Genomic DNA, 71445 nt, shown 5'->3' with positions numbered 1-71445 from the left:
ACTTGGCTCCAAAGTGGCCAAAAGTCTCCAAGAGACAAGTCGGGAAGAAGGATATGGAACAGAGGGAGACAGGCACGGGAGCAGGCCAAAGGGAGGTAAGAGGAAAAACTAGTGCGGGGCTGCAGGACTGAAACGGAGGAATTGAAAGACGAAAGCCAGGAAGCAGGAGAGTTTGAGAAAAGGAGAGAGGAAAGAAGAGACATGCAGCCAGACGAGGGCTTAGTGAGAGAGGCTGGGACAGAGAACAGGATGAGAAGGAAATAAGGCAAGGCAAGGCAAGGCTAGGCCAAAGGACGTTTCTTTGATTTATATTTTCTACCACATTCATCTGGAGATGAGGAGGAAAGCCATCAGACCTTATGGATTAGGCCCAAACAAAAGCCCCGGCTACTTGAGACACTTAGACTAAGCCTAAACCACAAAGATCTCTCCATAAAGATGGTTTTTATACTGTACTTCCACAATCTTCTGGCAGTACAGAAGAACAAGCGGCAGATGTACTTAGGCTGAGTCATGGTGGTTTGGTGCAGAGACCATGCATATCATGGGAATAGTTCAGCATTTCTGCTCTGGTTTTCAGTGTATTACACCAAAACACCCACCTGATGACATCATTTCAAGAGCAAAAGCAGCAATTTGCAGAATTCAGCTTCTTTGGAGAACTGAGCAATTGCTGAGCTGACACCAAGTCCTGCTGGGTCCCTGTCACCTGCAGAGTGCCCGCATCCTCACCACGGTAGCGGGCATTGTGACAAAGGTTCTATGTCAGCTGGGTGTGGCAGCCGAGCGCCCGCTAGGGGAGGGAGAGCCTGTCAGCCCCGGGCCTGTCACTGCCTGCTGTCCCCCCTGTCACCAGCGAGGCCTCTGAAAAGTTTCCAAAACATCCCCAGACTTGGCTCCAAAGTGGCCAAAAGTCTCCAAGAGCCAAGTCGGGAAGAAGGATATGGAACAGAGGGAGACAGGCACGGGAGCAGGCCAAAGGCAGGTAAGAGGAAAAACTAGTGCGGGGCTGCAGGACTGAAACGGAGGAATTGAAAGACGAAAGCCAGGAAGCAGGAGAGTTTGAGAAAAGGAGAGAGGAAAGAAGAGACATGCAGCCAGACGAGGGCTTAGTGAGAGAGGCTGGGACAGAGAACAGGATGAGAAGGAAATAAGGCAAGGCAAGGCAAGGCTAGGCCAAAGGACGTTTCTTTGATTTATATTTTCTACCACATTCATCTGGAGATGAGGAGGAAAGCCATCAGACCTTATGGATTAGGCCCAAACAAAAGCCCCGGCTACTTGAGACACTTAGACTAAGCCTAAACCACAAAGATCTCTCCATAAAGATGGTTTTTATACTGTACTTCCACAATCTTCTGGCAGTACAGAAGAACAAGCGGCAGATGTACTTAGGCTGAGTCATGGTGGTTTGGTGCAGAGACCATGCATATCATGGGAATAGTTCAGCATTTCTGCTCTGGTTTTCAGTGTATTACACCAAAACACCCACCTGATGACATCATTTCAAGAGCAAAAGCAGCAATTTGCAGAATTCAGCTTCTTTGGAGAACTGAGCAATTGCTGAGCTGACACCACGTCCTGCTGGGTCCCTGTCACCTGCAGAGTGCCCGCATCCTCACCACGGTAGCGGGCATTGTGACAAAGGTTCTATGTCAGCTGTGTGTGGCAGCCGAGCGCCCGCTAGGGGAGGGGGAGCCTGTCAGCCCCGGGCCTGTCACTGCCTGCTGTCCCCCCTGTCACCAGCGAGGCCTCTGAAAAGTTTCTAAAACATCCCCAGACTTGGCTCCAAAGTGGCCAAAAGTCTCCAAGAGACAAGTCGGGAAGAAGGATATGGAACAGAGGGAGACAGGCACGGGAGCAGGCCAAAGGGAGGTAAGAGGAAAAACTAGTGCGGGGCTGCAGGACTGAAACGGAGGAATTGAAAGACGAAAGCCAGGAAGCAGGAGAGTTTGAGAAAAGGAGAGAGGAAAGAAGAGACATGCAGCCAGACGAGGGCTTAGTGAGAGAGGCTGGGACAGAGAACAGGATGAGAAGGAAATAAGGCAAGGCAAGGCAAGGCTAGGCCAAAGGACGTTTCTTTGATTTATATTTTCTACCACATTCATCTGGAGATGAGGAGGAAAGCCATCAGACCTTATGGATTAGGCCCAAACAAAAGCCCCGGCTACTTGAGACACTTAGACTAAGCCTAAACCACAAAGATCTCTCCATAAAGATGGTTTTTATACTGTACTTCCACAATCTTCTGGCAGTACAGAAGAACAAGCGGCAGATGTACTTAGGCTGAGTCATGGTGGTTTGGTGCAGAGACCATGCATATCATGGGAATAGTTCAGCATTTCTGCTCTGGTTTTCAGTGTATTACACCAAAACACCCACCTGATGACATCATTTCAAGAGCAAAAGCAGCAATTTGCAGAATTCGGCTTCTTTGGAGAACTGAGCAATTGCTGAGCTGACACCAAGTCCTGCTGGGTCCCTGTCACCTGCAGAGTGCCCGCATCCTCACCACGGTCGCGGGCATTGTGAAAAACGTGGCTATCAGCTGGGTGTGGCAGCCGAGCGCCCGCTAGGGGAGGGGGAGCCTGTCAGCCCCGGGCCTGTCACTGCCTGCTCTCCCCCCTGTCACCAGCGAGGCCTCTGAAAAGTTTCCAAAACATCCCCAGACTTGGCTCCAAAGTGGCCAAAAGTCTCCAAGAGACAAGTCGGGAAGAAGGATATGGAACAGAGGGAGACAAGCATGGGAGCAGGCCAAAGGCAAGTAAGAGGAAAAACTAGTGCGGGGCTGCAGGACTGAAATGGAGGAATTGAAAGACGAAAGCCAGGAAGCAGGAGAGTTTGAGAAAAGGAGAGAGGAAAGAAGAGACATGCAGCCAGACGAGGGCTTAGTGAGAGAGGCTGGGACAGAGAACAGGATGAGAAGGAAATAAGGCAAGGCAAGGCAAGGCTAGGCCAAAGGACGTTTCTTTGATTTATATTTTCTACCACATTCATCTGGAGATGAGGAGGAAAGCCATCAGACCTTATGGATTAGGCCCAAACAAAAGCCCCGGCTACTTGAGACACTTAGACTAAGCCTAAACCACAAAGATCTCTCCATAAAGATGGTTTTTATACTGTACTTCTACAATCTTCTGGCAGTACAGAAGAACAAGCGGCAGATGTACTTAGGCTGAGTCATGGTGGTTTGGTGCAGAGACCATGCATATCATGGGAATAGTTCAGCATTTCTGCTCTGGTTTTCAGTGTATTACACCAAAACACCCACCTGATGACATCATTTCAAGAGCAAAAGCCGCAATTTGCAGAATTCAGCTTCTTTGGGGAACTGAGCAATTGCTGAGCTGACACCACGTCCTGCTGGGTCCCTGTCACCTGCAGAGTGCCCGCATCCTCACCACGGTAGCGGGCATTGTGACAAAGGTTCTATGTCAGCTGGGTGTGGCAGCCGAGCGCCCGCTAGGGGAGGGGGAGCCTGTCAGCCCCGGGCCTGTCACTGCCTGCTGTCCCCCCTGTCACCAGCGAGGCCTCTGAAAAGTTTCCAAAACATCCCCAGACTTGGCTCCAAAGTGGCCAAAAGTCTCCAAGAGACAAGTCGGGAAGAAGGATATGGAACAGAGGGAGACAGGCACGGGAGCAGGCCAAAGGGAGGTAAGAGGAAAAACTAGTGCGGGGCTGCAGGACTGAAACGGAGGAATTGAAAGACGAAAGCCAGGAAGCAGGAGAGTTTGAGAAAAGGAGAGAGGAAAGAAGAGACATGCAGCCAGACGAGGGCTTAGTGAGAGAGGCTGGGACAGAGAACAGGATGAGAAGGAAATAAGGCAAGGCTAGGCCAAAGGACGTTTCTTTGATTTATATTTTCTACCACATTCATCTGGAGATGAAGAGGAAAGCCATCAGACCTTATGGATTAGGCCCAAACAAAAGCCCCGGCTACTTGAGACACTTAGACTAAGCCTAAACCACAAAGATCTCTCCATAAAGATGGTTTTTATACTGTACTTCCACAATCTTCTGGCAGTACCGAAGAACAAGCGGCAGATGTACTTAGGCTGAGTCATGGTGGTTTGGTGCAGAGACCATGCATATCATGGGAATAGTTCAGCATTTCTGCTCTGGTTTTCAGTGTATTACACCAAAACACCCACCTGATGACATCATTTCAAGAGCAAAAGCAGCAATTTGCAGAATTCGGCTTCTTTGGGGAACTGAGCAATTGCTGAGCTGACACCACGTCCTGCTGGGTCCCTGTCACCTGCAGAGTGCCCGCATCCTCACCACGGTAGCGGGCATTGTGACAAAGGTTCTATGTCAGCTGGGTGTGGCAGCCGAGCGCCCGCTAGGGGAGGGGGAGCCTGTCAGCCCCGGGCCTGTCACTGCCTGCTGTCCCCCCTGTCACCAGCGAGGCCTCTGAAAAGTTTCCAAAACATCCCCAGACTTGGCTCCAAAGTGGCCAAAAGTCTCCAAGAGACAAGTCGGGAAGAAGGATATGGAACAGAGGGAGACAGGCACGGGAGCAGGCCAAAGGGAGGTAAGAGGAAAAACTAGTGCGGGGCTGCAGGACTGAAACGGAGGAATTGAAAGACGAAAGCCAGGAAGCAGGAGAGTTTGAGAAAAGGAGAGAGGAAAGAAGAGACATGCAGCCAGACGAGGGCTTAGTGAGAGAGGCTGGGACAGAGAACAGGATGAGAAGGAAATAAGGCAAGGCTAGGCCAAAGGACGTTTCTTTGATTTCTATTTTCTACCACATTCATCTGGAGATGAGGAGGAAAGCCATCAGACCTTATGGATTAGGCCCAAACAAAAGCCCCGGCTACTTGAGACACTTAGACTAAGCCTAAACCACAAAGATCTCTCCATAAAGATGGTTTTTATACTGTACTTCTACAATCTTCTGGCAGTACAGAAGAAGAAGCGGCAGATGTACTTAGGCTGAGTCATGGTGGTTTGGTGCAGAGACCATGCATATCATGGGAATAGTTCAGCATTTCTGCTCTGGTTTTCAGTGTATTACACCAAAACACCCACCTGATGACATCATTTCAAGAGCAAAAGCAGCAATTTGCAGATTTCAGTTTCTTTGGAGAACTGAGCAATTGCTGAGCTGACACCACGTCCTGCTGGGTCCCTGTCACCTGCAGAGTGCCCGCATCCTCACCACGGTCGCGGGCATTGTGAAAAACGTGGCTATCAGCTGGGTGTGGCAGCCGAGCGCCCGCTAGGGGAGGGGGAGCCTGTCAGCCCCGGGCCTGTCACTGCCTGCTCTCCCCCCTGTCACCAGCGAGGCCTCTGAAAAGTTTCCAAAACATCCCCAGACTTGGCTCCAAAGTGGCCAAAAGTCTCCAAGAGACAAGTCGGGAAGAAGGATATGGAACAGAGGGAGACAAGCATGGGAGCAGGCCAAAGGCAAGTAAGAGGAAAAACTAGTGCGGGGCTGCAGGACTGAAATGGAGGAATTGAAAGACGAAAGCCAGGAAGCAGGAGAGTTTGAGAAAAGGAGAGAGGAAAGAAGAGACATGCAGCCAGACGAGGGCTTAGTGAGAGAGGCTGGGACAGAGAACAGGATGAGAAGGAAATAAGGCAAGGCAAGGCAAGGCTAGGCCAAAGGACGTTTCTTTGATTTCTATTTTCTACCACATTCATCTGGAGATGAGGAGGAAAGCCATCAGACCTTATGGATTAGGCCCAAACAAAAGCCCCGGCTACTTGAGACACTTAGACTAAGCCTAAACCACAAAGATCTCTCCATAAAGATGGTTTGTATACTGTACTTCCACAATCTTCTGGCAGTACAGAAGAACAAGCGGCAGATGTACTTAGGCTGAGTCATGGTGGTTTGGTGCAGAGACCATGCATATCATGGGAATAGTTCAGCATTTCTGCTCTGGTTTTCAGTGTATTACACCAAAACACCCACCTGATGACATCATTTCAAGAGCAAAAGCAGCAATTTGCAGAATTCGGCTTCTTTGGAGAACTGAGAAATTGCTGAGCTGACAGCAAGTCCTGCTGGGTCCCTGTCACCTGCAGAGTGCCCGCATCCTCACCACGGTAGCGGGCATTGTGACAAAGGTTCTATGTCAGCTGGGTGTGGCAGCCGAGCGCCCGCTAGGGGAGGGGGAGCCTGTCAGCCCCAGGCCTGTCACTGCCTGCTGTCCCCCCTGTCACCAGCGAGGCCTCTGAAAAGTTTCCAAAACATCCCCAGACTTGGCTCCAAAGTGGCCAAAAGTCTCCAAGAGACAAGTCGGGAAGAAGGATATGGAACAGAGGGAGACAGGCACGGGAGCAGGCCAAAGGGAGGTAAGAGGAAAAACTAGTGCGGGGCTGCAGGACTGAAACGGAGGAATTGAAAGACGAAAGCCAGGAAGCAGGAGAGTTTGAGAAAAGGAGAGAGGAAAGAAGAGACATGCAGCCAGACGAGGGCTTAGTGAGAGAGGCTGGGACAGAGAACAGGATGAGAAGGAAATAAGGCAAGGCAAGGCAAGGCTAGGCCAAAGGACGTTTCTTTGATTTCTATTTTCTACCACATTCATCTGGAGATGAGGAGGAAAGCCATCAGACCTTATGGATTAGGCCCAAACAAAAGCCCCGGCTACTTGAGACACTTAGACTAAGCCTAAACCACAAAGATCTCTCCATAAAGATGGTTTTTATACTGTACTTCCACAATCTTCTGGCAGTATAGAAGAACAAGCGGCAGATGTACTTAGGCTGAGTCATGGTGGTTTGGTGCAGAGACCATGCATATCATGGGAATAGTTCAGCATTTCTGCTCTGGTTTTCAGTGTATTACACCAAAACACCCACCTGATGACATCATTTCAAGAGCAAAAGCAGCAATTTGCAGAATTCGGCTTCTTTGGGGAACTGAGCAATTGCTGAGCTGACACCACGTCCTGCTGGGTCCCTGTCACCTGCAGAGTGCCCGCATCCTCACCACGGTAGCGGGCATTGTGACAAAGGTTCTATGTCAGCTGGGTGTGGCAGCCGAGCGCCCGCTAGGGGAGGGGGAGCCTGTCAGCCCCGGGCCTGTCACTGCCTGCTGTCCCCCCTGTCACCAGCGAGGCCTCTGAAAAGTTTCCAAAACATCCCCAGACTTGGCTCCAAAGTGGCCAAAAGTCTCCAAGAGACAAGTCGGGAAGAAGGATATGGAACAGAGGGAGACAGGCACGGGAGCAGGCCAAAGGGAGGTAAGAGGAAAAACTAGTGCGGGGCTGCAGGACTGAAACGGAGGAATTGAAAGACGAAAGCCAGGAAGCAGGAGAGTTTGAGAAAAGGAGAGAGGAAAGAAGAGACATGCAGCCAGACGAGGGCTTAGTGAGAGAGGCTGGGACAGAGAACAGGATGAGAAGGAAATAAGGCAAGGCTAGGCCAAAGGACGTTTCTTTGATTTCTATTTTCTACCACATTCATCTGGAGATGAGGAGGAAAGCCATCAGACCTTATGGATTAGGCCCAAACAAAAGCCCCGGCTACTTGAGACACTTAGACTAAGCCTAAACCACAAAGATCTCTCCATAAAGATGGTTTTTATACTGTACTTCTACAATCTTCTGGCAGTACAGAAGAACAAGCGGCAGATGTACTTAGGCTGAGTCATGGTGGTTTGGTGCAGAGACCATGCATATCATGGGAATAGTTCAGCATTTCTGCTCTGGTTTTCAGTGTATTACACCAAAACACCCACCTGATGACATCATTTCAAGAGCAAAAGCAGCAATTTGCAGATTTCAGTTTCTTTGGAGAACTGAGCAATTGCTGAGCTGACACCAAGTCCTGCTGGGTCCCTGTCACCTGCAGAGTGCCCGCATCCTCACCACGGTCGCGGGCATTGTGAAAAACGTGGCTATCAGCTGGGTGTGGCAGCCGAGCGCCCGCTAGGGGAGGGGGAGCCTGTCAGCCCCAGGCCTGTCACTGCCTGCTCTCCCCCCTGTCACCAGCGAGGCCTCTGAAAAGTTTCCAAAACATCCCCAGACTTGGCTCCAAAGTGGCCAAAAGTCTCCAAGAGACAAGTCGGGAAGAAGGATATGGAACAGAGGGAGACAAGCATGGGAGCAGGCCAAAGGCAAGTAAGAGGAAAAACTAGTGCGGGGCTGCAGGACTGAAATGGAGGAATTGAAAGACGAAAGCCAGGAAGCAGGAGAGTTTGAGAAAAGGAGAGAGGAAAGAAGAGACATGCAGCCAGACGAGGGCTTAGTGAGAGAGGCTGGGACAGAGAACAGGATGAGAAGGAAATAAGGCAAGGCAAGGCAAGGCTAGGCCAAAGGACGTTTCTTTGATTTATGTTTTCTACCACATTCATCTGGAGATGAGGAGGAAAGCCATCAGACCTTATGGATTAGGCCCAAACAAAAGCCCCGGCTACTTGAGACACTTAGACTAAGCCTAAACCACAAAGATCTCTCCATAAAGATGGTTTTTATACTGTACTTCCACAATCTTCTGGCAGTACAGAAGAACAAGCGGCAGATGTACTTAGGCTGAGTCATGGTGGTTTGGTGCAGAGACCATGCATATCATGGGAATAGTTCAGCATTTCTGCTCTGGTTTTCAGTGTATTACACCAAAACACCCACCTGATGACATCATTTCAAGAGCAAAAGCAGCAATTTGCAGAATTCAGCTTCTTTGGGGAACTGAGCAATTGCTGAGCTGACACCACGTCCTGCTGGGTCCCTGTCACCTGCAGAGTGCCCGCATCCTCACCACGGTAGCGGGCATTGTGACAAAGGTTCTATGTCAGCTGGGTGTGGCAGCCGAGCGCCCGCTAGGGGAGGGGGAGCCTGTCAGCCCCGGGCCTGTCACTGCCTGCTGTCCCCCCTGTCACCAGCGAGGCCTCTGAAAAGTTTCCAAAACATCCCCAGACTTGGCTCCAAAGTGGCCAAAAGTCTCCAAGAGACAAGTCGGGAAGAAGGATATGGAACAGAGGGAGACAGGCACGGGAGCAGGCCAAAGGGAGGTAAGAGGAAAAACTAGTGCGGGGCTGCAGGACTGAAACGGAGGAATTGAAAGACGAAAGCCAGGAAGCAGGAGAGTTTGAGAAAAGGAGAGAGGAAAGAAGAGACATGCAGCCAGACGAGGGCTTAGTGAGAGAGGCTGGGACAGAGAACAGGATGAGAAGGAAATAAGGCAAGGCAAGGCAAGGCTAGGCCAAAGGACGTTTCTTTGATTTCTATTTTCTACCACATTCATCTGGAGATGAGGAGGAAAGCCATCAGACCTTATGGATTAGGCCCAAACAAAAGCCCCGGCTACTTGAGACACTTAGACTAAGCCTAAACCACAAAGATCTCTCCATAAAGATGGTTTTTATACTGTACTTCCACAATCTTCTGGCAGTACAGAAGAACAAGCGGCAGATGTACTTAGGCTGAGTCATGGTGGTTTGGTGCAGAGACCATGCATATCATGGGAATAGTTCAGCATTTCTGCTCTGGTTTTCAGTGTATTACACCAAAACACCCACCTGATGACATCATTTCAAGAGCAAAAGCAGCAATTTGCAGAATTCAGCTTCTTTGGAGAACTGAGCAATTGCTGAGCTGACACCACGTCCTGCTGGGTCCCTGTCACCTGCAGAGTGCCCGCATCCTCACCACGGTAGCGGGCATTGTGACAAAGGTTCTATGTCAGCTGGGTGTGGCAGCCGAGCGCCCGCTAGGGGAGGGGGAGCCTGTCAGCCCCGGGCCTGTCACTGCCTGCTGTCCCCCCTGTCACCAGCGAGGCCTCTGAAAAGTTTCTAAAACATCCCCAGACTTGGCTCCAAAGTGGCCAAAAGTCTCCAAGAGACAAGTCGGGAAGAAGGATATGGAACAGAGGGAGACAGGCACGGGAGCAGGCCAAAGGGAGGTAAGAGGAAAAACTAGTGCGGGGCTGCAGGACTGAAACGGAGGAATTGAAAGACGAAAGCCAGGAAGCAGGAGAGTTTGAGAAAAGGAGAGAGGAAAGAAGAGACATGCAGCCAGACGAGGGCTTAGTGAGAGAGGCTGGGACAGAGAATAGGATGAGAAGGAAATAAGGCAAGGCAAGGCAAGGCTAGGCCAAAGGACGTTTCTTTGATTTCTATTTTCTACCACATTCATCTGGAGATGAGGAGGAAAGCCATCAGACCTTATGGATTAGGCCCAAACAAAAGCCCCGGCTACTTGAGACACTTAGACTAAGCCTAAACCACAAAGATCTCTCCATAAAGATGGTTTTTATACTGTACTTCCACAATCTTCTGGCAGTACAGAAGAACAAGCGGCAGATGTACTTAGGCTGAGTCATGGTGGTTTGGTGCAGAGACCATGCATATCATGGGAATAGTTCAGCATTTCTGCTCTGGTTTTCAGTGTATTACACCAAAACACCCACCTGATGACATCATTTCAAGAGCAAAAGCAGCAATTTGCAGAATTCAGCTTCTTTGGGGAACTGAGCAATTGCTGAGCTGACACCACGTCCTGCTGGGTCCCTGTCACCTGCAGAGTGCCCGCATCCTCACCACGGTAGCGGGCATTGTGACAAAGGTTCTATGTCAGCTGGGTGTGGCAGCCGAGCGCCCGCTAGGGGAGGGGGAGCCTGTCAGCCCCGGGCCTGTCACTGCCTGCTGTCCCCCCTGTCACCAGCGAGGCCTCTGAAAAGTTTCCAAAACATCCCCAGACTTGGCTCCAAAGTGGCCAAAAGTCTCCAAGAGACAAGTCGGGAAGAAGGATATGGAACAGAGGGAGACAGGCACGGGAGCAGGCCAAAGGGAGGTAAGAGGAAAAACTAGTGCGGGGCTGCAGGACTGAAACGGAGGAATTGAAAGACGAAAGCCAGGAAGCAGGAGAGTTTGAGAAAAGGAGAGAGGAAAGAAGAGACATGCAGCCAGACGAGGGCTTAGTGAGAGAGGCTGGGACAGAGAACAGGATGAGAAGGAAATAAGGCAAGGCAAGGCAAGGCTAGGCCAAAGGACGTTTCTTTGATTTATATTTTCTACCACATTCATCTGGAGATGAGGAGGAAAGCCATCAGACCTTATGGATTAGGCCCAAACAAAAGCCCCGGCTACTTGAGACACTTAGACTAAGCCTAAACCACAAAGATCTCTCCATAAAGATGGTTTGTATACTGTACTTCCACAATCTTCTGGCAGTACAGAAGAACAAGCGGCAGATGTACTTAGGCTGAGTCATGGTGGTTTGGTGCAGAGACCATGCATATCATGGGAATAGTTCAGCATTTCTGCTCTGGTTTTCAGTGTATTACACCAAAACACCCACCTGATGACATCATTTCAAGAGCAAAAGCAGCAATTTGCAGAATTCAGCTTCTTTGGAGAACTGAGCAATTGCTGAGCTGACACCAAGTCCTGCTGGGTCCCTGTCACCTGCAGAGTGCCCGCATCCTCACCACGGTCGCGGGCATTGTGAAAAACGTGGCTATCAGCTGGGTGTGGCAGCCGAGCGCCCGCTAGGGGAGGGGGAGCCTGTCAGCCCCGGGCCCGTCACTGCCTGCTCTCCCCCCTGTCACCAGCGAGGCCTCTGAAAAGTTTCCAAAACATCCCCAGACTTGGCTCCAAAGTGGCCAAAAGTCTCCAAGAGACAAGTCGGGAAGAAGGATATGGAACAGAGGGAGACAAGCATGGGAGCAGGCCAAAGGCAAGTAAGAGGAAAAACTAGTGCGGGGCTGCAGGACTGAAATGGAGGAATTGAAAGACGAAAGCCAGGAAGCAGGAGAGTTTGAGAAAAGGAGAGAGGAAAGAAGAGACATGCAGCCAGACGAGGGCTTAGTGAGAGAGGCTGGGACAGAGAACAGGATGAGAAGGAAATAAGGCAAGGCAAGGCAAGGCTAGGCCAAAGGACGTTTCTTTGATTTATATTTTCTACCACATTCATCTGGAGATGAGGAGGAAAGCCATCAGACCTTATGGATTAGGCCCAAACAAAAGCCCCGGCTACTTGAGACACTTAGACTAAGCCTAAACCACAAAGATCTCTCCATAAAGATGGTTTTTATACTGTACTTCTACAATCTTCTGGCAGTACAGAAGAACAAGCGGCAGATGTACTTAGGCTGAGTCATGGTGGTTTGGTGCAGAGACCATGCATATCATGGGAATAGTTCAGCATTTCTGCTCTGGTTTTCAGTGTATTACACCAAAACACCCACCTGATGACATCATTTCAAGAGCAAAAGCAGCAATTTGCAGAATTCAGCTTCTTTGGGGAACTGAGCAATTGCTGAGCTGACACCACGTCCTGCTGGGTCCCTGTCACCTGCAGAGTGCCCGCATCCTCACCACGGTAGCGGGCATTGTGACAAAGGTTCTATGTCAGCTGGGTGTGGCAGCCGAGCGCCCGCTAGGGGAGGGGGAGCCTGTCAGCCCCGGGCCTGTCACTGCCTGCTCTCCCCCCTGTCACCAGCGAGGCCTCTGAAAAGTTTCCAAAACATCCCCAGACTTGGCTCCAAAGTGGCCAAAAGTCTCCAAGAGACAAGTCGGGAAGAAGGATATGGAACAGAGGGAGACAGGCACGGGAGCAGGCCAAAGGGAGGTAAGAGGAAAAACTAGTGCGGGGCTGCAGGACTGAAACGGAGGAATTGAAAGACGAAAGCCAGGAAGCAGGAGAGTTTGAGAAAAGGAGAGAGGAAAGAAGAGACATGCAGCCAGACGAGGGCTTAGTGAGAGAGGCTGGGACAGAGAACAGGATGAGAAGGAAATAAGGCAAGGCAAGGCAAGGCTAGGCCAAAGGACGTTTCTTTGATTTATGTTTTCTACCACATTCATCTGGAGATGAGGAGGAAAGCCATCAGACCTTATGGATTAGGCCCAAACAAAAGCCCCGGCTACTTGAGACACTTAGACTAAGCCTAAACCACAAAGATCTCTCCATAAAGATGGTTTTTATACTGTACTTCCACAATCTTCTGGCAGTACAGAAGAACAAGCGGCAGATGTACTTAGGCTGAGTCATGGTGGTTTGGTGCAGAGACCATGCATATCATGGGAATAGTTCAGCATTTCTGCTCTGGTTTTCAGTGTATTACACCAAAACACCCACCTGATGACATCATTTCAAGAGCAAAAGCAGCAATTTGCAGAATTCAACTTCTTTGGGGAACTGAGCAATTGCTGAGCTGACACCACGTCCTGCTGGGTCCCTGTCACCTGCAGAGTGCCCGCATCCTCACCACGGTAGCGGGCATTGTGACAAAGGTTCTATGTCAGCTGGGTGTGGCAGCCGAGCGCCCGCTAGGGGAGGGGGAGCCTGTCAGCCCCGGGCCTGTCACTGCCTGCTGTCCCCCCTGTCACCAGCGAGGCCTCTGAAAAGTTTCCAAAACATCCCCAGACTTGGCTCCAAAGTGGCCAAAAGTCTCCAAGAGACAAGTCGGGAAGAAGGATATGGAACAGAGGGAGACAGGCACGGGAGCAGGCCAAAGGGAGTTAAGAGGAAAAACTAGTGCGGGGCTGCAGGACTGAAACGGAGGAATTGAAAGACGAAAGCCAGGAAGCAGGAGAGTTTGAGAAAAGGAGAGAGGAAAGAAGAGACATGCAGCCAGACGAGGGCTTAGTGAGAGAGGCTGGGACAGAGAACAGGATGAGAAGGAAATAAGGCAAGGCAAGGCAAGGCTAGGCCAAAGGACGTTTCTTTGATTTATATTTTCTACCACATTCATCTGGAGATGAGGAGGAAAGCCATCAGACCTTATGGATTAGGCCCAAACAAAAGCCCCGGCTACTTGAGACACTTAGACTAAGCCTAAACCACAAAGATCTCTCCATAAAGATGGTTTGTATACTGTACTTCCACAATCTTCTGGCAGTACAGAAGAACAAGCGGCAGATGTACTTAGGCTGAGTCATGGTGGTTTGGTGCAGAGACCATGCATATCATGGGAATAGTTCAGCATTTCTGCTCTGGTTTTCAGTGTATTACACCAAAACACCCACCTGATGACATCATTTCAAGAGCAAAAGCAGCAATTTGCAGAATTCAGCTTCTTTGGGGAACTGAGCAATTGCTGAGCTGACACCACGTCCTGCTGGGTCCCTGTCACCTGCAGAGTGCCCGCATCCTCACCACGGTAGCGGGCATTGTGACAAAGGTTCTATGTCAGCTGGGTGTGGCAGCCGAGCGCCCGCTAGGGGAGGGGGAGCCTGTCAGCCCCAGGCCTGTCACTGCCTGCTGTCCCCCCTGTCACCAGCGAGGCCTCTGAAAAGTTTCCAAAACATCCCCAGACTTGGCTCCAAAGTGGCCAAAAGTCTCCAAGAGACAAGTCGGGAAGAAGGATATGGAACAGAGGGAGACAGGCACGGGAGCAGGCCAAAGGGAGGTAAGAGGAAAAACTAGTGCGGGGCTGCAGGACTGAAACGGAGGAATTGAAAGACGAAAGCCAGGAAGCAGGAGAGTTTGAGAAAAGGAGAGAGGAAAGAAGAGACATGCAGCCAGACGAGGGCTTAGTGAGAGAGGCTGGGACAGAGAACAGGATGAGAAGGAAATAAGGCAAGGCAAGGCAAGGCTAGGCCAAAGGACGTTTCTTTGATTTCTATTTTCTACCACATTCATCTGGAGATGAGGAGGAAAGCCATCAGACCTTATGGATTAGGCCCAAACAAAAGCCCCGGCTACTTGAGACACTTAGACTAAGCCTAAACCACAAAGATCTCTCCATAAAGATGGTTTTTATACTGTACTTCCACAATCTTCTGGCAGTACAGAAGAACAAGCGGCAGATGTACTTAGGCTGAGTCATGGTGGTTTGGTGCAGAGACCATGCATATCATGGGAATAGTTCAGCATTTCTGCTCTGGTTTTCAGTGTATTACACCAAAACACCCACCTGATGACATCATTTCAAGAGCAAAAGCAGCAATTTGCAGAATTCAGCTTCTTTGGGGAACTGAGCAATTGCTGAGCTGACACCACGTCCTGCTGGGTCCCTGTCACCTGCAGAGTGCCCGCATCCTCACCACGGTAGCGGGCATTGTGACAAAGGTTCTATGTCAGCTGGGTGTGGCAGCCGAGCGCCCGCTAGGGGAGGGGGAGCCTGTCAGCCCCGGGCCTGTCACTGCCTGCTGTCCCCCCTGTCACCAGCGAGGCCTCTGAAAAGTTTCCAAAACATCCCCAGACTTGGCTCCAAAGTGGCCAAAAGTCTCCAAGAGACAAGTCGGGAAGAAGGATATGGAACAGAGGGAGACAGGCACGGGAGCAGGCCAAAGGGAGGTAAGAGGAAAAACTAGTGCGGGGCTGCAGGACTGAAACGGAGGAATTGAAAGACGAAAGCCAGGAAGCAGGAGAGTTTGAGAAAAGGAGAGAGGAAAGAAGAGACATGCAGCCAGACGAGGGCTTAGTGAGAGAGGCTGGGACAGAGAACAGGATGAGAAGGAAATAAGGCAAGGCAAGGCAAGGCTAGGCCAAAGGACGTTTCTTTGATTTATATTTTCTACCACATTCATCTGGAGATGAGGAGGAAAGCCATCAGACCTTATGGATTAGGCCCAAACAAAAGCCCCGGCTACTTGAGACACTTAGACTAAGCCTAAACCACAAAGATCTCTCCATAAAGATGGTTTTTATACTGTACTTCCACAATCTTCTGGCAGTACAGAAGAACAAGCGGCAGATGTACTTAGGCTGAGTCATGGTGGTTTGGTGCAGAGACCATGCATATCATGGGAATAGTTCAGCATTTCTGCTCTGGTTTTCAGTGTATTACACCAAAACACCCACCTGATGACATCATTTCAAGAGCAAAAGCAGCAATTTGCAGAATTCAGCTTCTTTGGAGAACTGAGCAATTGCTGAGCTGACACCAAGTCCTGCTGGGTCCCTGTCACCTGCAGAGTGCCCGCATCCTCACCACGGTAGCGGGCATTGTGACAAAGGTTCTATGTCAGCTGGGTGTGGCAGCCGAGCGCCCGCTAGGGGAGGGAGAGCCTGTCAGCCCCGGGCCTGTCACTGCCTGCTGTCCCCCCTGTCACCAGCGAGGCCTCTGAAAAGTTTCCAAAACATCCCCAGACTTGGCTCCAAAGTGGCCAAAAGTCTCCAAGAGCCAAGTCGGGAAGAAGGATATGGAACAGAGGGAGACAGGCACGGGAGCAGGCCAAAGGCAGGTAAGAGGAAAAACTAGTGCGGGGCTGCAGGACTGAAACGGAGGAATTGAAAGACGAAAGCCAGGAAGCAGGAGAGTTTGAGAAAAGGAGAGAGGAAAGAAGAGACATGCAGCCAGACGAGGGCTTAGTGAGAGAGGCTGGGACAGAGAACAGGATGAGAAGGAAATAAGGCAAGGCAAGGCAAGGCTAGGCCAAAGGACGTTTCTTTGATTTATATTTTCTACCACATTCATCTGGAGATGAGGAGGAAAGCCATCAGACCTTATGGATTAGGCCCAAACAAAAGCCCCGGCTACTTGAGACACTTAGACTAAGCCTAAACCACAAAGATCTCTCCATAAAGATGGTTTTTATACTGTACTTCCACAATCTTCTGGCAGTACAGAAGAACAAGCGGCAGATGTACTTAGGCTGAGTCATGGTGGTTTGGTGCAGAGACCATGCATATCATGGGAATAGTTCAGCATTTCTGCTCTGGTTTTCAGTGTATTACACCAAAACACCCACCTGATGACATCATTTCAAGAGCAAAAGCAGCAATTTGCAGAATTCAGCTTCTTTGGAGAACTGAGCAATTGCTGAGCTGACACCACGTCCTGCTGGGTCCCTGTCACCTGCAGAGTGCCCGCATCCTCACCACGGTAGCGGGCATTGTGACAAAGGTTCTATGTCAGCTGTGTGTGGCAGCCGAGCGCCCGCTAGGGGAGGGGGAGCCTGTCAGCCCCGGGCCTGTCACTGCCTGCTGTCCCCCCTGTCACCAGCGAGGCCTCTGAAAAGTTTCTAAAACATCCCCAGACTTGGCTCCAAAGTGGCCAAAAGTCTCCAAGAGACAAGTCGGGAAGAAGGATATGGAACAGAGGGAGACAGGCACGGGAGCAGGCCAAAGGGAGGTAAGAGGAAAAACTAGTGCGGGGCTGCAGGACTGAAACGGAGGAATTGAAAGACGAAAGCCAGGAAGCAGGAGAGTTTGAGAAAAGGAGAGAGGAAAGAAGAGACATGCAGCCAGACGAGGGCTTAGTGAGAGAGGCTGGGACAGAGAACAGGATGAGAAGGAAATAAGGCAAGGCAAGGCAAGGCTAGGCCAAAGGACGTTTCTTTGATTTATATTTTCTACCACATTCATCTGGAGATGAGGAGGAAAGCCATCAGACCTTATGGATTAGGCCCAAACAAAAGCCCCGGCTACTTGAGACACTTAGACTAAGCCTAAACCACAAAGATCTCTCCATAAAGATGGTTTTTATACTGTACTTCCACAATCTTCTGGCAGTACAGAAGAACAAGCGGCAGATGTACTTAGGCTGAGTCATGGTGGTTTGGTGCAGAGACCATGCATATCATGGGAATAGTTCAGCATTTCTGCTCTGGTTTTCAGTGTATTACACCAAAACACCCACCTGATGACATCATTTCAAGAGCAAAAGCAGCAATTTGCAGAATTCGGCTTCTTTGGAGAACTGAGCAATTGCTGAGCTGACACCAAGTCCTGCTGGGTCCCTGTCACCTGCAGAGTGCCCGCATCCTCACCACGGTCGCGGGCATTGTGAAAAACGTGGCTATCAGCTGGGTGTGGCAGCCGAGCGCCCGCTAGGGGAGGGGGAGCCTGTCAGCCCCGGGCCTGTCACTGCCTGCTCTCCCCCCTGTCACCAGCGAGGCCTCTGAAAAGTTTCCAAAACATCCCCAGACTTGGCTCCAAAGTGGCCAAAAGTCTCCAAGAGACAAGTCGGGAAGAAGGATATGGAACAGAGGGAGACAAGCATGGGAGCAGGCCAAAGGCAAGTAAGAGGAAAAACTAGTGCGGGGCTGCAGGACTGAAATGGAGGAATTGAAAGACGAAAGCCAGGAAGCAGGAGAGTTTGAGAAAAGGAGAGAGGAAAGAAGAGACATGCAGCCAGACGAGGGCTTAGTGAGAGAGGCTGGGACAGAGAACAGGATGAGAAGGAAATAAGGCAAGGCAAGGCAAGGCTAGGCCAAAGGACGTTTCTTTGATTTATATTTTCTACCACATTCATCTGGAGATGAGGAGGAAAGCCATCAGACCTTATGGATTAGGCCCAAACAAAAGCCCCGGCTACTTGAGACACTTAGACTAAGCCTAAACCACAAAGATCTCTCCATAAAGATGGTTTTTATACTGTACTTCTACAATCTTCTGGCAGTACAGAAGAACAAGCGGCAGATGTACTTAGGCTGAGTCATGGTGGTTTGGTGCAGAGACCATGCATATCATGGGAATAGTTCAGCATTTCTGCTCTGGTTTTCAGTGTATTACACCAAAACACCCACCTGATGACATCATTTCAAGAGCAAAAGCCGCAATTTGCAGAATTCAGCTTCTTTGGGGAACTGAGCAATTGCTGAGCTGACACCACGTCCTGCTGGGTCCCTGTCACCTGCAGAGTGCCCGCATCCTCACCACGGTAGCGGGCATTGTGACAAAGGTTCTATGTCAGCTGGGTGTGGCAGCCGAGCGCCCGCTAGGGGAGGGGGAGCCTGTCAGCCCCAGGCCTGTCACTGCCTGCTGTCCCCCCTGTCACCAGCGAGGCCTCTGAAAAGTTTCCAAAACATCCCCAGACTTGGCTCCAAAGTGGCCAAAAGTCTCCAAGAGACAAGTCGGGAAGAAGGATATGGAACAGAGGGAGACAGGCACGGGAGCAGGCCAAAGGGAGGTAAGAGGAAAAACTAGTGCGGGGCTGCAGGACTGAAACGGAGGAATTGAAAGACGAAAGCCAGGAAGCAGGAGAGTTTGAGAAAAGGAGAGAGGAAAGAAGAGACATGCAGCCAGACGAGGGCTTAGTGAGAGAGGCTGGGACAGAGAACAGGATGAGAAGGAAATAAGGCAAGGCAAGGCAAGGCTAGGCCAAAGGACGTTTCTTTGATTTATGTTTTCTACCACATTCATCTGGAGATGAGGAGGAAAGCCATCAGACCTTATGGATTAGGCCCAAACAAAAGCCCCGGCTACTTGAGACACTTAGACTAAGCCTAAACCACAAAGATCTCTCCATAAAGATGGTTTTTATACTGTACTTCCACAATCTTCTGGCAGTACAGAAGAACAAGCGGCAGATGTACTTAGGCTGAGTCATGGTGGTTTGGTGCAGAGACCATGCATATCATGGGAATAGTTCAGCATTTCTGCTCTGGTTTTCAGTGTATTACACCAAAACACCCACCTGATGACATCATTTCAAGAGCAAAAGCAGCAATTTGCAGAATTCAGCTTCTTTGGGGAACTGAGCAATTGCTGAGCTGACACCACGTCCTGCTGGGTCCCTGTCACCTGCAGAGTGCCCGCATCCTCACCACGGTAGCGGGCATTGTGACAAAGGTTCTATGTCAGCTGGGTGTGGCAGCCGAGCGCCCGCTAGGGGAGGGGGAGCCTGTCAGCCCCGGGCCTGTCACTGCCTGCTGTCCCCCCTGTCACCAGCGAGGCCTCTGAAAAGTTTCCAAAACATCCCCAGACTTGGCTCCAAAGTGGCCAAAAGTCTCCAAGAGACAAGTCGGGAAGAAGGATATGGAACAGAGGGAGACAGGCACGGGAGCAGGCCAAAGGGAGGTAAGAGGAAAAACTAGTGCGGGGCTGCAGGACTGAAACGGAGGAATTGAAAGACGAAAGCCAGGAAGCAGGAGAGTTTGAGAAAAGGAGAGAGGAAAGAAGAGACATGCAGCCAGACGAGGGCTTAGTGAGAGAGGCTGGGACAGAGAACAGGATGAGAAGGAAATAAGGCAAGGCAAGGCAAGGCTAGGCCAAAGGACGTTTCTTTGATTTATATTTTCTACCACATTCATCTGGAGATGAGGAGGAAAGCCATCAGACCTTATGGATTAGGCCCAAACAAAAGCCCCGGCTACTTGAGACACTTAGACTAAGCCTAAACCACAAAGATCTCTCCATAAAGATGGTTTTTATACTGTACTTCCACAATCTTCTGGCAGTACAGAAGAACAAGCGGCAGATGTACTTAGGCTGAGTCATGGTGGTTTGGTGCAGAGACCATGCATATCATGGGAATAGTTCAGCATTTCTGCTCTGGTTTTCAGTGTATTACACCAAAACACCCACCTGATGACATCATTTCAAGAGCAAAAGCAGCAATTTGCAGAATTCAGCTTCTTTGGAGAACTGAGCAATTGCTGAGCTGACACCATGTCCTGCTGGGTCCCTGTCACCTGCAGAGTGCCCGCATCCTCACCACGGTAGCGGGCATTGTGACAAAGGTTCTATGTCAGCTGTGTGTGGCAGCCGAGCGCCCGCTAGGGGAGGGGGAGCCTGTCAGCCCCGGGCCTGTCACTGCCTGCTGTCCCCCCTGTCACCAGCGAGGCCTCTGAAAAGTTTCCAAAACATCCCCAGACTTGGCTCCAAAGTGGCCAAAAGTCTCCAAGAGACAAGTCGGGAAGAAGGATATGGAACAGAGGGAGACAGGCAAGGGAGCAGGCCAAAGGGAGGTAAGAGGAAAAACTAGTGCGGGGCTGCAGGACTGAAACGGAGGAATTGAAAGACGAAAGCCAGGAAGCAGGAGAGTTTGAGAAAAGGAGAGAGGAAAGAAGAGACATGCAGCCAGACGAGGGCTTAGTGAGAGAGGCTGGGACAGAGAACAGGATGAGAAGGAAATAAGGCAAGGCAAGGCAAGGCTAGGCCAAAGGACGTTTCTTTGATTTATATTTTCTACCACATTCATCTGGAGATGAGGAGGAAAGCCATCAGACCTTATGGATTAGGCCCAAACAAAAGCCCCGGCTACTTGAGACACTTAGACTAAGCCTAAACCACAAAGATCTCTCCATAAAGATGGTTTTTATACTGTACTTCCACAATCTTCTGGCAGTACAGAAGAACAAGCGGCAGATGTACTTAGGCTGAGTCATGGTGGTTTGGTGCAGAGACCATGCATATCATGGGAATAGTTCAGCATTTCTGCTCTGGTTTTCAGTGTATTACACCAAAACACCCACCTGATGACATCATTTCAAGAGCAAAAGCAGCAATTTGCAGAATTCAGCTTCTTTGGAGAACTGAGCAATTGCTGAGCTGACACCAAGTCCTGCTGGGTCCCTGTCACCTGCAGAGTGCCCGCATCCTCACCACGGTCGCGGGCATTGTGAAAAACGTGGCTATCAGCTGGGTGTGGCAGCCGAGCGCCCGCTAGGGGAGGGGGAGCCTGTCAGCCCCGGGCCTGTCACTGCCTGCTGTCCCCCCTGTCACCAGCGAGGCCTCTGAAAAGTTTCCAAAACATCCCCAGACTTGGCTCCAAAGTGGCCAAAAGTCTCCAAGAGACAAGTCGGGAAGAAGGATATGGAACAGAGGGAGACAAGCATGGGAGCAGGCCAAAGGCAAGTAAGAGGAAAAACTAGTGCGGGGCTGCAGGACTGAAATGGAGGAATTGAAAGACGAAAGCCAGGAAGCAGGAGAGTTTGAGAAAAGGAGAGAGGAAAGAAGAGACATGCAGCCAGACGAGGGCTTAGTGAGAGAGGCTGGGACAGAGAACAGGATGAGAAGGAAATAAGGCAAGGCAAGGCAAGGCTAGGCCAAAGGACGTTTCTTTGATTTATATTTTCTACCACATTCATCTGGAGATGAGGAGGAAAGCCATCAGACCTTATGGATTAGGCCCAAACAAAAGCCCCGGCTACTTGAGACACTTAGACTAAGCCTAAACCACAAAGATCTCTCCATAAAGATGGTTTTTATACTGTACTTCTACAATCTTCTGGCAGTACAGAAGAACAAGCGGCAGATGTACTTAGGCTGAGTCATGGTGGTTTGGTGCAGAGACCATGCATATCATGGGAATAGTTCAGCATTTCTGCTCTGGTTTTCAGTGTATTACACCAAAACACCCACCTGATGACATCATTTCAAGAGCAAAAGCCGCAATTTGCAGAATTCAGCTTCTTTGGGGAACTGAGCAATTGCTGAGCTGACACCACGTCCTGCTGGGTCCCTGTCACCTGCAGAGTGCCCGCATCCTCACCACGGTAGCGGGCATTGTGACAAAGGTTCTATGTCAGCTGGGTGTGGCAGCCGAGCGCCCGCTAGGGGAGGGGGAGCCTGTCAGCCCCAGGCCTGTCACTGCCTGCTGTCCCCCCTGTCACCAGCGAGGCCTCTGAAAAGTTTCCAAAACATCCCCAGACTTGGCTCCAAAGTGGCCAAAAGTCTCCAAGAGACAAGTCGGGAAGAAGGATATGGAACAGAGGGAGACAGGCACGGGAGCAGGCCAAAGGGAGGTAAGAGGAAAAACTAGTGCGGGGCTGCAGGACTGAAACGGAGGAATTGAAAGACGAAAGCCAGGAAGCAGGAGAGTTTGAGAAAAGGAGAGAGGAAAGAAGAGACATGCAGCCAGACGAGGGCTTAGTGAGAGAGGCTGGGACAGAGAACAGGATGAGAAGGAAATAAGGCAAGGCAAGGCAAGGCTAGGCCAAAGGACGTTTCTTTGATTTCTATTTTCTACCACATTCATCTGGAGATGAGGAGGAAAGCCATCAGACCTTATGGATTAGGCCCAAACAAAAGCCCCGGCTACTTGAGACACTTAGACTAAGCCTAAACCACAAAGATCTCTCCATAAAGATGGTTTTTATACTGTACTTCCACAATCTTCTGGCAGTACAGAAGAACAAGCGGCAGATGTACTTAGGCTGAGTCATGGTGGTTTGGTGCAGAGACCATGCATATCATGGGAATAGTTCAGCATTTCTGCTCTGGTTTTCAGTGTATTACACCAAAACACCCACCTGATGACATCATTTCAAGAGCAAAAGCAGCAATTTGCAGAATTCAGCTTCTTTGGAGAACTGAGCAATTGCTGAGCTGACACCAAGTCCTGCTGGGTCCCTGTCACCTGCAGAGTGCCCGCATCCTCACCACGGTAGCGGGCATTGTGACAAAGGTTCTATGTCAGCTGGGTGTGGCAGCCGAGCGCCCGCTAGGGGAGGGAGAGCCTGTCAGCCCCGGGCCTGTCACTGCCTGCTGTCCCCCCTGTCACCAGCGAGGCCTCTGAAAAGTTTCCAAAACATCCCCAGACTTGGCTCCAAAGTGGCCAAAAGTCTCCAAGAGCCAAGTCGGGAAGAAGGATATGGAACAGAGGGAGACAGGCACGGGAGCAGGCCAAAGGGAGGTAAGAGGAAAAACTAGTGCAGGGCTGCAGGACTGAAACGGAGGAATTGAAAGACGAAAGCTAGGAAGCAGGAGAGTTTGAGAAAAGGAGAGAGGAAAGAAGAGACATGCAGCCAGACGAGGGCTTAGTGAGAGAGGCTGGGACAGAGAACAGGATGAGAAGGAAATAAGGCAAGGCAAGGCAAGGCTAGGCCAAAGGACGTTTCTTTGATTTATATTTTCTACCACATTCATCTGGAGATGAGGAGGAAAGCCATCAGACCTTATGGATTAGGCCCAAACAAAAGCCCCGGCTACTTGAGACACTTAGACTAAGCCTAAACCACAAAGATCTCTCCATAAAGATGGTTTTTATACTGTACTTCCACAATCTTCTGGCAGTACAGAAGAACAAGCGGCAGATGTACTTAGGCTGAGTCATGGTGGTTTGGTGCAGAGACCATGCATATCATGGGAATAGTTCAGCATTTCTGCTCTGGTTTTCAGTGTATTACACCAAAACACCCACCTGATGACATCATTTCAAGAGCAAAAGCAGCAATTTGCAGAATTCAGCTTCTTTGGGGAACTGAGCAATTGCTGAGCTGACACCACGTCCTGCTGGGTCCCTGTCACCTGCAGAGTGCCCGCATCCTCACCACGGTAGCGGGCATTGTGACAAAGGTTCTATGTCAGCTGTGTGTGGCAGCCGAGCGCCCGCTAGGGGAGGGGGAGCCTGTCAGCCCCGGGCCTGTCACTGCCTGCTGTCCCCCCTGTCACCAGCGAGGCCTCTGAAAAGTTTCTAAAACATCCCCAGACTTGGCTCCAAAGTGGCCAAAAGTCTCCAAGAGACAAGTCGGGAAGAAGGATATGGAACAGAGGGAGACAGGCACGGGAGCAGGCCAAAGGGAGGTAAGAGGAAAAACTAGTGCGGGGCTGCAGGACTGAAACGGAGGAATTGAAAGACGAAAGCCAGGAAGCAGGAGAGTTTGAGAAAAGGAGAGAGGAAAGAAGAGACATGCAGCCAGACGAGGGCTTAGTGAGAGAGGCTGGGACAGAGAACAGGATGAGAAGGAAATAAGGCAAGGCAAGGCAAGGCTAGGCCAAAGGACGTTTCTTTGATTTATATTTTCTACCACATTCATCTGGAGATGAGGAGGAAAGCCATCAGACCTTATGGATTAGGCCCAAACAAAAGCCCCGGCTACTTGAGACACTTAGACTAAGCCTAAACCACAAAGATCTCTCCATAAAGATGGTTTTTATACTGTACTTCCACAATCTTCTGGCAGTACAGAAGAACAAGCGGCAGATGTACTTAGGCTGAGTCATGGTGGTTTGGTGCAGAGACCATGCATATCATGGGAATAGTTCAGCATTTCTGCTCTGGTTTTCAGTGTATTACACCAAAACACCCACCTGATGACATCATTTCAAGAGCAAAAGCAGCAATTTGCAGAATTCGGCTTCTTTGGAGAACTGAGCAATTGCTGAGCTGACAGCAAGTCCTGCTGGGTCCCTGTCACCTGCAGAGTGCCCGCATCCTCACCACGGTAGCGGGCATTGTGACAAAGGTTCTATGTCAGCTGGGTGTGGCAGCCGAGCGCCCGCTAGGGGAGGGGGAGCCTGTCAGCCCCGGGCCTGTCACTGCCTGCTGTCCCCCCTGTCACCAGCGAGGCCTCTGAAAAGTTTCCAAAACATCCCCAGACTTGGCTCCAAAGTGGCCAAAAGTCTCCAAGAGACAAGTCGGGAAGAAGGATATGGAACAGAGGGAGACAGGCACGGGAGCAGGCCAAAGGGAGGTAAGAGGAAAAACTAGTGCGGGGCTGCAGGACTGAAACGGAGGAATTGAAAGACGAAAGCCAGGAAGCAGGAGAGTTTGAGAAAAGGAGAGAGGAAAGAAGAGACATGCAGCCAGACGAGGGCTTAGTGAGAGAGGCTGGGACAGAGAACAGGATGAGAAGGAAATAAGGCAAGGCAAGGCAAGGCTAGGCCAAAGGACGTTTCTTTGATTTATATTTTCTACCACATTCATCTGGAGATGAGGAGGAAAGCCATCAGACCTTATGGATTAGGCCCAAACAAAAGCCCCGGCTACTTGAGACACTTAGACTAAGCCTAAACCACAAAGATCTCTCCATAAAGATGGTTTTTATACTGTACTTCCACAATCTTCTGGCAGTACAGAAGAACAAGCGGCAGATGTACTTAGGCTGAGTCATGGTGGTTTGGTGCAGAGACCATGCATATCATGGGAATAGTTCAGCATTTCTGCTCTGGTTTTCAGTGTATTACACCAAAACACCCACCTGATGACATCATTTCAAGAGCAAAAGCAGCAATTTGCAGAATTCAGCTTCTTTGGGGAACTGAGCAATTGCTGAGCTGACACCACGTCCTGCTGGGTCCCTGTCACCTGCAGAGTGCCCGCATCCTCACCACGGTAGCGGGCATTGTGACAAAGGTTCTATGTCAGCTGGGTGTGGCAGCCGAGCGCCCGCTAGGGGAGGGGGAGCCTGTCAGCCCCGGGCCTGTCACTGCCTGCTGTCCCCCCTGTCACCAGCGAGGCCTCTGAAAAGTTTCCAAAACATCCCCAGACTTGGCTCCAAAGTGGCCAAAAGTCTCCAAGAGACAAGTCGGGAAGAAGGATATGGAACAGAGGGAGACAGGCACGGGAGCAGGCCAAAGGGAGGTAAGAGGAAAAACTAGTGCGGGGCTGCAGGACTGAAACGGAGGAATTGAAAGACGAAAGCCAGGAAGCAGGAGAGTTTGAGAAAAGGAGAGAGGAAAGAAGAGACATGCAGCCAGACGAGGGCTTAGTGAGAGAGGCTGGGACAGAGAACAGGATGAGAAGGAAATAAGGCAAGGCAAGGCAAGGCTAGGCCAAAGGACGTTTCTTTGATTTCTATTTTCTACCACATTCATCTGGAGATGAGGAGGAAAGCCATCAGACCTTATGGATTAGGCCCAAACAAAAGCCCCGGCTACTTGAGACACTTAGACTAAGCCTAAACCACAAAGATCTCTCCATAAAGATGGTTTTTATACTGTACTTCCACAATCTTCTGGCAGTACAGAAGAACAAGCGGCAGATGTACTTAGGCTGAGTCATGGTGGTTTGGTGCAGAGACCATGCATATCATGGGAATAGTTCAGCATTTCTGCTCTGGTTTTCAGTGTATTACACCAAAACACCCACCTGATGACATCATTTCAAGAGCAAAAGCAGCAATTTGCAGAATTCAGCTTCTTTGGGGAACTGAGCAATTGCTGAGCTGACAGCAAGTCCTGCTGGGTCCCTGTCACCTGCAGAGTGCCCGCATCCTCACCACGGTCGCGGGCATTGTGACAAAGGTTCTATGTCAGCTGGGTGTGGCAGCTGAGCGCTCGGTAGGGGAGGGGGAGCCTGTCAGCCCCGGGCCTGTCACTGCCTGCTGTCCCCCCTGTCACCAGCGAGGCCTCTGAAAAGTTTCCAAAACATCCCCAGACTTGGCTCCAAAGTGGCCAAAAGTCTCCAAGAGACAAGTCGGGAAGAAGGATATGGAACAGAGGGAGACAGGCACGGGAGCAGGCCAAAGGGAGGTAAGAGGAAAAACTAGTGCGGGGCTGCAGGACTGAAACGGAGGAATTGAAAGACGAAAGCCAGGAAGCAGGAGAGTTTGAGAAAAGGAGAGAGGAAAGAAGAGACATGCAGCCAGACGAGGGCTTAGTGAGAGAGGCTGGGACAGAGAACAGGATGAGAAGGAAATAAGGCAAGGCTAGGCCAAAGGACGTTTCTTTGATTTATATTTTCTACCACATTCATCTGGAGATGAGGAGGAAAGCCATCAGACCTTATGGATTAGGCCCAAACAAAAGCCCCGGCTACTTGAGACACTTAGACTAAGCCTAAACCACAAAGATCTCTCCATAAAGATGGTTTTTATACTGTACTTCCACAATCTTCTGGCAGTACAGAAGAACAAGCGGCAGATGTACTTAGGCTGAGTCATGGTGGTTTGGTGCAGAGACCATGCATATCATGGGAATAGTTCAGCATTTCTGCTCTGGTTTTCAGTGTATTACACCAAAACACCCACCTGATGACATCATTTCAAGAGCAAAAGCAGCAATTTGCAGAATTCAGCTTCTTTGGGGAACTGAGCAATTGCTGAGCTGACAGCAAGTCCTGCTGGGTCCCTGTCACCTGCAGAGTGCCCGCGTCCTCACCACGGTAGCGGGCATTGTGACAAAGGTTCTATGTCAGCTGGGTGTGGCAGCCGAGCACCCGCTAGGGGAGGGGGAGCCTGTCAGCCCCGGGCCTGTCACTGCCTGCTGTCCCCCCTGTCACCAGCGAGGCCTCTGAAAAGTTTCCAAAACATCCCCAGACTTGGCTCCAAAGTGGCCAAAAGTCTCCAAGAGACAAGTCGGGAAGAAGGATATGGAACAGAGGGAGACAGGCACGGGAGCAGGCCAAAGGGAGGTAAGAGGAAAAACTAGTGCGGGGCTGCAGGACTGAAACGGAGGAATTGAAAGACGAAAGCCAGGAAGCAGGAGAGTTTGAGAAAAGGAGAGAGGAAAGAAGAGACATGCAGCCAGACGAGGGCTTAGTGAGAGAGGCTGGGACAGAGAACAGGATGAGAAGGAAATAAGGCAAGGCAAGGCACGGCTAGGCCAAAGGACGTTTCTTTGATTTATATTTTCTACCACATTCATCTGGAGATGAGGAGGAAAGCCATCAGACCTTATGGATTAGGCCCAAACAAAAGCCCCGGCTACTTGAGACACTTAGACTAAGCCTAAACCACAAAGATCTCTCCATAAAGATGGTTTTTATACTGTACTTCCACAATCTTCTGGCAGTACAGAAGAACAAGCGGCAGATGTACTTAGGCTGAGTCATGGTGGTTTGGTGCAGAGACCATGCATATCATGGGAATAGTTCAGCATTTCTGCTCTGGTTTTCAGTGTATTACACCAAAACACCCACCTGATGACATCATTTCAAGAGCAAAAGCAGCAATTTGCAGAATTCAGCTTCTTTGGGGAACTGAGCAATTGCTGAGCTGACACCACGTCCTGCTGGGTCCCTGTCACCTGCAGAGTGCCCGCATCCTCACCACGGTAGCGGGCATTGTGACAAAGGTTCTATGTCAGCTGGGTGTGGCAGCCGAGCGCCCGCTAGGGGAGGGGGAGCCTGTCAGCCCCGGGCCCGTCACTGCCTGCTGTCCCCCCTGTCACCAGCGAGGCCTCTGAAAAGTTTCCAAAACATCCCCAGACTTGGCTCCAAAGTGGCCAAAAGTCTCCAAGAGACAAGTCGGGAAGAAGGATATGGAACAGAGGGAGACAGGCACGGGAGCAGGCCAAAGGGAGGTAAGAGGAAAAACTAGTGCGGGGCTGCAGGACTGAAACGGAGGAATTGAAAGACGAAAGCCAGGAAGCAGGAGAGTTTGAGAAAAGGAGAGAGGAAAGAAGAGACATGCAGCCAGACGAGGGCTTAGTGAGAGAGGCTGGGACAGAGAACAGGATGAGAAGGAAATAAGGCAAGGCTAGGCCAAAGGACGTTTCTTTGATTTATATTTTCTACCACATTCATCTGGAGATGAGGAGGAAAGCCATCAGACCTTATGGATTAGGCCCAAACAAAAGCCCCGGCTACTTGAGACACTTAGACTAAGCCTAAACCACAAAGATCTCTCCATAAAGATGGTTTTTATACTGTACTTCCACAATCTTCTGGCAGTACAGAAGAACAAGCGGCAGATGTACTTAGGCTGAGTCATGGTGGTTTGGTGCAGAGACCATGCATATCATGGGAATAGTTCAGCATTTCTGCTCTGGTTTTCAGTGTATTACACCAAAACACCCACCTGATGACATCATTTCAAGAGCAAAAGCAGCAATTTGCAGAATTCAGCTTCTTTGGAGAACTGAGCAATTGCTGAGCTGACACCAAGTCCTGCTGGGTCCCTGTCACCTGCAGAGTGCCCGCGTCCTCACCACGGTAGCGGGCATTGTGACAAAGGTTCTATGTCAGCTGGGTGTGGCAGCCGAGCACCCGCTAGGGGAGGGGGAGCCTGTCAGCCCCGGGCCTGTCACTGCCTGCTGTCCCCCCTGTCACCAGCGAGGCCTCTGAAAAGTTTCCAAAACATCCCCAGACTTGGCTCCAAAGTGGCCAAAAGTCTCCAAGAGACAAGTCGGGAAGAAGGATATGGAACAGAGGGAGACAGGCACGGGAGCAGGCCAAAGGGAGGTAAGAGGAAAAACTAGTGCGGGGCTGCAGGACTGAAACGGAGGAATTGAAAGACGAAAGCCAGGAAGCAGGAGAGTTTGAGAAAAGGAGAGAGGAAAGAAGAGACATGCAGCCAGACGAGGGCTTAGTGAGAGAGGCTGGGACAGAGAACAGGATGAGAAGGAAATAAGGCAAGGCAAGGCACGGCTAGGCCAAAGGACGTTTCTTTGATTTATATTTTCTACCACATTCATCTGGAGATGAGGAGGAAAGCCATCAGACCTTATGGATTAGGCCCAAACAAAAGCCCCGGCTACTTGAGACACTTAGACTAAGCCTAAACCACAAAGATCTCTCCATAAAGATGGTTTTTATACTGTACTTCCACAATCTTCTGGCAGTACAGAAGAACAAGCGGCAGATGTACTTAGGCTGAGTCATGGTGGTTTGGTGCAGAGACCATGCATATCATGGGAATAGTTCAGCATTTCTGCTCTGGTTTTCAGTGTATTACACCAAAACACCCACCTGATGACATCATTTCAAGAGCAAAAGCAGCAATTTGCAGAATTCAGCTTCTTTGGGGAACTGAGCAATTGCTGAGCTGACAGCAAGTCCTGCTGGGTCCCTGTCACCTGCAGAGTGCCCGCATCCTCACCACGGTAGCGGGCATTGTGACAAAGGTTCTATGTCAGCTGGGTGTGGCAGCCGAGCGCCCGCTAGGGGAGGGGGAGCCTGTCAGCCCCGGGCCTGTCACTGCCTGCTGTCCCCCCTGTCACCAGCGAGGCCTCTGAAAAGTTTCCAAAACATGCCCAGACTTGGCTCCAAAGTGGCCAAAAGTCTCCAAGAGACAAGTCGGGAAGAAGGATATGGAACAGAGGGAGACAGGCACGGGAGCAGGCCAAAGGGAGGTAAGAGGAAAAACTAGTGCGGGGCTGCAGGACTGAAACGGAGGAATTGAAAGACGAAAGCCAGGAAGCAGGAGAGTTTGAGAAAAGGAGAGAGGAAAGAAGCGACATGCAGCCAGACGAGGGCTTAGTGAGAGAGGCTGGGACAGAGAACAGGATGAGAAGGAAATAAGGCAAGGCTAGGCCAAAGGACGTTTCTTTGATTTCTATTTTCTACCACATTCATCTGGAGATGAGGAGGAAAGCCATCAGACCTTATGGATTAGGCCCAAACAAAAGCCCCGGCTACTTGAGACACTTAGACTAAGCCTAAACCACAAAGATCTCTCCATAAAGATGGTTTTTATACTGTACTTCCACAATCTTCTGGCAGTACAGAAGAACAAGCGGCAGATGTACTTAGGCTGAGTCATGGTGGTTTGGTGCAGAGACCATGCATATCATGGGAATAGTTCAGCATTTCTGCTCTGGTTTTCAGTGTATTACACCAAAACACCCACCTGATGACATCATTTCAAGAGCAAAAGCAGCAATTTGCAGAATTCAGCTTCTTTGGGGAACTGAGCAATTGCTGAGCTGACACCACGTCCTGCTGGGTCCCTGTCACCTGCAGAGTGCCCGCATCCTCACCACGGTAGCGGGCATTGTGACAAAGGTTCTATGTCAGCTGGGTGTGGCAGCCGAGCGCCCGCTAGGGGAGGGGGAGCCTGTCAGCCCCGGGCCTGTCACTGCCTGCTGTCCCCCCTGTCACCAGCGAGGCCTCTGAAAAGTTTCCAAAACATCCCCAGACTTGGCTCCAAAGTGGCCAAAAGTCTCCAAGAGCCAAGTCGGGAAGAAGGATATGGAACAGAGGGAGACAGGCACGGGAGCAGGCCAAAGGGAGGTAAGAGGAAAAACTAGTGCGGGGCTGCAGGACTGAAACGGAGGAATTGAAAGACGAAAGCCAGGAAGCAGGAGAGTTTGAGAAAAGGAGAGAGGAAAGAAGCGACATGCAGCCAGACGAGGGCTTAGTGAGAGAGGCTGGGACAGAGAACAGGATGAGAAGGAAATAAGGCAAGGCTAGGCCAAAGGACGTTTCTTTGATTTCTATTTTCTACCACATTCATCTGGAGATGAGGAGGAAAGCCATCAGACCTTATGGATTAGGCCCAAACAAAAGCCCCGGCTACTTGAGACACTTAGACTAAGCCTAAACCACAAAGATCTCTCCATAAAGATGGTTTTTATACTGTACTTCCACAATCTTCTGGCAGTACAGAAGAACAAGCGGCAGATGTACTTAGGCTGAGTCATGGTGGTTTGGTGCAGAGACCATGCATATCATGGGAATAGTTCAGCATTTCTGCTCTGGTTTTCAGTGTATTACACCAAAACACCCACCTGATGACATCATTTCAAGAGCAAAAGCAGCAATTTGCAGAATTCAGCTTCTTTGGAGAACTGAGCAATTGCTGAGCTGACACCACGTCCTGCTGGGTCCCTGTCACCTGCAGAGTGCCCGCATCCTCACCACGGTAGCGGGCATTGTGACAAAGGTTCTATGTCAGCTGGGTGTGGCAGCCGAGCGCCCGCTAGGGGAGGGGGAGCCTGTCAGCCCCGGGCCTGTCACTGCCTGCTGTCCCCCCTGTCACCAGCGAGGCCTCTGAAAAGTTTCCAAAACATCCCCAGACTTGGCTCCAAAGTGGCCAAAAGTCTCCAAGAGACAAATCGGGAAGAAGGATATGGAACAGAGGGAGACAGGCACGGGAGCAGGCCAAAGGGAGGTAAGAGGAAAAACTAGTGCGGGGCTGCAGGACTGAAACGGAGGAATTGAAAGACGAAAGCCAGGAAGCAGGAGAGTTTGAGAAAAGGAGAGAGGAAAGAAGAGACATGCAGCCAGACGAGGGCTTAGTGAGAGAGGCTGGGACAGAGAACAGGATGAGAAGGAAATAAGGCAAGGCTAGGCCAAAGGACGTTTCTTTGATTTCTATTTTCTACCACATTCATCTGGAGATGAGGAGGAAAGCCATCAGACCTTATGGATTAGGCCCAAACAAAAGCCCCGGCTACTTGAGACACTTAGACTAAGCCTAAACCACAAAGATCTCTCCATAAAGATGGTTTTTATACTGTACTTCCACAATCTTCTGGCAGTACAGAAGAACAAGCGGCAGATGTACTTAGGCTGAGTCATGGTGGTTTGGTGCAGAGACCATGCATATCATGGGAATAGTTCAGCATTTCTGCTCTGGTTTTCAGTGTATTACACCAAAACACCCACCTGATGACATCATTTCAAGAGCAAAAGCAGCAATTTGCAGAATTCAGCTTCTTTGGGGAACTGAGCAATTGCTGAGCTGACACCACGTCCTGCTGGGTCCCTGTCACCTGCAGAGTGCCCGCATCCTCACCACGGTAGCGGGCATTGTGACAAAGGTTCTATGTCAGCTGGGTGTGGCAGCCGAGCGCCCGCTAGGGGAGGGGGAGCCTGTCAGCCCCGGGCCTGTCACTGCCTGCTGTCCCCCCTGTCACCAGCGAGGCCTCTGAAAAGTTTCCAAAACATCCCCAGACTTGGCTCCAAAGTGGCCAAAAGTCTCCAAGAGACAAGTCGGGAAGAAGGATATGGAACAGAGGGAGACAGGCACGGGAGCAGGCCAAAGGGAGGTAAGAGGAAAAACTAGTGCGGGGCTACAGGACTGAAACGGAGGAATTGAAAGACGAAAGCCAGGAAGCAGGAGAGTTTGAGAAAAGGAGAGAGGAAAGAAGAGACATGCAGCCAGACGAGGGCTTAGTGAGAGAGGCTGGGACAGAGAACAGGATGAGAAGGAAATAAGGCAAGGCTAGGCCAAAGGACGTTTCTTTGATTTCTATTTTCTACCACATTCATCTGGAGATGAGGAGGAAAGCCATCAGACCTTATGGATTAGGCCCAAACAAAAGCCCCGGCTACTTGAGACACTTAGACTAAGCCTAAACCACAAAGATCTCTCCATAAAGATGGTTTTTATACTGTACTTCCACAATCTTCTGGCAGTACAGAAGAACAAGCGGCAGATGTACTTAGGCTGAGTCATGGTGGTTTGGTGCAGAGACCATGCATATCATGGGAATAGTTCAGCATTTCTGCTCTGGTTTTCAGTGTATTACACCAAAACACCCACCTGATGACATCATTTCAAGAGCAAAAGCAGCAATTTGCAGAATTCAGCTTCTTTGGGGAACTGAGCAATTGCTGAGCTGACACCACGTCCTGCTGGGTCCCTGTCACCTGCAGAGTGCCCGCATCGTCACCACGGTAGCGGGCATTGTGACAAAGGTTCTATGTCAGCTGGGTGTGGCAGCCGAGCGCCCGCTAGGGGAGGTGGAGCCTGTCAGCCCCGGGCCTGTCACTGCCTGCTGTCCCCCCTGTCACCAGCGAGGCCTCTGAAAAGTTTCCAAAACATCCCCAGACTTGGCTCCAAAGTGGCCAAAAGTCTCCAAGAGACAAATCGGGAAGAAGGATATGGAACAGAGGGAGACAGGCACGGGAGCAGGCCAAAGGGAGGTAAGAGGAAAAACTAGTGCAGGGCTGCAGGACTGAAACGGAGGAATTGAAAGACGAAAGCCAGGAAGCAGGAGAGTTTGAGAAAAGGAGAGAGGAAAGAAGAGACATGCAGCCAGACGAGGGCTTAGTGAGAGAGGCTGGGACAGAGAACAGGATGGGAAGGAAATAAGGCAAGGCAAGGCAAGGCTAGGCCAAAGGACGTTTCTTTGATTTATATTTTCTACCACATTCATCTGGAGATGAGGAGGAAAGCCATCAGACCTTATGGATTAGGCCCAAACAAAAGCCCCGGCTACTTGAGACACTTAGACTAAGCCTAAACCACAAAGATCTCTCCATAAAGATGGTTTTTATACTGTACTTCCACAATCTTCTGGCAGTACAGAAGAACAAGCGGCAGATGTACTTAGGCTGAGTCATGGTGGTTTGGTGCAGAGACCATGCATATCATGGGAATAGTTCAGCATTTCTGCTCTGGTTTTCAGTGTATTACACCAAAACACCCACCTGATGACATCATTTCAAGAGCAAAAGCAGCAATTTGCAGAATTCAGCTTCTTTGGGGAACTGAGCAATTGCTGAGCTGACACCACGTCCTGCTGGGTCCCTGTCACCTGCAGAGTGCCCGCATCCTCACCACGGTAGCGGGCATTGTGACAAAGGTTCTATGTCAGCTGGGTGTGGCAGCCGAGCGCCCGCTAGGGGAGGGGGAGCCTGTCAGCCCCGGGCCCGTCACTGCCTGCTGTCCCCCCTGTCACCAGCGAGGCCTCTGAAAAGTTTCCAAAACATGCCCAGACTTGGCTCCAAAGTGGCCAAAAGTCTCCAAGAGACAAGTCGGGAAGAAGGATATGGAACAGAGGGAGACAGGCACGGGAGCAGGCCAAAGGGAGGTAAGAGGAAAAACTAGTGCGGGGCTGCAGGACTGAAACGGAGGAATTGAAAGACGAAAGCCAGGAAGCAGGAGAGTTTGAGAAAAGGAGAGAGGAAAGAAGAGACATGCAGCCAGACGAGGGCTTAGTGAGAGAGGCTGGGACAGAGAACAGGATGAGAAGGAAATAAGGCAAGGCTAGGCCAAAGGACGTTTCTTTGATTTCTATTTTCTACCACATTCATCTGGAGATGAGGAGGAAAGCCATCAGACCTTATGGATTAGGCCCAAACAAAAGCCCCGGCTACTTGAGACACTTAGACTAAGCCTAAACCACAAAGATCTCTCCATAAAGATGGTTTTTATACTGTACTTCCACAATCTTCTGGCAGTACAGAAGAACAAGCGGCAGATGTACTTAGGCTGAGTCATGGTGGTTTGGTGCAGAGACCATGCATATCATGGGAATAGTTCAGCATTTCTGCTCTGGTTTTCAGTGTATTACACCAAAACACCCACCTGATGACATCATTTCAAGAGCAAAAGCAGCAATTTGCAGAATTCAGCTTCTTTGGGGAACTGAGCAATTGCTGAGCTGACACCACGTCCTGCTGGGTCCCTGTCACCTGCAGAGTGCCCGCATCCTCACCACGGTAGCGGGCATTGTGACAAAGGTTCTATGTCAGCTGGGTGTGGCAGCCGAGCGCCCGCTAGGGGAGGGGGAGCCTGTCAGCCCCGGGCCTGTCACTGCCTGCTGTCCCCCCTGTCACCAGCGAGGCCTCTGAAAAGTTTCCAAAACATCCCCAGACTTGGCTCCAAAGTGGCCAAAAGTCTCCAAGAGACAAGTCGGGAAGAAGGATATGGAACAGAGGGAGACAGGCACGGGAGCAGGCCAAAGGGAGGTAAGAGGAAAAACTAGTGCGGGGCTGCAGGACTGAAACGGAGGAATTGAAAGACGAAAGCCAGGAAGCAGGAGAGTTTGAGAAAAGGAGAGAGGAAAGAAGAGACATGCAGCCAGACGAGGGCTTAGTGAGAGAGGCTGGGACAGAGAACAGGATGAGAAGGAAATAAGGCAAGGCAAGGCAAGGCTAGGCCAAAGGACGTTTCTTTGATTTCTATTTTCTACCACATTCATCTGGAGATGAGGAGGAAAGCCATCAGACCTTATGGATTAGGCCCAAACAAAAGCCCCGGCTACTTGAGACACTTAGACTAAGCCTAAACCACAAAGATCTCTCCATAAAGATGGTTTTTATACTGTACTTCCACAATCTTCTGGCAGTACAGAAGAACAAGCGGCAGATGTACTTAGGCTGAGTCATGGTGGTTTGGTGCAGAGACCATGCATATCATGGGAATAGTTCAGCATTTCTGCTCTGGTTTTCAGTCTATTACACCAAAACACCCACCTGATGACATCATTTCAAGAGCAAAAGCAGCAATTTGCAGAATTCAGCTTCTTTGGGGAACTGAGCAATTGCTGAGCTGACACCACGTCCTGCTGGGTCCCTGTCACCTGCAGAGTGCCCGCATCCTCACCACGGTAGCGGGCATTGTGACAAAGGTTCTATGTCAGCTGGGTGTGGCAGCCGAGCGCCCGCTAGGGGAGGGGGAGCCTGTCAGCCCCGGGCCCGTCACTGCCTGCTGTCCCCCCTGTCACCAGCGAGGCCTCTGAAAAGTTTCCAAAACATGCCCAGACTTGGCTCCAAAGTGGCCAAAAGTCTCCAAGAGACAAGTCGGGAAGAAGGATATGGAACAGAGGGAGACAGGCACGGGAGCAGGCCAAAGGGAGGTAAGAGGAAAAACTAGTGCGGGGCTGCAGGACTGAAACGGAGGAATTGAAAGACGAAAGCCAGGAAGCAGGAGAGTTTGAGAAAAGGAGAGAGGAAAGAAGAGACATGCAGCCAGACGAGGGCTTAGTGAGAGAGGCTGGGACAGAGAACAGGATGAGAAGGAAATAAGGCAAGGCTAGGCCAAAGGACGTTTCTTTGATTTCTATTTTCTACCACATTCATCTGGAGATGAGGAGGAAAGCCATCAGACCTTATGGATTAGGCCCAAACAAAAGCCCCGGCTACTTGAGACACTTAGACTAAGCCTAAACCACAAAGATCTCTCCATAAAGATGGTTTTTATACTGTACTTCCACAATCTTCTGGCAGTACAGAAGAACAAGCGGCAGATGTACTTAGGCTGAGTCATGGTGGTTTGGTGCAGAGACCATGCATATCATGGGAATAGTTCAGCATTTCTGCTCTGGTTTTCAGTGTATTACACCAAAACACCCACCTGATGACATCATTTCAAGAGCAAAAGCAGCAATTTGCAGAATTCAGCTTCTTTGGGGAACTGAGCAATTGCTGAGCTGACACCACGTCCTGCTGGGTCCCTGTCACCTGCAGAGTGCCCGCATCCTCACCACGGTAGCGGGCATTGTGACAAAGGTTCTATGTCAGCTGGGTGTGGCAGCCGAGCGCCCGCTAGGGGAGGGGGAGCCTGTCAGCCCCGGGCCTGTCACTGCCTGCTGTCCCCCCTGTCACCAGCGAGGCCTCTGAAAAGTTTCCAAAACATCCCCAGACTTGGCTCCAAAGTGGCCAAAAGTCTCCAAGAGACAAGTCGGGAAGAAGGATATGGAACAGAGGGAGACAGGCACGGGAGCAGGCCAAAGGGAGGTAAGAGGAAAAACTAGTGCGGGGCTGCAGGACTGAAACGGAGGAATTGAAAGACGAAAGCCAGGAAGCAGGAGAGTTTGAGAAAAGGAGAGAGGAAAGAAGAGACATGCAGCCAGACGAGGGCTTAGTGAGAGAGGCTGGGACAGAGAACAGGATGAGAAGGAAATAAGGCAAGGCAAGGCAAGGCTAGGCCAAAGGACGTTTCTTTGATTTCTATTTTCTACCACATTCATCTGGAGATGAGGAGGAAAGCCATCAGACCTTATGGATTAGGCCCAAACAAAAGCCCCGGCTACTTGAGACACTTAGACTAAGCCTAAACCACAAAGATCTCTCCATAAAGATGGTTTTTATACTGTACTTCCACAATCTTCTGGCAGTACAGAAGAACAAGCGGCAGATGTACTTAGGCTGAGTCATGGTGGTTTGGTGCAGAGACCATGCATATCATGGGAATAGTTCAGCATTTCTGCTCTGGTTTTCAGTCTATTACACCAAAACACCCACCTGATGACATCATTTCAAGAGCAAAAGCAGCAATTTGCAGAATTCAGCTTCTTTGGGGAACTGAGCAATTGCTGAGCTGACACCACGTCCTGCTGGGTCCCTGTCACCTGCAGAGTGCCCGCATCCTCACCACGGTAGCGGGCATTGTGACAAAGGTTCTATGTCAGCTGGGTGTGGCAGCCGAGCGCCCGCTAGGGGAGGGGGAGCCTGTCAGCCCCGGGCCTGTCACTGCCTGCTGTCCCCGCTGTCACCAGCGAGGCCTCTGAAAAGTTTCCAAAACATCCCCAGACTTGGCTCCAAAGTGGCCAAAAGTCTCCAAGAGACAAGTCGGGAAGAAGGATATGGAACAGAGGGAGACAGGCACGGGAGCAGGCCAAAGGGAGGTAAGAGGAAAAACTAGTGCGGGGCTGCAGGACTGAAACGGAGGAATTGAAAGACGAAAGCCAGGAAGCAGGAGAGTTTGAGAAAAGGAGAGAGGAAAGAAGCGACATGCAGCCAGACGAGGGCTTAGTGAGAGAGGCTGGGACAGAGAACAGGATGAGAAGGAAATAAGGCAAGGCTAGGCCAAAGGACGTTTCTTTGATTTATATTTTCTACCACATTCATCTGGAGATGAGGAGGAAAGCCATCAGACCTTATGGATTAGGCCCAAACAAAAGCCCCGGCTACTTGAGACACTTAGACTAAGCCTAAACCACAAAGATCTCTCCATAAAGATGGTTTTTATACTGTACTTCCACAATCTTCTGGCAGTACAGAAGAACAAGCGGCAGATGTACTTAGGCTGAGTCATGGTGGTTTGGTGCAGAGACCATGCATATCATGGGAATAGTTCAGCATTTCTGCTCTGGTTTTCAGTGTATTACACCAAAACACCCACCTGATGACATCATTTCAAGAGCAAAAGCAGCAATTTGCAGAATTCAGCTTCTTTGGGGAACTGAGCAATTGCTGAGCTGACACCACGTCCTGCTGGGTCCCTGTCACCTGCAGAGTGCCCGCATCCTCACCACGGTAGCGGGCATTGTGACAAAGGTTCTATGTCAGCTGGGTGTGGCAGCCGAGCGCCCGCTAGGGGAGGGGGAGCCTGTCAGCCCCGGGCCTGTCACTGCCTGCTGTCCCCCCTGTCACCAGCGAGGCCTCTGAAAAGTTTCCAAAACATCCCCAGACTTGGCTCCAAAGTGGCCAAAAGTCTCCAAGAGCCAAGTCGGGAAGAAGGATATGGAACAGAGGGAGACAGGCACGGGAGCAGGCCAAAGGGAGGTAAGAGGAAAAACTAGTGCGGGGCTGCAGGACTGAAACGGAGGAATTGAAAGACGAAAGCCAGGAAGCAGGAGAGTTTGAGAAAAGGAGAGAGGAAAGAAGAGACATGCAGCCAGACGAGGGCTTAGTGAGAGAGGCTGGGACAGAGAACAGGATGAGAAGGAAATAAGACAAGGCTAGGCCAAAGGACGTTTCTTTGATTTCTATTTTCTACCACATTCATCTGGAGATGAGGAGGAAAGCCATCAGACCTTATGGATTAGGCCCAAACAAAAGCCCCGGCTACTTGAGACACTTAGACTAAGCCTAAACCACAAAGATCTCTCCATAAAGATGGTTTTTATACTGTACTTCCACAATCTTCTGGCAGTACAGAAGAACAAGCGGCAGATGTACTTAGGCTGAGTCATGGTGGTTTGGTGCAGAGACCATGCATATCATGGGAATAGTTCAGCATTTCTGCTCTGGTTTTCAGTGTATTACACCAAAACACCCACCTGATGACATCATTTCAAGAGCAAAAGCAGCAATTTGCAGAATTCAGCTTCTTTGGGGAACTGAGCAATTACTGAGCTGACACCAAGTCCTGCTGGGTCCCTGTCACCTGCAGAGTGCCCGCATCCTCACCACGGTAGCGGGCATTGTGACAAAGGTTCTATGTCAGCTGGGTGTGGCAGCCGAGCGCCCGCTAGGGGAGGGGGAGCCTGTCAGCCCCGGGCCTGTCACTGCCTGCTGTCCCCCCTGTCACCAGCGAGGCCTCTGAAAAGTTTCCAAAACATCCCCAGACTTGGCTCCAAAGTGGCCAAAAGTCTCCAAGAGACAAGTCGGGAAGAAGGATATGGAACAGAGGGAGACAGGCACGGGAGCAGGCCAAAGGGAGGTAAGAGGAAAAACTAGTGCGGGGCTGCAGGACTGAAACGGAGGAATTGAAAGACGAAAGCCAGGAAGCAGGAGAGTTTGAGAAAAGGAGAGAGGAAAGAAGAGACATGCAGCCAGACGAGGGCTTAGTGAGAGAGGCTGGGACAGAGAACAGGATGAGAAGGAAATAAGGCAAGGCAAGGCAAGGCTAGGTCAAAGGACGTTTCTTTGATTTATATTTTCTACCACATTCATCTGGAGATGAGGAGGAAAGCCATCAGACCTTATGGATTACGCCCAAACAAAAGCCCCGGCTACTTGAGACACTTAGACTAAGCCTAAACCACAAAGATCTCTCCATAAAGATGGTTTTTATACTGTACTTCCACAATCTTCTGGCAGTACAGAAGAACAAGCGGCAGATGTACTTAGGCTGAGTCATGGTGGTTTGGTGCAGAGACCATGCATATCATGGGAATAGTTCAGCATTTCTGCTCTGGTTTTCAGTGTATTACACCAAAACACCCACCTGATGACATCATTTCAAGAGCAAAAGCAGCAATTTGCAGAATTCAGCTTCTTTGGAGAACTGAGCAATTGCTGAGCTGACACCACGTCCTGCTGGGTCCCTGTCACCTGCAGAGTGCCCGCATCCTCACCACGGTAGCGGGCATTGTGACAAAGGTTCTATGTCAGCTGGGTGTGGCAGCCGAGCGCCCGCTAGGGGAGGGGGAGCCTGTCAGCCCCGGGCCTGTCACTGCCTGCTGTCCCCCCTGTCACCAGCGAGGCCTCTGAAAAGTTTCCAAAACATCCCCAGACTTGGCTCCAAAGTGGCCAAAAGTCTCCAAGAGACAAATCGGGAAGAAGGATATGGAACAGAGGGAGACAGGCACGGGAGCAGGCCAAAGGGAGGTAAGAGGAAAAACTAGTGCGGGGCTGCAGGACTGAAACGGAGGAATTGAAAGACGAAAGCCAGGAAGCAGGAGAGTTTGAGAAAAGGAGAGAGGAAAGAAGAGACATGCAGCCAGACGAGGGCTTAGTGAGAGAGGCTGGGACAGAGAACAGGATGAGAAGGAAATAAGGCAAGGCTAGGCCAAAGGACGTTTCTTTGATTTCTATTTTCTACCACATTCATCTGGAGATGAGGAGGAAAGCCATCAGACCTTATGGATTAGGCCCAAACAAAAGCCCCGGCTACTTGAGACACTTAGACTAAGCCTAAAGCACAAAGATCTCTCCATAAAGATGGTTTTTATACTGTACTTCCACAATCTTCTGGCAGTACAGAAGAACAAGCGGCAGATGTACTTAGGCTGAGTCATGGTGGTTTGGTGCAGAGACCATGCATATCATGGGAATAGTTCAGCATTTCTGCTCTGGTTTTCAGTGTATTACACCAAAACACCCACCTGATGACATCATTTCAAGAGCAAAAGCATCAATTTGCAGAATTCAGCTTCTTTGGGGAACTGAGCAATTGCTGAGCTGACACCACGTCCTGCTGGGTCCCTGTCACCTGCAGAGTGCCCGCATCGTCACCACGGTAGCGGGCATTGTGACAAAGGTTCTATGTCAGCTGGGTGTGGCAGCCGAGCGCCCGCTAGGGGAGGTGGAGCCTGTCAGCCCCGGGCCTGTCACTGCCTGCTGTCCCCCCTGTCACCAGCGAGGCCTCTGAAAAGTTTCCAAAACATCCCCAGACTTGGCTCCAAAGTGGCCAAAAGTCTCCAAGAGACAAATCGGGAAGAAGGATATGGAACAGAGGGAGACAGGCACGGGAGCAGGCCAAAGGGAGGTAAGAGGAAAAACTAGTGCAGGGCTGCAGGACTGAAACGGAGGAATTGAAAGACGAAAGCCAGGAAGCAGGAGAGTTTGAGAAAAGGAGAGAGGAAAGAAGAGACATGCAGCCAGACGAGGGCTTAGTGAGAGAGGCTGGGACAGAGAACAGGATGGGAAGGAAATAAGGCAAGGCAAGGCAAGGCTAGGCCAAAGGACGTTTCTTTGATTTATATTTTCTACCACATTCATCTGGAGATGAGGAGGAAAGCCATCAGACCTTATGGATTAGGCCCAAACAAAAGCCCCGGCTACTTGAGACACTTAGACTAAGCCTAAACCACAAAGATCTCTCCATAAAGATGGTTTTTATACTGTACTTCCACAATCTTCTGGCAGTACAGAAGAACAAGCGGCAGATGTACTTAGGCTGAGTCATGGTGGTTTGGTGCAGAGACCATGCATATCATGGGAATAGTTCAGCATTTCTGCTCTGGTTTTCAGTGTATTACACCAAAACACCCACCTGATGACATCATTTCAAGAGCAAAAGCAGCAATTTGCAGAATTCAGCTTCTTTGGGGAACTGAGCAATTACTGAGCTGACACCAGGTCCTGCTGGGTCCCTGTCACCTGAAGAGTGCCTGCATCCTCACCACGGTAGCGGGCATTGTGACAAAGGTTCTATGTCAGCTGGGTGTGGCAGCCGAGCGCCCGCTAGGGGAGGGGGAGCCTGTCAGCCCCGGGCCCGTCACTGCCTGCTGTCCCCCCTGTCACCAGCGAGGCCTCTGAAAAGTTTCCAAAACATCCCCAGACTTGGCTCCAAAGTGGCCAAAAGTCTCCAAGAGACAAGTCGGGAAGAAGGATATGGAACAGAGGGAGACAGGCACGGGAGCAGGCCAAAGGGAGGTAAGAGGAAAAACTAGTGCGGGGCTGCAGGACTGAAACGGAGGAATTGAAAGACGAAAGCCAGGAAGCAGGAGAGTTTGAGAAAAGGAGAGAGGAAAGAAGAGACATGCAGCCAGACGAGGGCTTAGTGAGAGAGGCTGGGACAGAGAACAGGATGAGAAGGAAATAAGGCAAGGCAAGGCCAAAGGACGTTTCTTTGATTTCTATTTTCTACCACATTCATCTGGAGATGAGGAGGAAAGCCATCAGACCTTATGGATTAGGCCCAAACAAAAGCCCCGGCTACTTGAGACACTTAGACTAAGCCTAAACCACAAAGATCTCTCCATAAAGATGGTTTTTATACTGTACTTCCACAATCTTCTGGCAGTACAGAAGAACAAGCGGCAGATGTACTTAGGCTGAGTCATGGTGGTTTGGTGCAGAGACCATGCATATCATGGGAATAGTTCAGCATTTCTGCTCTGGTTTTCAGTGTATTACACCAAAACACCCACCTGATGACATCATTTCAAGAGCAAAAGCAGCAATTTGCAGAATTCAGCTTCTTTGGGGAACTGAGCAATTGCTGAGCTGACACCACGTCCTGCTGGGTCCCTGTCACCTGCAGACTGCCCGCATCCTCACCACGGTAGCGGGCATTGAGACAAAGGTTCTATGTCAGCTGGGTGTGGCAGCCGAGCGCCCGCTAGGGGAGGGGGAGCCTGTCAGCCCCGGGCCTGTCACTGCCTGCTGTCCCCCCTGTCACCAGCGAGGCCTCTGAAAAGTTTCCAAAACATGCCCAGACTTGGGTCCAAAGTGGCCAAAAGTCTCCAAGAGACAAGTCGGGAAGAAGGATATGGAACAGAGGGAGACAGGCACGGGAGCAGGCCAAAGGGAGGTAAGAGGAAAAACTAGTGCGGGGCTGCAGGACTGAAATGGAGGAATTGAAAGACGAAAGCCAGGAAGCAGGAGAGTTTGAGAAAAGGAGAGAGGAAAGAAGAGACATGCAGCCAGACGAGGGCTTAGTGAGAGAGGCTGGGACAGAGAACAGGATGAGAAGGAAATAAGGCAAGGCAAGGCAAGGCTAGGCCAAAGGACGTTTCTTTGATTTATATTTTCTACCACATTCATCTGGAGATGAGGAGGAAAGCCATCAGACCTTATGGATTAGGCCCAAACAAAAGCCCCGGCTACTTGAGACACTTAGACTAAGCCTAAACCACAAAGATCTCTCCATAAAGATGGTTTTTATACTGTACTTCCACAATCTTCTGGCAGTACAGAAGAACAAGCGGCAGATGTACTTAGGCTGAGTCATGGTGGTTTGGTGCAGAGACCATGCATATCATGGGAATAGTTCAGCATTTCTGCTCTGGTTTTCAGTGTATTACACCAAAACACCCACCTGATGACATCATTTCAAGAGCAAAAGCAGCAATTTGCAGAATTCAGCTTCTTTGGAGAACTGAGCAATTGCTGAGCTGACACCAAGTCCTGCTGGGTCCCTGTCACCTGCAGAGTGCCCGCATCCTCACCACGGTCGCGGGCATTGTGACAAAGGTTCTATGTCAGCTGGGTGTGGCAGCTGAGCGCCCGGTAGGGGAGGGGGAGCCTGTCAGCCCCGGGCCTGTCACTGCCTGCTGTCCCCCCTGTCACCAGTGAGGCCTCTGAAAAGTTTCCAAAACATCCCCAGACTTGGCTCCAAAGTGGCCAAAAGTCTCCAAGAGACAAGTCGGGAAGAAGGATATGGAACAGAGGGAGACAGGCACGGGAGCAGGCCAAAGGGAGGTAAGAGGAAAAACTAGTGCGGGGCTGCAGGACTGAAACGGAGGAATTGAAAGACGAAAGCCAGGAAGCAGGAGAGTTTGAGAAAAGGAGAGAGGAAAGAAGAGACATGCAGCCAGACGAGGGCTTAGTGAGAGAGGCTGGGACAGAGAACAGGATGAGAAGGAAATAAGGCAAGGCAAGGCCAAAGGACGTTTCTTTGATTTCTATTTTCTACCACATTCATCTGGAGATGAGGAGGAAAGCCATCAGACCTTATGGATTAGGCCCAAACAAAAGCCCCGGCTACTTGAGACACTTAGACTAAGCCTAAACCACAAAGATCTCTCCATAAAGATGGTTTTTATACTGTACTTCCACAATCTTCTGGCAGTACAGAAGAACAAGCGGCAGATGTACTTAGGCTGAGTCATGGTGGTTTGGTGCAGAGACCATGCATATCATGGGAATAGTTCAGCATTTCTGCTCTGGTTTTCAGTGTATTACACCAAAACACCCACCTGATGACATCATTTCAAGAGCAAAAGCAGCAATTTGCAGAATTCAGCTTCTTTGGGGAACTGAGCAATTGCTGAGCTGACACCACGTCCTGCTGGGTCCCTGTCACCTGCAGAGTGCCCGCATCCTCACCACGGTAGCGGGCATTGTGACAAAGGTTCTATGTCAGCTGGGTGTGGCAGCCGAGCGCCCGCTAGGGGAGGGGGAGCCTGTCAGCCCCGGGCCCGTCACTGCCTGCTGTCCCCCCTGTCACCAGCGAGGCCTCTGAAAAGTTTCCAAAACATGCCCAGACTTGGCTCCAAAGTGGCCAAAAGTCTCCAAGAGACAAGTCGGGAAGAAGGATATGGAACAGAGGGAGACAGGCACGGGAGCAGGCCAAAGGGAGGTAAGAGGAAAAACTAGTGCGGGGCTGCAGGACTGAAATGGAGGAATTGAAAGACGAAAGCCAGGAAGCAGGAGAGTTTGAGAAAAGGAGAGAGGAAAGAAGAGACATGCAGCCAGACGAGGGCTTAGTGAGAGAGGCTGGGACAGAGAACAGGATGAGAAGGAAATAAGGCAAGGCAAGGCAAGGCTAGGCCAAAGGACGTTTCTTTGATTTATATTTTCTACCACATTCATCTGGAGATGAGGAGGAAAGCCATCAGACCTTATGGATTAGGCCCAAACAAAAGCCCCGGCTACTTGAGACACTTAGACTAAGCCTAAACCACAAAGATCTCTCCATAAAGATGGTTTTTATACTGTACTTCCACAATCTTCTGGCAGTACAGAAGAACAAGCGGCAGATGTACTTAGGCTGAGTCATGGTGGTTTGGTGCAGAGACCATGCATATCATGGGAATAGTTCAGCATTTCTGCTCTGGTTTTCAGTGTATTACACCAAAACACCCACCTGATGACATCATTTCAAGAGCAAAAGCAGCAATTTGCAGAATTCAGCTTCTTTGGAGAACTGAGCAATTGCTGAGCTGACACCAAGTCCTGCTGGGTCCCTGTCACCTGCAGAGTGCCCGCATCCTCACCACGGTCGCGGGCATTGTGACAAAGGTTCTATGTCAGCTGGGTGTGGCAGCTGAGCGCCCGGTAGGGGAGGGGGAGCCTGTCAGCCCCGGGCCTGTCACTGCCTGCTCTCCCCCCTGTCACCAGTGAGGCCTCTGAAAAGTTTCCAAAACATCCCCAGACTTGGCTCCAAAGTGGCCAAAAGTCTCCAAGAGACAAGTCGGGAAGAAGGATATGGAACAGAGGGAGACAGGCACGGGAGCAGGCCAAAGGGAGGTAAGAGGAAAAACTAGTGCGGGGCTGCAGGACTGAAACGGAGGAATTGAAAGACGAAAGCCAGGAAGCAGGAGAGTTTGAGAAAAGGAGAGAGGAAAGAAGAGACATGCAGCCAGACGAGGGCTTAGTGAGAGAGGCTGGGACAGAGAACAGGATGAGAAGGAAATAAGGCAAGGCAAGGCCAAAGGACGTTTCTTTGATTTCTATTTTCTACCACATTCATCTGGAGATGAGGAGGAAAGCCATCAGACCTTATGGATTAGGCCCAAACAAAAGCCCCGGCTACTTGAGACACTTAGACTAAGCCTAAACCACAAAGATCTCTCCATAAAGATGGTTTTTATACTGTACTTCCACAATCTTCTGGCAGTACAGAAGAACAAGCGGCAGATGTACTTAGGCTGAGTCATGGTGGTTTGGTGCAGAGACCATGCATATCATGGGAATAGTTCAGCATTTCTGCTCTGGTTTTCAGTGTATTACACCAAAACACCCACCTGATGACATCATTTCAAGAGCAAAAGCAGCAATTTGCAGAATTCAGCTTCTTTGGGGAACTGAGCAATTGCTGAGCTGACACCACGTCCTGCTGGGTCCCTGTCACCTGCAGAGTGCCCGCATCCTCACCACGGTAGCGGGCATTGTGACAAAGGTTCTATGTCAGCTGGGTGTGGCAGCCGAGCGCCCGCTAGGGGAGGGGGAGCCTGTCAGCCCCGGGCCCGTCACTGCCTGCTGTCCCCCCTGTCACCAGCGAGGCCTCTGAAAAGTTTCCAAAACATGCCCAGACTTGGCTCCAAAGTGGCCAAAAGTCTCCAAGAGACAAGTCGGGAAGAAGGATATGGAACAGAGGGAGACAGGCACGGGAGCAGGCCAAAGGGAGGTAAGAGGAAAAACTAGTGCGGGGCTGCAGGACTGAAACGGAGGAATTGAAAGACGAAAGCCAGGAAGCAGGAGAGTTTGAGAAAAGGAGAGAGGAAAGAAGAGACATGCAGCCAGACGAGGGCTTAGTGAGAGAGGCTGGGACAGAGAACAGGATGAGAAGGAAATAAGGCAAGGCTAGGCCAAAGGACGTTTCTTTGATTTCTATTTTCTACCACATTCATCTGGAGATGAGGAGGAAAGCCATCAGACCTTATGGATTAGGCCCAAACAAAAGCCCCGGCTACTTGAGACACTTAGACTAAGCCTAAACCACAAAGATCTCTCCATAAAGATGGTTTTTATACTGTACTTCCACAATCTTCTGGCAGTACAGAAGAACAAGCGGCAGATGTACTTAGGCTGAGTCATGGTGGTTTGGTGCAGAGACCATGCATATCATGGGAATAGTTCAGCATTTCTGCTCTGGTTTTCAGTGTATTACACCAAAACACCCACCTGATGACATCATTTCAAGAGCAAAAGCAGCAATTTGCAGAATTCAGCTTCTTTGGGGAACTGAGCAATTGCTGAGCTGACACCACGTCCTGCTGGGTCCCTGTCACCTGCAGAGTGCCCGCATCCTCACCACGGTAGCGGGCATTGTGACAAAGGTTCTATGTCAGCTGGGTGTGGCAGCCGAGCGCCCGCTAGGGGAGGGGGAGCCTGTCAGCCCCGGGCCTGTCACTGCCTGCTGTCCCCCCTGTCACCAGCGAGGCCTCTGAAAAGTTTCCAAAACATCCCCAGACTTGGCTCCAAAGTGGCCAAAAGTCTCCAAGAGACAAGTCGGGAAGAAGGATATGGAACAGAGGGAGACAGGCACGGGAGCAGGCCAAAGGGAGGTAAGAGGAAAAACTAGTGCGGGGCTGCAGGACTGAAACGGAGGAATTGAAAGACGAAAGCCAGGAAGCAGGAGAGTTTGAGAAAAGGAGAGAGGAAAGAAGAGACATGCAGCCAGACGAGGGCTTAGTGAGAGAGGCTGGGACAGAGAACAGGATGAGAAGGAAATAAGGCAAGGCAAGGCAAGGCTAGGCCAAAGGACGTTTCTTTGATTTCTATTTTCTACCACATTCATCTGGAGATGAGGAGGAAAGCCATCAGACCTTATGGATTAGGCCCAAACAAAAGCCCCGGCTACTTGAGACACTTAGACTAAGCCTAAACCACAAAGATCTCTCCATAAAGATGGTTTTTATACTGTACTTCCACAATCTTCTGGCAGTACAGAAGAACAAGCGGCAGATGTACTTAGGCTGAGTCATGGTGGTTTGGTGCAGAGACCATGCATATCATGGGAATAGTTCAGCATTTCTGCTCTGGTTTTCAGTCTATTACACCAAAACACCCACCTGATGACATCATTTCAAGAGCAAAAGCAGCAATTTGCAGAATTCAGCTTCTTTGGGGAACTGAGCAATTGCTGAGCTGACACCACGTCCTGCTGGGTCCCTGTCACCTGCAGAGTGCCCGCATCCTCACCACGGTAGCGGGCATTGTGACAAAGGTTCTATGTCAGCTGGGTGTGGCAGCCGAGCGCCCGCTAGGGGAGGGGGAGCCTGTCAGCCCCGGGCCTGTCACTGCCTGCTGTCCCCCCTGTCACCAGCGAGGCCTCTGAAAAGTTTCCAAAACATCCCCAGACTTGGCTCCAAAGTGGCCAAAAGTCTCCAAGAGACAAGTCGGGAAGAAGGATATGGAACAGAGGGAGACAGGCACGGGAGCAGGCCAAAGGGAGGTAAGAGGAAAAACTAGTGCGGGGCTGCAGGACTGAAACGGAGGAATTGAAAGACGAAAGCCAGGAAGCAGGAGAGTTTGAGAAAAGGAGAGAGGAAAGAAGCGACATGCAGCCAGACGAGGGCTTAGTGAGAGAGGCTGGGACAGAGAACAGGATGAGAAGGAAATAAGGCAAGGCTAGGCCAAAGGACGTTTCTTTGATTTCTATTTTCTACCACATTCATCTGGAGATGAGGAGGAAAGCCATCAGACCTTATGGATTAGGCCCAAACAAAAGCCCCGGCTACTTGAGACACTTAGACTAAGCCTAAACCACAAAGATCTCTCCATAAAGATGGTTTTTATACTGTACTTCCACAATCTTCTGGCAGTACAGAAGAACAAGCGGCAGATGTACTTAGGCTGAGTCATGGTGGTTTGGTGCAGAGACCATGCATATCATGGGAATAGTTCAGCATTTCTGCTCTGGTTTTCAGTGTATTACACCAAAACACCCACCTGATGACATCATTTCAAGAGCAAAAGCAGCAATTTGCAGAATTCAGCTTCTTTGGGGAACTGAGCAATTGCTGAGCTGACACCACGTCCTGCTGGGTCCCTGTCACCTGCAGAGTGCCCGCATCCTCACCACGGTAGCGGGCATTGTGACAAAGGTTCTATGTCAGCTGGGTGTGGCAGCCGAGCGCCCGCTAGGGGAGGGGGAGCCTGTCAGCCCCGGGCCTGTCACTGCCTGCTGTCCCCCCTGTCACCAGCGAGGCCTCTGAAAAGTTTCCAAAACATCCCCAGACTTGGCTCCAAAGTGGCCAAAAGTCTCCAAGAGCCAAGTCGGGAAGAAGGATATGGAACAGAGGGAGACAGGCACGGGAGCAGGCCAAAGGGAGGTAAGAGGAAAAACTAGTGCGGGGCTGCAGGACTGAAACGGAGGAATTGAAAGACGAAAGCCAGGAAGCAGGAGAGTTTGAGAAAAGGAGAGAGGAAAGAAGCGACATGCAGCCAGACGAGGGCTTAGTGAGAGAGGCTGGGACAGAGAACAGGATGAGAAGGAAATAAGGCAAGGCTAGGCCAAAGGACGTTTCTTTGATTTCTATTTTCTACCACATTCATCTGGAGATGAGGAGGAAAGCCATCAGACCTTATGGATTAGGCCCAAACAAAAGCCCCGGCTACTTGAGACACTTAGACTAAGCCTAAACCACAAAGATCTCTCCATAAAGATGGTTTTTATACTGTACTTCCACAATCTTCTGGCAGTACAGAAGAACAAGCGGCAGATGTACTTAGGCTGAGTCATGGTGGTTTGGTGCAGAGACCATGCATATCATGGGAATAGTTCAGCATTTCTGCTCTGGTTTTCAGTGTATTACACCAAAACACCCACCTGATGACATCATTTCAAGAGCAAAAGCAGCAATTTGCAGAATTCAGCTTCTTTGGGGAACTGAGCAATTACTGAGCTGACACCAAGTCCTGCTGGGTCCCTGTCACCTGCAGAGTGCCCGCATCCTCACCACGGTAGCGGGCATTGTGACAAAGGTTCTATGTCAGCTGGGTGTGGCAGCCGAGCGCCCGCTAGGGGAGGGGGAGCCTGTCAGCCCCGGGCCTGTCACTGCCTGCTGTCCCCCCTGTCACCAGCGAGGCCTCTGAAAAGTTTCCAAAACATCCCCAGACTTGGCTCCAAAGTGGCCAAAAGTCTCCAAGAGCCAAGTCGGGAAGAAGGATATGGAACAGAGGGAGACAGGCACGGGAGCAGGCCAAAGGGAGGTAAGAGGAAAAACTAGTGCGGGGCTGCAGGACTGAAACGGAGGAATTGAAAGACGAAAGCCAGGAAGCAGGAGAGTTTGAGAAAAGGAGAGAGGAAAGAAGAGACATGCAGCCAGACGAGGGCTTAGTGAGAGAGGCTGGGACAGAGAACAGGATGAGAAGGAAATAAGGCAAGGCTAGGCCAAAGGACGTTTCTTTGATTTCTATTTTCTACCACATTCATCTGGAGATGAGGAGGAAAGCCATCAGACCTTATGGATTAGGCCCAAACAAAAGCCCCGGCTACTTGAGACACTTAGACTAAGCCTAAACCACAAAGATCTCTCCATAAAGATGGTTTTTATACTGTACTTCCACAATCTTCTGGCAGTACAGAAGAACAAGCGGCAGATGTACTTAGGCTGAGTCATGGTGGTTTGGTGCAGAGACCATGCATATCATGGGAATAGTTCAGCATTTCTGCTCTGGTTTTCAGTGTATTACACCAAAACACCCACCTGATGACATCATTTCAAGAGCAAAAGCAGCAATTTGCAGAATTCAGCTTCTTTGGGGAACTGAGCAATTACTGAGCTGACACCAAGTCCTGCTGGGTCCCTGTCACCTGCAGAGTGCCCGCATCCTCACCACGGTAGCGGGCATTGTGACAAAGGTTCTATGTCAGCTGGGTGTGGCAGCCGAGCGCCCGCTAGGGGAGGGGGAGCCTGTCAGCCCCGGGCCTGTCACTGCCTGCTGTCCCCCCTGTCACCAGCGAGGCCTCTGAAAAGTTTCCAAAACATCCCCAGACTTGGCTCCAAAGTGGCCAAAAGTCTCCAAGAGACAAGTCGGGAAGAAGGATATGGAACAGAGGGAGACAGGCACGGGAGCAGGCCAAAGGGAGGTAAGAGGAAAAACTAGTGCGGGGCTGCAGGACTGAAACGGAGGAATTGAAAGACGAAAGCCAGGAAGCAGGAGAGTTTGAGAAAAGGAGAGAGGAAAGAAGAGACATGCATCCAGACGAGGGCTTAGTGAGAGAGGCTGGGACAGAGAACAGGATGAGAAGGAAATAAGGCAAGGCAAGGCAAGGCTAGGCCAAAGGACGTTTCTTTGATTTCTATTTTCTACCACATTCATCTGGAGATGAGGAGGAAAGCCATCAGACCTTATGGATTAGGCCCAAACAAAAGCCCCGGCTACTTGAGACACTTAGACTAAGCCTAAACCACAAAGATCTCTCCATAAAGATGGTTTTTATACTGTACTTCCACAATCTTCTGGCAGTACAGAAGAACAAGCGGCAGATGTACTTAGGCTGAGTCATGGTGGTTTGGTGCAGAGACCATGCATATCATGGGAATAGTTCAGCATTTCTGCTCTGGTTTTCAGTGTATTACACCAAAACACCCACCTGATGACATCATTTCAAGAGCAAAAGCAGCAATTTGCAGAATTCAGCTTCTTTGGGGAACTGAGCAATTGCTGAGCTGACACCACGTCCTGCTGGGTCCCTGTCACCTGCAGAGTGCCCGCATCCTCACCACGGTAGCGGGCATTGTGACAAAGGTTCTATGTCAGCTGGGTGTGGCAGCCGAGCGCCCGCTAGGGGAGGGGGAGCCTGTCAGCCCCGGGCCTGTCACTGCCTGCTGTCCCCCCTGTCACCAGCGAGGCCTCTGAAAAGTTTCCAAAACATCCCCAGACTTGGCTCCAAAGTGGCCAAAAGTCTCCAAGAGCCAAGTCGGGAAGAAGGATATGGAACAGAGGGAGACAGGCACGGGAGCAGGCCAAAGGGAGGTAAGAGGAAAAACTAGTGCGGGGCTGCAGGACTGAAACGGAGGAATTGAAAGACGAAAGCCAGGAAGCAGGAGAGTTTGAGAAAAGGAGAGAGGAAAGAAGAGACATGCAGCCAGACGAGGGCTTAGTGAGAGAGGCTGGGACAGAGAACAGGATGAGAAGGAAATAAGGCAAGGCTAGGCCAAAGGACGTTTCTTTGATTTCTATTTTCTACCACATTCATCTGGAGATGAGGAGGAAAGCCATCAGACCTTATGGATTAGGCCCAAACAAAAGCCCCGGCTACTTGAGACACTTAGACTAAGCCTAAACCACAAAGATCTCTCCATAAAGATGGTTTTTATACTGTACTTCCACAATCTTCTGGCAGTACAGAAGAACAAGCGGCAGATGTACTTAGGCTGAGTCATGGTGGTTTGGTGCAGAGACCATGCATATCATGGGAATAGTTCAGCATTTCTGCTCTGGTTTTCAGTGTATTACACCAAAACACCCACCTGATGACATCATTTCAAGAGCAAAAGCAGCAATTTGCAGAATTCAGCTTCTTTGGGGAACTGAGCAATTACTGAGCTGACACCAAGTCCTGCTGGGTCCCTGTCACCTGCAGAGTGCCCGCATCCTCACCACGGTAGCGGGCATTGTGACAAAGGTTCTATGTCAGCTGGGTGTGGCAGCCGAGCGCCCGCTAGGGGAGGGGGAGCCTGTCAGCCCCGGGCCTGTCACTGCCTGCTGTCCCCCCTGTCACCAGCGAGGCCTCTGAAAAGTTTCCAAAACATCCCCAGACTTGGCTCCAAAGTGGCCAAAAGTCTCCAAGAGACAAGTCGGGAAGAAGGATATGGAACAGAGGGAGACAGGCACGGGAGCAGGCCAAAGGGAGGTAAGAGGAAAAACTAGTGCGGGGCTGCAGGACTGAAACGGAGGAATTGAAAGACGAAAGCCAGGAAGCAGGAGAGTTTGAGAAAAGGAGAGAGGAAAGAAGAGACATGCAGCCAGACGAGGGCTTAGTGAGAGAGGCTGGGACAGAGAACAGGATGAGAAGGAAATAAGGCAAGGCAAGGCAAGGCTAGGCCAAAGGACGTTTCTTTGATTTATATTTTCTACCACATTCATCTGGAGATGAGGAGGAAAGCCATCAGACCTTATGGATTAGGCCCAAACAAAAGCCCCGGCTACTTGAGACACTTAGACTAAGCCTAAACCACAAAGATCTCTCCATAAAGATGGTTTTTATACTGTACTTCCACAATCTTCTGGCAGTACAGAAGAACAAGCGGCAGATGTACTTAGGCTGAGTCATGGTGGTTTGGTGCAGAGACCATGCATATCATGGGAATAGTTCAGCATTTCTGCTCTGGTTTTCAGTGTATTACACCAAAACACCCACCTGATGACATCATTTCAAGAGCAAAAGCAGCAATTTGCAGAATTCAGCTTCTTTGGAGAACTGAGCAATTGCTGAGCTGACACCACGTCCTGCTGGGTCCCTGTCACCTGCAGAGTGCCCGCATCCTCACCACGGTAGCGGGCATTGTGACAAAGGTTCTATGTCAGCTGGGTGTGGCAGCCGAGCGCCCGCTAGGGGAGGGGGAGCCTGTCAGCCCCGGGCCTGTCACTGCCTGCTGTCCCCCCTGTCACCAGCGAGGCCTCTGAAAAGTTTCCAAAACATCCCCAGACTTGGCTCCAAAGTGGCCAAAAGTCTCCAAGAGACAAATCGGGAAGAAGGATATGGAACAGAGGGAGACAGGCACGGGAGCAGGCCAAAGGGAGGTAAGAGGAAAAACTAGTGCGGGGCTGCAGGACTGAAACGGAGGAATTGAAAGACGAAAGCCAGGAAGCAGGAGAGTTTGAGAAAAGGAGAGAGGAAAGAAGAGACATGCAGCCAGACGAGGGCTTAGTGAGAGAGGCTGGGACAGAGAACAGGATGAGAAGGAAATAAGGCAAGGCTAGGCCAAAGGACGTTTCTTTGATTTCTATTTTCTACCACATTCATCTGGAGATGAGGAGGAAAGCCATCAGACCTTATGGATTAGGCCCAAACAAAAGCCCCGGCTACTTGAGACACTTAGACTAAGCCTAAACCACAAAGATCTCTCCATAAAGATGGTTTTTATACTGTACTTCCACAATCTTCTGGCAGTACAGAAGAACAAGCGGCAGATGTACTTAGGCTGAGTCATGGTGGTTTGGTGCAGAGACCATGCATATCATGGGAATACTTCAGCATTTCTGCTCTGGTTTTCAGTGTATTACACCAAAACACCCACCTGATGACATCATTTCAAGAGCAAAAGCAGCAATTTGCAGAATTCAGCTTCTTTGGGGAACTGAGCAATTGCTGAGCTGACACCACGTCCTGCTGGGTCCCTGTCACCTGCAGAGTGCCCGCATCCTCACCACGGTAGCGGGCATTGTGACAAAGGTTCTATGTCAGCTGGGTGTGGCAGCCGAGCGCCCGCTAGGGGAGGGGGAGCCTGTCAGCCCCGGGCCTGTCACTGCCTGCTGTCCCCCCTGTCACCAGCGAGGCCTCTGAAAAGTTTCCAAAACATCCCCAGACTTGGCTCCAAAGTGGCCAAAAGTCTCCAAGAGACAAGTCGGGAAGAAGGATATGGAACAGAGGGAGACAGGCACGGGAGCAGGCCAAAGGGAGGTAAGAGGAAAAACTAGTGCGGGGCTACAGGACTGAAACGGAGGAATTGAAAGACGAAAGCCAGGAAGCAGGAGAGTTTGAGAAAAGGAGAGAGGAAAGAAGAGACATGCAGCCAGACGAGGGCTTAGTGAGAGAGGCTGGGACAGAGAACAGGATGAGAAGGAAATAAGGCAAGGCTAGGCCAAAGGACGTTTCTTTGATTTCTATTTTCTACCACATTCATCTGGAGATGAGGAGGAAAGCCATCAGACCTTATGGATTAGGCCCAAACAAAAGCCCCGGCTACTTGAGACACTTAGACTAAGCCTAAACCACAAAGATCTCTCCATAAAGATGGTTTTTATACTGTACTTCCACAATCTTCTGGCAGTACAGAAGAACAAGCGGCAGATGTACTTAGGCTGAGTCATGGTGGTTTGGTGCAGAGACCATGCATATCATGGGAATAGTTCAGCATTTCTGCTCTGGTTTTCAGTGTATTACACCAAAACACCCACCTGATGACATCATTTCAAGAGCAAAAGCAGCAATTTGCAGAATTCAGCTTCTTTGGGGAACTGAGCAATTGCTGAGCTGACACCACGTCCTGCTGGGTCCCTGTCACCTGCAGAGTGCCCGCATCCTCACCACGGTAGCGGGCATTGTGACAAAGGTTCTATGTCAGCTGGGTGTGGCAGCCGAGCGCCCGCTAGGGGAGGTGGAGCCTGTCAGCCCCGGGCCTGTCACTGCCTGCTGTCCCCCCTGTCACCAGCGAGGCCTCTGAAAAGTTTCCAAAACATCCCCAGACTTGGCTCCAAAGTGGCCAAAAGTCTCCAAGAGACAAATCGGGAAGAAGGATATGGAACAGAGGGAGACAGGCACGGGAGCAGGCCAAAGGGAGGTAAGAGGAAAAACTAGTGCGGGGCTGCAGGACTGAAACGGAGGAATTGAAAGACGAAAGCCAGGAAGCAGGAGAGTTTGAGAAAAGGAGAGAGGAAAGAAGAGACATGCAGCCAGACGAGGGCTTAGTGAGAGAGGCTGGGACAGAGAACAGGATGGGAAGGAAATAAGGCAAGGCAAGGCAAGGCTAGGCCAAAGGACGTTTCTTTGATTTATATTTTCTACCACATTCATCTGGAGATGAGGAGGAAAGCCATCAGACCTTATGGATTAGGCCCAAACAAAAGCCCCGGCTACTTGAGACACTTAGACTAAGCCTAAACCACAAAGATCTCTCCATAAAGATGGTTTTTATACTGTACTTCCACAATCTTCTGGCAGTACAGAAGAACAAGCGGCAGATGTACTTAGGCTGAGTCATGGTGGTTTGGTGCAGAGACCATGCATATCATGGGAATAGTTCAGCATTTCTGCTCTGGTTTTCAGTGTATTACACCAAAACACCCACCTGATGACATCATTTCAAGAGCAAAAGCAGCAATTTGCAGAATTCAGCTTCTTTGGGGAACTGAGCAATTGCTGAGCTGACACCACGTCCTGCTGGGTCCCTGTCACCTGCAGAGTGCCCGCATCCTCACCACGGTAGCGGGCATTGTGACAAAGGTTCTATGTCAGCTGGGTGTGGCAGCCGAGCGCCCGCTAGGGGAGGGGGAGCCTGTCAGCCCCGGGCCCGTCACTGCCTGCTGTCCCCCCTGTCACCAGCGAGGCCTCTGAAAAGTTTCCAAAACATCCCCAGACTTGGCTCCAAAGTGGCCAAAAGTCTCCAAGAGACAAGTCGGGAAGAAGGATATGGAACAGAGGGAGACAGGCACGGGAGCAGGCCAAAGGGAGGTAAGAGGAAAAACTAGTGCGGGGCTGCAGGACTGAAACGGAGGAATTGAAAGACGAAAGCCAGGAAGCAGGAGAGTTTGAGAAAAGGAGAGAGGAAAGAAGAGACATGCAGCCAGACGAGGGCTTAGTGAGAGAGGCTGGGACAGAGAACAGGATGAGAAGGAAATAAGGCAAGGCAAGGCCAAAGGACGTTTCTTTGATTTCTATTTTCTACCACATTCATCTGGAGATGAGGAGGAAAGCCATCAGACCTTATGGATTAGGCCCAAACAAAAGCCCCGGCTACTTGAGACACTTAGACTAAGCCTAAACCACAAAGATCTCTCCATAAAGATGGTTTTTATACTGTACTTCCACAATCTTCTGGCAGTACAGAAGAACAAGCGGCAGATGTACTTAGGCTGAGTCATGGTGGTTTGGTGCAGAGACCATGCATATCATGGGAATAGTTCAGCATTTCTGCTCTGGTTTTCAGTGTATTACACCAAAACACCCACCTGATGACATCATTTCAAGAGCAAAAGCAGCAATTTGCAGAATTCAGCTTCTTTGGAGAACTGAGCAATTGCTGAGCTGACACCAAGTCCTGCTGGGTCCCTGTCACCTGCAGAGTGCCCGCATCCTCACCACGGTCGCGGGCATTGTGACAAAGGTTCTATGTCAGCTGGGTGTGGCAGCCGAGCGCCCGCTAGGGGAGGGGGAGCCTGTCAGCCCCGGGCCTGTCACTGCCTGCTCTCCCCCCTGTCACCAGCGAGGCCTCTGAAAAGTTTCCAAAACATCCCCAGACTTGGCTCCAAAGTGGCCAAAAGTCTCCAAGAGACAAGTCGGGAAGAAGGATATGGAACAGAGGGAGACAGGCACGGGAGCAGGCCAAAGGGAGGTAAGAGGAAAAACTAGTGCGGGGCTGCAGGACTGAAACGGAGGAATTGAAAGACGAAAGCCAGGAAGCAGGAGAGTTTGAGAAAAGGAGAGAGGAAAGAAGAGACATGCAGCCAGACGAGGGCTTAGTGAGAGAGGCTGGGACAGAGAACAGGATGAGAAGGAAATAAGGCAAGGCAAGGCAAGGCTAGGCCAAAGGACGTTTCTTTGATTTATATTTTCTACCACATTCATCTGGAGATGAGGAGGAAAGCCATCAGACCTTATGGATTAGGCCCAAACAAAAGCCCCGGCTACTTGAGACACTTAGACTAAGCCTAAACCACAAAGATCTCTCCATAAAGATGGTTTTTATACTGTACTTCCACAATCTTCTGGCAGTACAGAAGAACAAGCGGCAGATGTACTTAGGCTGAGTCATGGTGGTTTGGTGCAGAGACCATGCATATCATGGGAATAGTTCAGCATTTCTGCTCTGGTTTTCAGTCTATTACACCAAAACACCCACCTGATGACATCATTTCAAGAGCAAAAGCAGCAATTTGCAGAATTCAGCTTCTTTGGGGAACTGAGCAATTGCTGAGCTGACACCACGTCCTGCTGGGTCCCTGTCACCTGCAGAGTGCCCGCATCCTCACCACGGTAGCGGGCATTGTGACAAAGGTTCTATGTCAGCTGGGTGTGGCAGCCGAGCGCCCGCTAGGGGAGGGGGAGCCTGTCAGCCCCGGGCCTGTCACTGCCTGCTGTCCCCCCTGTCACCAGCGAGGCCTCTGAAAAGTTTCCAAAACATCCCCAGACTTGGCTCCAAAGTGGCCAAAAGTCTCCAAGAGACAAGTCGGGAAGAAGGATATGGAACAGAGGGAGACAGGCACGGGAGCAGGCCAAAGGGAGGTAAGAGGAAAAACTAGTGCGGGGCTGCAGGACTGAAACGGAGGAATTGAAAGACGAAAGCCAGGAAGCAGGAGAGTTTGAGAAAAGGAGAGAGGAAAGAAGCGACATGCAGCCAGACGAGGGCTTAGTGAGAGAGGCTGGGACAGAGAACAGGATGAGAAGGAAATAAGGCAAGGCTAGGCCAAAGGACGTTTCTTTGATTTATATTTTCTACCACATTCATCTGGAGATGAGGAGGAAAGCCATCAGACCTTATGGATTAGGCCCAAACAAAAGCCCCGGCTACTTGAGACACTTAGACTAAGCCTAAACCACAAAGATCTCTCCATAAAGATGGTTTTTATACTGTACTTCCACAATCTTCTGGCAGTACAGAAGAACAAGCGGCAGATGTACTTAGGCTGAGTCATGGTGGTTTGGTGCAGAGACCATGCATATCATGGGAATAGTTCAGCATTTCTGCTCTGGTTTTCAGTGTATTACACCAAAACACCCACCTGATGACATCATTTCAAGAGCAAAAGCAGCAATTTGCAGAATTCAGCTTCTTTGGAGAACTGAGCAATTGCTGAGCTGACACCAAGTCCTGCTGGGTCCCTGTCACCTGCAGAGTGCCCGCATCCTCACCACGGTCGCGGGCATTGTGACAAAGGTTCTATGTCAGCTGGGTGTGGCAGCCGAGCGCCCGCTAGGGGAGGGGGAGCCTGTCAGCCCCGGGCCTGTCACTGCCTGCTCTCCCCCCTGTCACCAGCGAGGCCTCTGAAAAGTTTCCAAAACATCCCCAGACTTGGCTCCAAAGTGGCCAAAAGTCTCCAAGAGACAAGTCGGGAAGAAGGATATGGAACAGAGGGAGACAGGCACGGGAGCAGGCCAAAGGGAGGTAAGAGGAAAAACTAGTGCGGGGCTGCAGGACTGAAACGGAGGAATTGAAAGACGAAAGCCAGGAAGCAGGAGAGTTTGAGAAAAGGAGAGAGGAAAGAAGCGACATGCAGCCAGACGAGGGCTTAGTGAGAGAGGCTGGGACAGAGAACAGGATGAGAAGGAAATAAGGCAAGGCTAGGCCAAAGGACGTTTCTTTGATTTCTATTTTCTACCACATTCATCTGGAGATGAGGAGGAAAGCCATCAGACCTTATGGATTAGGCCCAAACAAAAGCCCCGGCTACTTGAGACACTTAGACTAAGCCTAAACCACAAAGATCTCTCCATAAAGATGGTTTTTATACTGTACTTCCACAATCTTCTGGCAGTACAGAAGAACAAGCGGCAGATGTACTTAGGCTGAGTCATGGTGGTTTGGTGCAGAGACCATGCATATCATGGGAATAGTTCAGCATTTCTGCTCTGGTTTTCAGTGTATTACACCAAAACACCCACCTGATGACATCATTTCAAGAGCAAAAGCAGCAATTTGCAGAATTCAGCTTCTTTGGGGAACTGAGCAATTGCTGAGCTGACACCACGTCCTGCTGGGTCCCTGTCACCTGCAGAGTGCCCGCATCCTCACCACGGTAGCGGGCATTGTGACAAAGGTTCTATGTCAGCTGGGTGTGGCAGCCGAGCGCCCGCTAGGGGAGGGGGAGCCTGTCAGCCCCGGGCCTGTCACTGCCTGCTGTCCCCCCTGTCACCAGCGAGGCCTCTGAAAAGTTTCCAAAACATCCCCAGACTTGGCTCCAAAGTGGCTAAAAGTCTCCAAGAGCCAAGTCGGGAAGAAGGATATGGAACAGAGGGAGACAGGCACGGGAGCAGGCCAAAGGGAGGTAAGAGGAAAAACTAGTGCGGGGCTGCAGGACTGAAACGGAGGAATTGAAAGACGAAAGCCAGGAAGCAGGAGAGTTTGAGAAAAGGAGAGAGGAAAGAAGAGACATGCAGCCAGACGAGGGCTTAGTGAGAGAGGCTGGGACAGAGAACAGGATGAGAAGGAAATAAGGCAAGGCTAGGCCAAAGGACGTTTCTTTGATTTCTATTTTCTACCACATTCATCTGGAGATGAGGAGGAAAGCCATCAGACCTTATGGATTAGGCCCAAACAAAAGCCCCAGCTACTTGAGACACTTAGACTAAGCCTAAACCACAAAGATCTCTCCATAAAGATGGTTTTTATACTGTACTTCCACAATCTTCTGGCAGTACAGAAGAACAAGCGGCAGATGTACTTAGGCTGAGTCATGGTGGTTTGGTGCAGAGACCATGCATATCATGGGAATAGTTCAGCATTTCTGCTCTGGTTTTCAGTGTATTACACCAAAACACCCACCTGATGACATCATTTCAAGAGCAAAAGCAGCAATTTGCAGAATTCAGCTTCTTTGGGGAACTGAGCAATTACTGAGCTGACACCAAGTCCTGCTGGGTCCCTGTCACCTGCAGAGTGCCCGCATCCTCACCACGGTAGCGGGCATTGTGACAAAGGTTCTATGTCAGCTGGGTGTGGCAGCCGAGCGCCCGCTAGGGGAGGGGGAGCCTGTCAGCCCCGGGCCTGTCACTGCCTGCTGTCCCCCCTGTCACCAGCGAGGCCTCTGAAAAGTTTCCAAAACATCCCCAGACTTGGCTCCAAAGTGGCCAAAAGTCTCCAAGAGACAAGTCGGGAAGAAGGATATGGAACAGAGGGAGACAGGCACGGGAGCAGGCCAAAGGGAGGTAAGAGGAAAAACTAGTGCGGGGCTGCAGGACTGAAACGGAGGAATTGAAAGACGAAAGCCAGGAAGCAGGAGAGTTTGAGAAAAGGAGAGAGGAAAGAAGAGACATGCATCCAGACGAGGGCTTAGTGAGAGAGGCTGGGACAGAGAACAGGATGAGAAGGAAATAAGGCAAGGCAAGGCAAGGCTAGGCCAAAGGACGTTTCTTTGATTTATATTTTCTACCACATTCATCTGGAGATGAGGAGGAAAGCCATCAGACCTTATGGATTAGGCCCAAACAAAAGCCCCGGCTACTTGAGACACTTAGACTAAGCCTAAACCACAAAGATCTCTCCATAAAGATGGTTTTTATACTGTACTTCCACAATCTTCTGGCAGTACAGAAGAACAAGCGGCAGATGTACTTAGGCTGAGTCATGGTGGTTTGGTGCAGAGACCATGCATATCATGGGAATAGTTCAGCATTTCTGCTCTGGTTTTCAGTCTATTACACCAAAACACCCACCTGATGACATCATTTCAAGAGCAAAAGCAGCAATTTGCAGAATTCAGCTTCTTTGGGGAACTGAGCAATTGCTGAGCTGACACCACGTCCTGCTGGGTCCCTGTCACCTGCAGAGTGCCCGCATCCTCACCACGGTCGCGGGCATTGTGAAAAACGTGGCTATCAGCTGGGTGTGGCAGCCGAGCGCCCGCTAGGGGAGGGGGAGCCTGTCAGCCCCGGGCCCGTCACTGCCTGCTGTCCCCCCTGTCACCAGCGAGGCCTCTGAAAAGTTTCCAAAACATGCCCAGACTTGGGTCCAAAGTGGCCAAAAGTCTCCAAGAGACAAGTCGGGAAGAAGGATATGGAACAGAGGGAGACAGGCACGGGAGCAGGCCAAAGGGAGGTAAGAGGAAAAACTAGTGCGGGGCTGCAGGACTGAAACGGAGGAATTGAAAGACGAAAGCCAGGAAGCAGGAGAGTTTGAGAAAAGGAGAGAGGAAAGAAGAGACATGCAGCCAGACGAGGGCTTAGTGAGAGAGGCTGGGACAGAGAACAGGATGAGAAGGAAATAAGGCAAGGCTAGGCCAAAGGACGTTTCTTTGATTTCTATTTTCTACCACATTCATCTGGAGATGAGGAGGAAAGCCATCAGACCTTATGGATTAGGCCCAAACAAAAGCCCCGGCTACTTGAGACACTTAGACTAAGCCTAAACCACAAAGATCTCTCCATAAAGATGGTTTTTATACTGTACTTCCACAATCTTCTGGCAGTACAGAAGAACAAGCGGCAGATGTACTTAGGCTGAGTCATGGTGGTTTGGTGCAGAGACCATGCATATCATGGGAATAGTTCAGCATTTCTGCTCTGGTTTTCAGTGTATTACACCAAAACACCCACCTGATGACATCATTTCAAGAGCAAAAGCAGCAATTTGCAGAATTCAGCTTCTTTGGGGAACTGAGCAATTGCTGAGCTGACACCACGTCCTGCTGGGTCCCTGTCACCTGCAGAGTGCCCGCATCCTCACCACGGTAGCGGGCATTGTGACAAAGGTTCTATGTCAGCTGGGTGTGGCAGCCGAGCGCCCGCTAGGGGAGGGGGAGCCTGTCAGCCCCGGGCCTGTCACTGCCTGCTGTCCCCCCTGTCACCAGCGAGGCCTCTGAAAAGTTTCCAAAACATCCCCAGACTTGGCTCCAAAGTGGCCAAAAGTCTCCAAGAGACAAGTCGGGAAGAAGGATATGGAACAGAGGGAGACAGGCACGGGAGCAGGCCAAAGGGAGGTAAGAGGAAAAACTAGTGCGGGGCTACAGGACTGAAACGGAGGAATTGAAAGACGAAAGCCAGGAAGCAGGAGAGTTTGAGAAAAGGAGAGAGGAAAGAAGAGACATGCAGCCAGACGAGGGCTTAGTGAGAGAGGCTGGGACAGAGAACAGGATGAGAAGGAAATAAGGCAAGGCTAGGCCAAAGGACGTTTCTTTGATTTATATTTTCTACCACATTCATCTGGAGATGAGGAGGAAAGCCATCAGACCTTATGGATTAGGCCCAAACAAAAGCCCCGGCTACTTGAGACACTTAGACTAAGCCTAAACCACAAAGATCTCTCCATAAAGATGGTTTTTATACTGTACTTCCACAATCTTCTGGCAGTACAGAAGAACAAGCGGCAGATGTACTTAGGCTGAGTCATGGTGGTTTGGTGCAGAGACCATGCATATCATGGGAATAGTTCAGCATTTCTGCTCTGGTTTTCAGTGTATTACACCAAAACACCCACCTGATGACATCATTTCAAGAGCAAAAGCAGCAATTTGCAGAATTCAGCTTCTTTGGGGAACTGAGCAATTGCTGAGCTGACACCACGTCCTGCTGGGTCCCTGTCACCTGCAGAGTGCCCGCATCGTCACCACGGTAGCGGGCATTGTGACAAAGGTTCTATGTCAGCTGGGTGTGGCAGCCGAGCGCCCGCTAGGGGAGGTGGAGCCTGTCAGCCCCGGGCCTGTCACTGCCTGCTGTCCCCCCTGTCACCAGCGAGGCCTCTGAAAAGTTTCCAAAACATCCCCAGACTTGGCTCCAAAGTGGCCAAAAGTCTCCAAGAGACAAATCGGGAAGAAGGATATGGAACAGAGGGAGACAGGCACGGGAGCAGGCCAAAGGGAGGTAAGAGGAAAAACTAGTGCAGGGCTGCAGGACTGAAACGGAGGAATTGAAAGACGAAAGCCAGGAAGCAGGAGAGTTTGAGAAAAGGAGAGAGGAAAGAAGAGACATGCAGCCAGACGAGGGCTTAGTGAGAGAGGCTGGGACAGAGAACAGGATGGGAAGGAAATAAGGCAAGGCAAGGCAAGGCTAGGCCAAAGGACGTTTCTTTGATTTATATTTTCTACCACATTCATCTGGAGATGAGGAGGAAAGCCATCAGACCTTATGGATTAGGCCCAAACAAAAGCCCCGGCTACTTGAGACACTTAGACTAAGCCTAAACCACAAAGATCTCTCCATAAAGATGGTTTTTATACTGTACTTCCACAATCTTCTGGCAGTACAGAAGAACAAGCGGCAGATGTACTTAGGCTGAGTCATGGTGGTTTGGTGCAGAGACCATGCATATCATGGGAATAGTTCAGCATTTCTGCTCTGGTTTTCAGTGTATTACACCAAAACACCCACCTGATGACATCATTTCAAGAGCAAAAGCAGCAATTTGCAGAATTCAGCTTCTTTGGGGAACTGAGCAATTACTGAGCTGACACCAGGTCCTGCTGGGTCCCTGTCACCTGAAGAGTGCCTGCATCCTCACCACGGTAGCGGGCATTGTGACAAAGGTTCTATGTCAGCTGGGTGTGGCAGCCGAGCGCCCGCTAGGGGAGGGGGAGCCTGTCAGCCCCCGGCCCGTCACTGCCTGCTGTCCCCCCTGTCACCAGCGAGGCCTCTGAAAAGTTTCCAAAACATCCCCAGACTTGGCTCCAAAGTGGCCAAAAGTCTCCAAGAGACAAGTCGGGAAGAAGGATATGGAACAGAGGGAGACAGGCACGGGAGCAGGCCAAAGGGAGGTAAGAGGAAAAACTAGTGCGGGGCTGCAGGACTGAAACGGAGGAATTGAAAGACGAAAGCCAGGAAGCAGGAGAGTTTGAGAAAAGGAGAGAGGAAAGAAGAGACATGCAGCCAGACGAGGGCTTAGTGAGAGAGGCTGGGACAGAGAACAGGATGAGAAGGAAATAAGGCAAGGCAAGGCCAAAGGACGTTTCTTTGATTTCTATTTTCTACCACATTCATCTGGAGATGAGGAGGAAAGCCATCAGACCTTATGGATTAGGCCCAAACAAAAGCCCCGGCTACTTGAGACACTTAGACTAAGCCTAAACCACAAAGATCTCTCCATAAAGATGGTTTTTATACTGTACTTCCACAATCTTCTGGCAGTACAGAAGAACAAGCGGCAGATGTACTTAGGCTGAGTCATGGTGGTTTGGTGCAGAGACCATGCATCTCATGGGAATAGTTCAGCATTTCTGCTCTGGTTTTCAGTGTATTACACCAAAACACCCACCTGATGACATCATTTCAAGAGCAAAAGCAGCAATTTGCAGAATTCAGCTTCTTTGGGGAACTGAGCAATTGCTGAGCTGACACCACGTCCTGCTGGGTCCCTGTCACCTGCAGAGTGCCCGCATCCTCACCACGGTAGCGGGCATTGTGACAAAGGTTCTATGTCAGCTGGGTGTGGCAGCCGAGCGCCCGCTAGGGGAGGGGGAGCCTGTCAGCCCCGGGCCTGTCACTGCCTGCTGTCCCCCCTGTCACCAGCGAGGCCTCTGAAAAGTTTCCAAAACATCCCCAGACTTGGCTCCAAAGTGGCCAAAAGTCTCCAAGAGACAAGTCGGGAAGAAGGATATGGAACAGAGGGAGACAGGCACGGGAGCAGGCCAAAGGGAGGTAAGAGGAAAAACTAGTGCGGGGCTGCAGGACTGAAATGGAGGAATTGAAAGACGAAAGCCAGGAAGCAGGAGAGTTTGAGAAAAGGAGAGAGGAAAGAAGAGACATGCAGCCAGACGAGGGCTTAGTGAGAGAGGCTGGGACAGAGAACAGGATGAGAAGGAAATAAGGCAAGGCAAGGCAAGGCTAGGCCAAAGGACGTTTCTTTGATTTATATTTTCTACCACATTCATCTGGAGATGAGGAGGAAAGCCATCAGACCTTATGGATTAGGCCCAAACAAAAGCCCCGGCTACTTGAGACACTTAGACTAAGCCTAAACCACAAAGATCTCTCCATAAAGATGGTTTTTATACTGTACTTCCACAATCTTCTGGCAGTACAGAAGAACAAGCGGCAGATGTACTTAGGCTGAGTCATGGTGGTTTGGTGCAGAGACCATGCATATCATGGGAATAGTTCAGCATTTCTGCTCTGGTTTTCAGTGTATTACACCAAAACACCCACCTGATGACATCATTTCAAGAGCAAAAGCAGCAATTTGCAGAATTCAGCTTCTTTGGAGAACTGAGCAATTGCTGAGCTGACACCAAGTCCTGCTGGGTCCCTGTCACCTGCAGAGTGCCCGCATCCTCACCACGGTCGCGGGCATTGTGACAAAGGTTCTATGTCAGCTGGGTGTGGCAGCTGAGCGCCCGGTAGGGGAGGGGGAGCCTGTCAGCCCCGGGCCTGTCACTGCCTGCTCTCCCCCCTGTCACCAGCGAGGCCTCTGAAAAGTTTCCAAAACATCCCCAGACTTGGCTCCAAAGTGGCCAAAAGTCTCCAAGAGACAAGTCGGGAAGAAGGATATGGAACAGAGGGAGACAGGCACGGGAGCAGGCCAAAGGGAGGTAAGAGGAAAAACTAGTGCGGGGCTGCAGGACTGAAACGGAGGAATTGAAAGACGAAAGCCAGGAAGCAGGAGAGTTTGAGAAAAGGAGAGAGGAAAGAAGAGACATGCAGCCAGACGAGGGCTTAGTGAGAGAGGCTGGGACAGAGAACAGGATGAGAAGGAAATAAGGCAAGGCAAGGCCAAAGGACGTTTCTTTGATTTCTATTTTCTACCACATTCATCTGGAGATGAGGAGGAAAGCCATCAGACCTTATGGATTAGGCCCAAACAAAAGCCCCGGCTACTTGAGACACTTAGACTAAGCCTAAACCACAAAGATCTCTCCATAAAGATGGTTTTTATACTGTACTTCCACAATCTTCTGGCAGTACAGAAGAACAAGCGGCAGATGTACTTAGGCTGAGTCATGGTGGTTTGGTGCAGAGACCATGCATATCATGGGAATAGTTCAGCATTTCTGCTCTGGTTTTCAGTGTATTACACCAAAACACCCACCTGATGACATCATTTCAAGAGCAAAAGCAGCAATTTGCAGAATTCAGCTTCTTTGGGGAACTGAGCAATTGCTGAGCTGACACCACGTCCTGCTGGGTCCCTGTCACCTGCAGAGTGCCCGCATCCTCACCACGGTAGCGGGCATTGTGACAAAGGTTCTATGTCAGCTGGGTGTGGCAGCCGAGCGCCCGCTAGGGGAGGGGGAGCCTGTCAGCCCCGGGCCCGTCACTGCCTGCTGTCCCCCCTGTCACCAGCGAGGCCTCTGAAAAGTTTCCAAAACATGCCCAGACTTGGCTCCAAAGTGGCCAAAAGTCTCCAAGAGACAAGTCGGGAAGAAGGATATGGAACAGAGGGAGACAGGCACGGGAGCAGGCCAAAGGGAGGTAAGAGGAAAAACTAGTGCGGGGCTGCAGGACTGAAACGGAGGAATTGAAAGACGAAAGCCAGGAAGCAGGAGAGTTTGAGAAAAGGAGAGAGGAAAGAAGAGACATGCAGCCAGACGAGGGCTTAGTGAGAGAGGCTGGGACAGAGAACAGGATGAGAAGGAAATAAGGCAAGGCTAGGCCAAAGGACGTTTCTTTGATTTCTATTTTCTACCACATTCATCTGGAGATGAGGAGGAAAGCCATCAGACCTTATGGATTAGGCCCAAACAAAAGCCCCGGCTACTTGAGACACTTAGACTAAGCCTAAACCACAAAGATCTCTCCATAAAGATGGTTTTTATACTGTACTTCCACAATCTTCTGGCAGTACAGAAGAACAAGCGGCAGATGTACTTAGGCTGAGTCATGGTGGTTTGGTGCAGAGACCATGCATATCATGGGAATAGTTCAGCATTTCTGCTCTGGTTTTCAGTGTATTACACCAAAACACCCACCTGATGACATCATTTCAAGAGCAAAAGCAGCAATTTGCAGAATTCAGCTTCTTTGGGGAACTGAGCAATTGCTGAGCTGACACCACGTCCTGCTGGGTCCCTGTCACCTGCAGAGTGCCCGCATCCTCACCACGGTAGCGGGCATTGTGACAAAGGTTCTATGTCAGCTGGGTGTGGCAGCCGAGCGCCCGCTAGGGGAGGGGGAGCCTGTCAGCCCCGGGCCTGTCACTGCCTGCTGTCCCCCCTGTCACCAGCGAGGCCTCTGAAAAGTTTCCAAAACATCCCCAGACTTGGCTCCAAAGTGGCCAAAAGTCTCCAAGAGACAAGTCGGGAAGAAGGATATGGAACAGAGGGAGACAGGCACGGGAGCAGGCCAAAGGGAGTTAAGAGGAAAAACTAGTGCGGGGCTGCAGGACTGAAACGGAGGAATTGAAAGACGAAAGCCAGGAAGCAGGAGAGTTTGAGAAAAGGAGAGAGGAAAGAAGAGACATGCAGCCAGACGAGGGCTTAGTGAGAGAGGCTGGGACAGAGAACAGGATGAGAAGGAAATAAGGCAAGGCAAGGCAAGGCTAGGCCAAAGGACGTTTCTTTGATTTCTATTTTCTACCACATTCATCTGGAGATGAGGAGGAAAGCCATCAGACCTTATGGATTAGGCCCAAACAAAAGCCCCGGCTACTTGAGACACTTAGACTAAGCCTAAACCACAAAGATCTCTCCATAAAGATGGTTTTTATACTGTACTTCCACAATCTTCTGGCAGTACAGAAGAACAAGCGGCAGATGTACTTAGGCTGAGTCATGGTGGTTTGGTGCAGAGACCATGCATATCATGGGAATAGTTCAGCATTTCTGCTCTGGTTTTCAGTCTATTACACCAAAACACCCACCTGATGACATCATTTCAAGAGCAAAAGCAGCAATTTGCAGAATTCAGCTTCTTTGGGGAACTGAGCAATTGCTGAGCTGACACCACGTCCTGCTGGGTCCCTGTCACCTGCAGAGTGCCCGCATCCTCACCACGGTAGCGGGCATTGAGACAAAGGTTCTATGTCAGCTGGGTGTGGCAGCCGAGCGCCCGCTAGGGGAGGGGGAGCCTGTCAGCCCCGGGCCTGTCACTGCCTGCTGTCCCCCCTGTCACCAGCGAGGCCTCTGAAAAGTTTCCAAAACATGCCCAGACTTGGGTCCAAAGTGGCCAAAAGTCTCCAAGAGACAAGTCGGGAAGAAGGATATGGAACAGAGGGAGACAGGCACGGGAGCAGGCCAAAGGGAGGTAAGAGGAAAAACTAGTGCGGGGCTGCAGGACTGAAATGGAGGAATTGAAAGACGAAAGCCAGGAAGCAGGAGAGTTTGAGAAAAGGAGAGAGGAAAGAAGAGACATGCAGCCAGACGAGGGCTTAGTGAGAGAGGCTGGGACAGAGAACAGGATGAGAAGGAAATAAGGCAAGGCAAGGCAAGGCTAGGCCAAAGGACGTTTCTTTGATTTATATTTTCTACCACATTCATCTGGAGATGAGGAGGAAAGCCATCAGACCTTATGGATTAGGCCCAAACAAAAGCCCCGGCTACTTGAGACACTTAGACTAAGCCTAAACCACAAAGATCTCTCCATAAAGATGGTTTTTATACTGTACTTCCACAATCTTCTGGCAGTACAGAAGAACAAGCGGCAGATGTACTTAGGCTGAGTCATGGTGGTTTGGTGCAGAGACCATGCATATCATGGGAATAGTTCAGCATTTCTGCTCTGGTTTTCAGTGTATTACACCAAAACACCCACCTGATGACATCATTTCAAGAGCAAAAGCAGCAATTTGCAGAATTCAGCTTCTTTGGGGAACTGAGCAATTGCTGAGCTGACACCAAGTCCTGCTGGGTCCCTGTCACCTGCAGAGTGCCCGCATCCTCACCACGGTCGCGGGCATTGTGACAAAGGTTCTATGTCAGCTGGGTGTGGCAGCTGAGCGCCCGGTAGGGGAGGGGGAGCCTGTCAGCCCCGGGCCTGTCACTGCCTGCTCTCCCCCCTGTCACCAGCGAGGCCTCTGAAAAGTTTCCAAAACATCCCCAGACTTGGCTCCAAAGTGGCCAAAAGTCTCCAAGAGACAAGTCGGGAAGAAGGATATGGAACAGAGGGAGACAGGCACGGGAGCAGGCCAAAGGGAGGTAAGAGGAAAAACTAGTGCGGGGCTGCAGGACTGAAACGGAGGAATTGAAAGACGAAAGCCAGGAAGCAGGAGAGTTTGAGAAAAGGAGAGAGGAAAGAAGAGACATGCAGCCAGACGAGGGCTTAGTGAGAGAGGCTGGGACAGAGAACAGGATGAGAAGGAAATAAGGCAAGGCAAGGCCAAAGGACGTTTCTTTGATTTCTATTTTCTACCACATTCATCTGGAGATGAGGAGGAAAGCCATCAGACCTTATGGATTAGGCCCAAACAAAAGCCCCGGCTACTTGAGACACTTAGACTAAGCCTAAACCACAAAGATCTCTCCATAAAGATGGTTTTTATACTGTACTTCCACAATCTTCTGGCAGTACAGAAGAACAAGCGGCAGATGTACTTAGGCTGAGTCATGGTGGTTTGGTGCAGAGACCATGCATATCATGGGAATAGTTCAGCATTTCTGCTCTGGTTTTCAGTGTATTACACCAAAACACCCACCTGATGACATCATTTCAAGAGCAAAAGCAGCAATTTGCAGAATTCAGCTTCTTTGGGGAACTGAGCAATTGCTGAGCTGACACCACGTCCTGCTGGGTCCCTGTCACCTGCAGAGTGCCCGCATCCTCACCACGGTAGCGGGCATTGTGACAAAGGTTCTATGTCAGCTGGGTGTGGCAGCCGAGCGCCCGCTAGGGGAGGGGGAGCCTGTCAGCCCCGGGCCCGTCACTGCCTGCTGTCCCCCCTGTCACCAGCGAGGCCTCTGAAAAGTTTCCAAAACATGCCCAGACTTGGCTCCAAAGTGGCCAAAAGTCTCCAAGAGACAAGTCGGGAAGAAGGATATGGAACAGAGGGAGACAGGCACGGGAGCAGGCCAAAGGGAGGTAAGAGGAAAAACTAGTGCGGGGCTGCAGGACTGAAACGGAGGAATTGAAAGACGAAAGCCAGGAAGCAGGAGAGTTTGAGAAAAGGAGAGAGGAAAGAAGAGACATGCAGCCAGACGAGGGCTTAGTGAGAGAGGCTGGGACAGAGAACAGGATGAGAAGGAAATAAGGCAAGGCTAGGCCAAAGGACGTTTCTTTGATTTCTATTTTCTACCACATTCATCTGGAGATGAGGAGGAAAGCCATCAGACCTTATGGATTAGGCCCAAACAAAAGCCCCGGCTACTTGAGACACTTAGACTAAGCCTAAACCACAAAGATCTCTCCATAAAGATGGTTTTTATACTGTACTTCCACAATCTTCTGGCAGTACAGAAGAACAAGCGGCAGATGTACTTAGGCTGAGTCATGGTGGTTTGGTGCAGAGACCATGCATATCATGGGAATAGTTCAGCATTTCTGCTCTGGTTTTCAGTGTATTACACCAAAACACCCAC

The sequence above is a fragment of the Patagioenas fasciata genome, chromosome 8 (genome assembly GCF_037038585.1).
Source record: "Patagioenas fasciata isolate bPatFas1 chromosome 8, bPatFas1.hap1, whole genome shotgun sequence".
NCBI lineage: Eukaryota > Metazoa > Chordata > Aves > Columbiformes > Columbidae > Patagioenas > Patagioenas fasciata.
Note: the sequence above shows the minus strand (reverse complement) of the source record.